At 41.5% G+C, this 72,089-nt stretch overlaps 1 protein-coding gene across 2 annotated transcripts; it reads left to right on the top strand.

Annotated features, from left to right (window-relative positions):
* The first annotated feature begins 23,706 nt into the window (after positions 1-23,706).
* LOC127623811 (mast/stem cell growth factor receptor kita-like) lies at positions 23,707-70,739 on the top strand. Of its 2 annotated transcripts, none has more exons than XM_052098335.1 (21): positions 23,707-23,854; positions 33,389-33,646; positions 37,809-38,093; positions 39,744-39,883; positions 41,824-41,992; positions 42,602-42,788; positions 42,977-43,092; positions 43,625-43,739; positions 50,180-50,364; positions 62,684-62,790; positions 63,334-63,460; positions 64,648-64,752; positions 65,029-65,139; positions 65,239-65,377; positions 65,515-65,597; positions 65,684-65,814; positions 66,327-66,449; positions 68,225-68,336; positions 68,443-68,542; positions 68,771-68,876; positions 70,090-70,739. In XM_052098335.1, the coding sequence occupies exons 1-21, from the start codon at positions 23,800-23,802 to the stop codon at positions 70,261-70,263; spliced, it is 2,928 nt and encodes a 975-aa protein (XP_051954295.1). In that variant the 5' UTR covers positions 23,707-23,799; the 3' UTR covers positions 70,264-70,739. The 2 variants fall into 2 exon arrangements, with proteins under 2 accessions (XP_051954295.1, XP_051954294.1); XM_052098334.1 differs by having other exon boundaries at positions 37,806-38,093.
* The last annotated feature ends 1,350 nt before the right edge of the window (positions 70,740-72,089 follow it).

Below are 72,089 nucleotides of genomic sequence, written 5' to 3'. Positions count from 1 at the left end.
ACTGCGACCTGTGGCATATTTTTCAACCAAACTTGATGCAGTAGCAGCAGGTCTACCACACTGTTTGAGGTCTGTGGCGGCTGCTGAACTGGCAATACTGGCATCCAGGGAATTTGTGGGGTATTCTGATTTAACTTTGATGGTTCCACACGCAGTCTCCATGATTTTGCAAGAACAGAGAACGTCACATTTATCTACAGCCCGATGGCTGAGGTACCACACAATTTTATTGGACATGCCAAACATAACTGTTAAAAGATGCACAACTTTGAATCCTGCCACCCTTCTCCCCACAGAGGAGGATGGCGAGGAACATCATTGTTGTCTGTCAGCGCTTGAACAGGTGTGCACACCGCATCCAGATCTATTAGACACGCCATTAGACAATTGTGACAATATCCTCTTTGTGGATGGGTCGGCTTCCAAAGATCCACAAACAGGAAAGAATAAGGTTGGTTACGCGATAACCACTGAATTTGAGGTTGTGACATCTGGCAAACTGCCATCAAATTATTCAGCTCAGGCAGCTGAACTGGTTGCTTTAACAGAAGCATGTAAACTTATGGCAGACAAATGTGTGACAATTTACACAGATTCGCGTTGTGCCTTTGGGGTAACACACGATTTTGGTGCTTTATAGAAGCACAGAAAATTTCTGAAGTCAGATGGTCATCCAATATTAAACGCATCTCTTGTGTCTGAGCTTTTGGAGGCCATTCTTTTACCAGACAAGGTCACGATTTGCAAATGCGCAGCACACACTAACGATAACATTTCAGTCTCAACAGGAAATGCACGAGCAGACACAGCAGCGAAGGCCGAGGCAGCGATGGAGACAAAAGAAACTACGTGTGCTTTGATATCTGACAATAACCTCGACATTTGTTCTTGTTTACAGGGCATGCAAACTTTTTCCACAGGTGAGGAGAAAACAAGTGGAAGGCGGCTGGCTGTAGTTTTAAGGAGAATGTGTGGATGAGCTGTGATGGCATGCCTTGTTTACCCAAACACTTCTTTCCTCTTTATGCAAAGTTGATACACGGGTTAGACCATGTATCAAAAGCGGGGATGGTTGCGCAAATGAAAGCATTGTGGTTTACAAAGGGTTTCACGATATTTGCTGAAACTTTTTGCAAAAGATGTGTCATTTGTAACACACATAATGTTTCAAGAGGGATAAAAACACCTATAGTATCTCAACCACCATCAGGGGGGCCTTTGGAATATCTGATGATGGATTTCATCGAGTTAACCCCTTGTGGGAAACAGAAATACTGCCTGGTGATGGTTGACATGTGGTCCAAATGGGTTGAGGCCTTCCCAACCTCGAAACAAGACTCAGCAGCAGTAGCGAAATCTCTTTTAACCGAGATTGTTCCAAGATGGGGATTTCCAAGAAAAATCAGCTCGGACAATGGGACACACGTTGTCGATGAAGCAATAAAGCAGGTGGGTCAGTTTTGGGGAATTGACATGAGAACACACTGCAGTTACTACGCTGCCAGTGGAGGCGCTATTGAGAGGGAGAATCAAATGATCAAGAACAAATTGGCTAAGTGCTGTGAGGAAACTGGGCTCACATGGGTTAAAGCACTCCCAATTGTGTTGATGTACACCAGAATGAGAAAAAGAGTCAAAACAAATTTAAGTCCATTTGAAATACTCTTTGGTAGACCACCATTCATGGGAATAGAGGGGGAGACAAAGGCTGCCATCAACAGATCTGTGTGAGAATGACATGTTGAATTATTGCAAAGAAATGTCTTCTCTGTTGTCCAATGTTTTTGTTCAGGTGAAAGCTGCTTAGGGAAAGGTTGCTGAAACCTTCCTGCACAAAATCAGGCCTGGCGATTTCGTTGTGATTTGTGACCTGAGGAGAAAGAGCTGGAAGGCGAAAAGGTGGCTGGGACCATTCCAAGTGCTACTGACGACTCACACGGCGGTGAAGGTCGCAGAGAGACCTACGTGGGTTCATGCCAACCACTGCAGGAAAATTTTGCCCACATCGCAGGAGAATCAGCAACAGGAGGAGATTGTTCCGAGTGAATGTCAATAAACGCCAAGGTCAAGTTTGAATACCGAGTACCACTATCAGTGGAAGAGCAAGGCCAACCACAGAGAATAACACGGCCTGTGTGCAGAGTGAACCCCATCGTGTGGTCACAAGCAGTAATCATCGTGAAAAGGTACGAACTGAAAAGAATTCAAGAAGTATTAGCAACAGACCCCTGCATTCTAGCTGTGTGTTTAAGCGGAGCCAGATACAAGAAGCAGGGAGGAGACTGGAAGAGGCAGGCAGCCCTAGTTGTGAAAACAGCATCCGGCTGGGCCCCGTTAATCAGCAAAGCAGATAAGACTCTGAGTGCTTCAAAGACTGAACTCCTTCACACATTCTGGTCACACAGCTGCAGTACTGATCTAGCAAATGGAAGAAATGGAGCATCCGAGACCGTGGCACCCATTCAGAGTGCCGGGAATGTGTGGTCTGTGTAAGAGTGTGTGCATAATGACTTTGCTTGCAATGACTGTGTGTTATCAACAGAAAACCACACCAACTGGACTGAGACAACTGCGCCAAACGATACCATCCAATGTGTCAGGAGAAGCACATTTATGTTCATGGAGCCAACGAGTGGTCTGGAAGGAGACATCATCACGATTCAGGAAGGAACAAATGTGACTTTCAACTGCAACCCGTTTAAAAAGAACTGTCCGAACTGTGAGGGATGCAGCGTCGAGTATGCACCTTTCAATGTCTGCAGAGATCCATGCAAGTGGGGCAACGTGAAAGCATACTACTACGACTACAAGAAGGGAAATGACGAAAGATTCAGAGTACAAACGAACCACAGACTCAGCAACAACAGGTATGGAATGTGAGTGGAGCTGAAACAAGTAAGAATTTCTAAACAAGGCAGGTACTACTGCGGACTGGATAAAGAAGGAAATGACTGGTATGATACAATTGACATTATTGTAGTTGATGCAGCTCCAACAACGATGACAAAACATTTTGAGGCACCTGAGCTTGAACAAGAGACAAAGGAAGAGATGGCTTGGATGGGAAACGGATACACGAGAAAATGTCAAGTGAATCCTGAAGTGCAGAAGGCCATGATAAATTGTCAAGGGAACAAGGCCTGTGCTCTGGCGATGCTGCAAAAGGAGGAACTGGAGATATCAATGAGCTGCTGGCTTTGTCTGCAAATGTCTCATGTTTGGAAAGCTGTTCCACTGACTGTAGCGACAGCAAAAGAAACAAAGTGTCTGATTCCACAGCAAATGACTGATGTGCTTAAAGCTGTGATTGATCTGGAGAAAGGAAAGACACCAACAAAGCGACCTGCGGACGACTGTGACCACGTGCAACAATATAACCACACTGATACACCCTGTCATCATGTCTATATACACTGATATTCCACCTCTGAGAGTGACGGCGACACAGGGTGACGTGTGCATTTGTCTGAACAATGCAAGACTGTTTAAAGCAGGATGGTCTGACTGCAGGGTCAGAATCAACGTGAAGGACAGAACAGCGGACAACTGTACAGCGGTCATCAACGACAAAGAAGTCAACTTCACATGCCCATTCAGCAAGCCACATGAAACTTCACCTGCAGTATTGTGGGTGTGTGGCAACAGGGCATTTCATCGGATGCCAAAGAAATGGTCAGGGGGTTGTTATCCAGCTTTGATGAATGTGTGTACATCTGTGTATTTGCCTAACAAGGCACCTGGGGTAGGAAGACAAAAAAGAAATGTTGAAATTTTGCCTGGGGTTTTACCAAAGCACTATGCAGGGTACACATTATCTGATCCGTGGACAACGCCTGGAGCAAATGTGGGGTGGTCATTGTTCTTAGGGGTGGGTACAACGGTAACAATTAATAAGATAAATGGGCTAGCATGGACAGTATTAGCAATAGCTAATAGCACAGAAAATGCTTTGACAATGATAAATTATGAAATTAAACAGTTAAGAGATGCGGTCATTCAAAACAGGTTGGTTCTTGATATGTTAACTGCAGAGAAAGGGGGAGTTTGCAAAATGTTGGGAATGTCTTGTTGTTTCAATATTCCAGATTACAGCGACAACATCACAAATGTAATTGAACACATGAGAAAAGCCGTACAGGAGCCAGAACATGTTGAGAGTACATGGTTTACTTGGTTTATGAATCTCTGGGGAGGATGGGGGTATTGGCTGATTCAAACTGTGTTACCAATTGCGGTGATAGGACTGTCGATATTGTTATGTTTACCATGCATTATAACGTGTGTTTCCAGCTCATTACAGAGACTGGTTAAAGCAGGGATGTCTGTTCAGTTGGTAAAGATGACAGTCTATCCAGAGTATGATGAACACAAATATGATGATACAAGCAGCGAGAGCTACTGTGAAATGTGTTAAAATTAGGTATGTCTTTTCTTTCTGAGAATGTTTTGATATGTAAAGAGGGTTATAAGCAGCGGTCATCCGTGTTACGAGATGACATACAAGGAGAGGGTTTGAAATGAGGGATTTTATTCTACTTTTATTCTTTGTATTTTTATAGCCTGCTGACATAACCAAGAGATGTGAGATAACCAAAATGTTACATTTATGTGTTTTTTCCTACTTAATCTGTACACTATTTCTTGTTTATACTGAGGGTCTGATTTTATGTCGTAAGTGCATTAACAGTGTTTACTCATTTAGCCCGACTTCAGATAAAGTCTTTACTTGCTTTCTAATACTTAAGGGACTATCCCTACAAAAAACTTACTTTTTTCAAATGTTATTTCACAAATGTTTAAGAGAGTGATCATTTATGTGAAAATCAGAGATGAAGAGTGTAAGTGTGATGATATGACTTAAAATCTGTCTTATTGTTTATTATTATGATTGAGTAATCTGAATGATAAAAAGTGGGGAATTGTTGTAGAAATTTTAATACTCATTGATCAGTAATAGTCATTGCAAAGGAATGCCACATGGTCTTCTCATTTGTAGAGGGGGATGAGGATAGAAAATGTATGTATGTGCTTATGTCTGAACCGAGACATCTGAAAAGCAGAACCGAGACACTTCGGGAAAGGCTGAGTGGGGTCCTCTGCCCTCTTCAGGTCAGAGGTCATTTAGTACAGGGGGGTATGTTTGGGCTAGTTAGTAGTAAATCAGGGCTAGTAGCCTAGTCCCTGTATCTAAGGAATGTAGAGGGGGAAGATCTGCTTCTGTTGGAGACCTTGGGGAAAAGAGGTATAAAAAGAGCTCAGCCCTTCCTGATAACGTCTCACTCATGTCACAGTGTAATTCCTGTGTATTGGCTGGGTCCTTCTTGCAAGAATAAATTCTTTGAAAAGACTGTTTGATTCAGAGTGTCTCTTACGCAGTGATAATGGTTGGTTAATAATTTTTGCCACAACACTAGACAGATTCACTTAATCTTTATTAATGTTGCATTTGTAAGTAAGGACTGTCTGCCAAGCAATGCAATGTTTAAGAAGAGCATCAAACAAGATATTAAAGTTAAAACAGATAGTTTATACTCAGAGTCTATTTTAGGTGCTTTGTTGTGTTGAATTTACATAGTTTAAATAATAGACAGATAAAACTTTTTTTCTTTCCTCCTCTCTCTCAGTTTTCGTTTATTCAGTGAGATGCCAGCAATCATGCTGGATCTGAGGGTCACTGCCAATGGTTCAATAGCTATAACAAAAAACAACAGCATGGAGAGCAGGTAACCTTGTCTTGTCCCTCCACCAAGAGGAAAATACTTTGAGTATTGATTATTTGTGTGCACACAAGCTAAGGGGAAGTATACAAAAGCCTTCAAAAATACTTTGAGTAATGATTATTTGTGCGCACACAAGCTAGGGGGAAGTATACAAAAGCCTGATCCAGGTTATAAATTGGTCGCCAAATCCAAATCTCCTCAAAGTATAAGACAAGTAATCCCACTCAACTCTGTAGAACGTCACAGTTACTGTTGTAACCTCCATTTCCTGAGGGAGGGAACGATACGTTGTGTGGGATAAAGTGACACATGGGGTCTTCCTTGGGAGCCTCGCGTACCTCTGAACTTGAGAAAAGGCCAATGAGATATTGGCAGACAGAATTTGCATGTCACGCCCCTGGACATATGGGTATAAAGGGAAGCGGGCATGTGTCTGTCGAGAAAAAGGTATGGCCGTTTACAGTGGTAGGTCTAGTGCTGTGGCAGAAGGGACACAACGTCTTGTTCCCTCCCTCAGGGAACGGAGGTTACAACAGTAACCGTGACGTTCCCCTTCTGTCACTCACTCGACGTTGTGTTGAATGAAGTGACACAAGGGGTCCCGTTCAAAAGCGCCATGAACTAGCCTGTGTTACATAAACTGCTGACACAGGTGCAAGCAGGCTGCTGCGTGCTAGAAGCAACAGTATCGGCCGCACGTAACCCTTTTTGTGGGACTGCCCAAGGGAGACGCGGGTCCGCTGACAGGGTGCGTAAAGTTGCCTGGTGGAGGGAGCTCTGGCTTGGTTGATCGTGTCTACGACTGCAAGTGGTAGGTCACTCAGATCTTCCGCGTCCCATCCATGGGCCAGACGTGGAGGTTCCAGTGGTCTGGGCACGGATGCCAGAGAGAGCCCCATCCCTGAAAAAGAAGGTACTTCCTCACGGGAATTTGCAAGGGAGGTGCTGTTGTGAGGAGCGTGAGATCCGAGAACCAAGTCCGGGTGGGCAAATAAGGAGCCACCAAGGTGACTTGTTCCTCATCCTCCCAGATCTTGCACAGCACCAGTGCAAGAAGGCTCACTGGGGAAATGCGTACTTGCGCAGCCCCGGGGGTGAGCCGTGTCCCAACACGTCTGTCTCGATAGGGGCTTCTGTCAGGGAGTACCAGAGCGGCAGTGAGTGTTGTCCTGGGAGGCAAAGAGATCTACCTGTGCCATGCCAAATCGGCCCCAAATCAGCTGGACCACCTGGAGGTGGAGCCTCCACTCTCCGCTGGAGGAAACCTGCCATGACAGCGAGTCCACTGTCGTGTTGCAGTTGCCAGGGATATGAGTGTTGCGCAGCGACCTCGGTCAGGCGAGTTGTGACCAGAGAGTACGCCGTTCTTGGCGATTTATGTACACTACCATTGCAGTGCTGTCTGAATGGATCAAGACGTGCTTGCCCCGGATCAGCGGGAGAACCCTCCGCAGGGCAAGGAATACAGCCAGCAACTCTAGGTAGTTTATGTGCCAACGCAGCCGGGGCCCTGTCCAGGAGCCAGCGGCAGCGTGCCCGTTGCACGCAACGCCCCAACCCTGTTGAGAGATGTCTGTGGTGACCCTGACACATCTGGACACCTGCTGTAGGGGGACTCCGTCCGAGGTCTGTTCAATGGTTGAAAGTCTGATGGCAGGAGGGGGTGACTACCACACGGTATGTGCCATGGCGCCATGTTTTCTGAGATGGATGAGAGGAAAGAGGCTCTGAGATGCTCTGAACCGGGACAATCTTGCTCTTTTCCCAGTTGACCTGAAGCCCTAGACGGCTGAGGAACCTGGTCCCTGTGCATGCATAGTAACTCTCGAGAGTGAGCTATGATGAGCCAGTCGTTGAGGTAATTGAGTATGCGGATGCCCACTTCCCGTAGCGGGGCAAGGGGACAGGCCGAAGGGGAGGACCTTGTACTGATATGCCTGGCTGTTTAACGTGAATCGTTGGAAGGGTTGGTGTTAAGGCATGATGGAGACACGGAAGTATGCGTCCTTCAGGTCTACCGGCACGAACCAATCTAGCTGTCGAACGCAGATTAGAATGTGTCTCTGCGTGAGCATTTTGAATAGGAGTTTGTGCAAAGCCCGGTTGAGAACTCGCAAGTCCAAGATTGGTCATAAGCCACCGCTTTTCTTGGGTACAATGAAGTAAGGGCTGTAGAAACCCTTATTCATCTCAGCTGGAGGGACGGGCTCTATCACATCCTTGAGAAGCAGAGTCATGATCTCTGCCCGTAAAGCGCTGGCTTTTTTGCCGCGTGTGTTAGTGGAGCGAATACTGCTGAAAAGAGGCGGGAGCCGGGCGAATTGAATCGCTTAGCCGAGTCTGATGGTCCTGGTCAACTATCGCGATAGGTTGGACAGCGAAAGCCATGCGTCCAGACTCCGCGCGAGGGGCACTAGAGAGAAGTTTGTTTTTGACGTACCGGGTTGGGCTTCACGCCAGGGGGGGAGCAGGTAATAGCACGTTGGGAGGCAAAAAATGCATCCCGAGGCTTGGGTGCTGAGAAAAGACTCAAAGCACTTACCTTCCTCCGCGCTCCGGTGGGTTAGAGACTGAGAAAGAGGTCCTAGGAAGGCGTCTTCGGAACTTGTAAGTGCTGGCCTGCCGGGTCTGAGCAGTCGTGGGTCCGGAGGCGAGGTGACTGTGTCCGGGGTACCAGGACTGTAGGATTTTGGGGCCGGGGCACCGTGAGAACGGCATGCACCGGCTGGATGACCCAGGGAGTGAGAAAATTGCTCTTTTATTGAGAATTTGGTTATCGTTGCCTGAAGGCAGCATGCTCCTCAAGCATGTCGGCCATCTGTGCGTCAGCCTCAGACTAGGCGGCAGCCCATTCGAGTCCTCTGCGTCAGATGCCTGGACGTTCTCTGATGCAGCGGCAATGCCCTCATTCAATTCCGGGGGCTCAAGGGAGAATGCCGGCTGGCCGCGAGGCGAGCCGCTCTCATCCCGAGCTCAGACGGAAGCAAGCGAGCGTGCCGGGGGGTGGGTTGTTGGTGGAGAATTACCCGGCGAAACCGAGCCCGTCGTCATTCCCAAGTCGCCTTAACCGCCATGGGAAGAAGGAGCGACACGGAGGGTGGCTGAAGTGGCGTTCACCTTAAGGAAGGAGAGCCGCGACCACAAAGCTGCCATGGTCATGTTCTCGCAGTGAGTACATGAGCCATCCAAAAATGCCGACTCAGTGTGATCGCTGCCCAGGCACACGAGGCAGCGTCTGTGGCCGTCTTTTTTTTTTAGGAAAATCACTCAGGGCCCCACTCACCCTGCCCACTACCTTTTTGAACTGTTGCCTTCTGGCCGACGCTTCAGAGCTCTGAGCACCAGATCCGTCAGGCACAGGAACAGTTTTTCTCTCAGGCTATCCATCTCATAAACAGTTAAAGCCACGCCATTGAGCAATAATTATGTGCAATACTCAGTTTAGTCTATTTATATTATCCAACATATCCTCTTCTGCCATTACATACATTGCACTGTACATAACATACTGTATTTTTGTACTTTATATAACGGATTTGTATTAGATTTGCACTACGTATGTGTATGTGTGTATGTATGAAGGTGAGTGTCTGTGTGTATGTACGTATATGTATAATTATTTTTGTATTATTATCTATGTCTTGCTGCTGTTTTTGTATTGTTTTTTGTATTGTTGTGCACTGGAAGCTCCTGTCACCAATACAAATTCCTTGTATGAGTAAGCATACTTGGCAATAAAGCTGATTCTGATTCTGATATTTGCCTAATTCTGCCCTGCATCCATTATTTGTTATGTGCTGTAGTATATTTTTACAGAATTCTGCATGCAGGGTCTTAATGGATGTTTTGCCATTTGGTGAATTCTTGATTTGGATTTGTCAGTGGACCCCACACCTCACTGCCATACAGGGCAATTGGCTTAATAACTGATTCTAAACTTTTAACCAAATTCTAATAGGTATCTCTATAGGGCATTGTCTTTTATGACATAGAAGGCCCTGCAAACTTTATCTCTCAGTTCATTCACTGCGGGGTTAAGATTTCCAGTGGAAGTGATTTTTAGTCCTAGATCATTGTAGTGTGATGAGTGTGTTATTTGGTTATTTCCTAATGTGAATATTCATTGCGTTCCCTGGGGTCTGGGTCTTTTCTGGAAGGTCATGATTGTATTGAGGTTTTATTGAGGTTTACTGTCAGGGCCCAGGTCTGACAGTATTGTTCAAGCAGGTCCAGGTAGTTTTCCTAGGTTGCTACTCAAATGCCTCTGTGATTATTCAGGTAAAATGTATCTCCATTTTAAAAGATGGATGTTACCAGTCCTTGACTCCAGATGTCAGGGAAGTAACCTACACTCAGAATCACATTGAATAATTTTAGAATAGCTAATAGGAATTTAGTGCTGGTATATTTTAACATTTCATATCCCATCAGGTCCAGATGCTTTTTAGTATTTAGAGTTTTAATTGGTTTGTATTGACTGACTTCTCGATTATTGTCAGTTGCTTTTGGTAGTATTGTGCTTTTTTGGTTCTGAGTGTATGTTTGTATTGTTTTAATGTTTCACAGTAAAGAAAGCGAAACCCTGTGTTATTTGGATCTCTGTTTTTGTTTAGATAGCGTTCTGAGTTTTTTACGAATTTCCTGACAATCTTGATCAAACCAATTTTTGTCATTTTTGGATATGTAATTTTTTCCAGTTTTGTTTAAAATTTTAACTGTTTTGCTGATTTCTCAAATATATAATTTATATTTTTCACAGCCACATTAACACCTTCTTTAGTGTAAGCATTTGTGGTATCCAGAAAGTTATGTAACAGCAGTTGTATTGTTTGGCTGCTTATTGCTTTCTGGTACACCTCTGTGCTGTTTTCAGCCCATCTGTAGGGTTTTCTGATATTGTACAGCTTGTTGGGCAGTGAGTTATTAATGTTAATCCTTGTCCTTTTGAGATATACAGTAATTTGGCTGTGATCAGACAGAGGTGTTAGTTTTCTAATAGTGAATGCTCTGAGAGATGAAGGATCTAAGTCTGTTATCATGCTACTGTGCTAAATGTAAATCCCCCTAAAGTGTAACCTCATATTCCACCATTGACAATGTACAGAACCAGACTTCAACAACTGCAGGAGGTGTTTCCCATTTTTATTGACAATATGGTCATGTTTATTTCTGTGAAGATGAGAAATAAAATGTTTCTATAGGTACATTTATAGTTAATATATTTATTAACTCTTGAGTTTATGAAAGTTTTTTTTGTGTGTGTCCATAATCAAATTAGGAGGAAACTTGATTTACTAATTAATTTTAGGTTCGGCCATCTCGTCAAAACTTTTAGGGGAGACATAATAAATGAACAAGAGTGTTACATATGTAGTTCTGAACTGGCATTCCTGTCTAACTGAAACCATATAAAGAAATTCAGCATGGTGGTGAGTGAATGGCATTTTTCATAAAGAACACATGACAGTTTTACAAGGGAACATTTTTTTGTGTCCCCATACATGTGGGAACTGACAGACATGGCAATGGTGTCATTGTTCAAATAGGAGAGATTAAGCACACTGGAAAGGAAACACAATTAAAGGAAGCAACAATTGTACTATCACCCACAACTTCACATACTGTAGTTCTAAGCTTAATTCAGTGCTTGGACCAAGTTTGTTTAGCTTAAATGTATGAATCATCGTGGGTGTTGAAAATCAGAAAGGGTGTGAGAAATTTTGGCACAATGTTACAATATATAGTACATGTCGTACATTTTAATTAGTGCTTTAATAAGTAAAATCAATGTGGTGCCAAAGTTTCAACCTGCAATTCATTGCTTTTTTTCAACCACTTTGAGTTCAAAAATGCACTCAGTAATTTTTTCCTCATTAAAAAAGTTTTACTCCTAAAGAATTTGTATACATATGCATAAAAACATGACAAATCACCCGAGATGAGGACTCTAGTCATATCAGTAACCTTATTAAAGCTGCTTAAATCTACACAGAGAGTGTCTCATCTTGGGTGCTGCCATGTTCAGATCTCATGACCAGCCAACTATTACTCACTTAATATCAGTAACCACCCTGTTATTGGACACTTTTACTCTTGGATTAAATTAATCATGGTTGACTGAGATAATTAATTTCTACAATGGGATCTGAAACTGAAAATGATTTTTTGAATCATGCTGCATCCAAGCCACTAGGTGTCACTGTAAATCCAAATGACACAAATAAAAAAGTTACTAAGTGTGCCATTTAATTATTAATACAAAAAGAGAAACTTGTGTAATCAAGTAGAAATGACAAGTTAAATGGATAGAAACAAAGATGTTTTAAGAACGAGGATGACATTATTTACATTGAGAGGGTCTGAGTTAATGTTTAACTATAATAAAGTTAAATGGAAGATTTGAAATCCCCTTCTGCATCTGATCTGTTTGTTTCTGTGTGAGGAAGGAAAGAAAAAAATAAAGATAGAGAGAGAGAGAGAAATGTGGTGAAAAAATCAGAAAGCATGCAATTCTATACTCAACCAGAACTAGCTTTACTGTTTATAAGACTTGTCCTGTCTGTATATAATTTACATTATCACTCCAGTTTTTATTTTTATTTCAATCTAGTAGTAGTAGTGTGTGTTTCAGGTCCATTTAATTATTTATTTATTACAAACAACTGAATGTAAAAAATGATTCAAATTCAAACAAATAATGAAACATTCTCAGCTGTTTGGGTGTGAAACACTATGCATTTAATACGGAAGGCAGTTCTGTTCCCTTGAACACAGGACGATTCCATATTATATGGGACGTTTGGGAATGGCAACTCTAGTTGCACGTCACCTGTCTTTCAGAGCAAGCATGTGCACAATGCAGAGGCCAGTTTTGGTCCATTTAAAGGTGTAAACATGTTGGACAAAGCTGAGCTACCATCGTATAATCTAGGTCTGTTAGTCAGTCAGTTGGATGAAAGCATTTATATAATGTTTTAAATAGACAAATTATTGCTTTAATTCAAATTAAATTGTACTTTTAAGGTCCACGTAAATGTACTGACTGTTTTCCATCATCCAAAGTGTTTAATACAAAGCTCTTTTTAGCAGTTCTTTCATGACTGACAAACAGAGTTTGAAGATAAAGTTTTTCTCCTCTATTATCTATGATATAATGCAAATTCAAGAGACAACTGTCATCAGCACCTCCGCTGATATTTAATTGAGTATGACTGTGAGTGAGGATGGTAAATTGATGCACTAATGAGCTGGAAGCTCTTAACCGATCGCCCCCCCAAGTAGCTCTTTTCATATTTAGCCTCCCTTATTGTTTGAGACTGCATGTAATGGCATCATTTATCAAAGTTGGGCTTGTGCTAAAACCGCCACACCACTGCAGTGAATTCAGATCTGTGTAACTGTTTGTTATTGCGGCACTGATAACTGTGTAGTGGTTTTGTTGAGCTGCATAGCCAGCATAAAAGATTAATCTTATTTATTTATTCTTAGGCTACTTAGTGTGGTGTTCAGGCAAGGCAAACTTACTGTACCATTAATGTGTCACCCTCATGTTGTTCCAAACTCAGATTACTTCAGTAGTTCACAAATTAATGTAATCCTGTAGTTAAGATAGTGCCAGTAAGCGTATTTGGTGCTCGGGCAGGCCTTTGGGCTGCTGCATTTGGGGTGCCAATACAGAAGGAATGGCTTGAGTAATGTTTTTTTTTTTTTGAGATGCCATATTTAAGCGGGACCCTCTGTAATGGAGATTGTGTGCTAGCGATGGGAAGGGCTGGATGGGAGTTGGCAGATTTAAAATGAAAATTAATGCCCTTTTGGTCTGATCTGTTTTACTTTGTTTAATATAGTATCTGAATGTCTATGATGTGGAGGTCCAAAATGGTGGAATGGATTCTTGGGTTGAATTTGCCATAGTAGTGAGTTCTGAACATGGAAGGCATCCGAAGGAGTTTATTTATTTTATGTGTTTTGAGAAATATAACCCTGGCAAAGTGTATTTTAGGCATCAGGTTAGCAGATTGGTGGTGAGGGGTAGATTAGTATCATTTGAGAGGGTGATTTATAGGAATTTCAGTACTGAACAGGGAGGAACTGGGGCTGATGTCGGGTTTGCTTCTGGAGCCAAGGCTCTGAATCTCTGTTAGAATTTGAGAGCGGAGGTTTTGTGACTGTAGCGTTTGTGGGAATAGCGTGTTTGAAATGTGAATGTGAGAAGGCGAGCTGAAGGTTCGGGGTTAGCTGAAAAAGGATTCGGGACCGGGTTCACTTGCCGAGAGAGCCTCATGCAAGGAACTGTTCCAGGGTAGGGGAGATTAGTATGATAGAAAGGAGGAGGTGTAACGTGAAGAGAGGTATGGGTCTGGGGTGGGATACTCCAGCATAGGCAGCCTCATGAGGGAATCCACTCTGGTGGCCCATAGATACCGTAAGTCTTCATAAAAGGTGTGGGTGAGAAATAAAAAACTATTCCTTTAATTATAAATTATGCTGACATACAAGAATCACAACAGGCATGAGTGATTCCAGCCTGGTCTCCTAAGCAACCAAATTGGCCTGGTTGCTAGGGAGGGTAAAGTCACATGGGGTAACCTCGTCGTGGTCGCTATAATATGGTTCGCTAACAGTGGGGCGTGAGTTGTGCATGGATGCCGCGGTGGATGGTGGGAAGCATATGTCTCCGCGGTAACGTGCACAACAAGCCACATGATAAGATGCGTGGGTTGACGGACAACTGAGATTCGTCCTCCGCCACCCAGATTTAAGCAAGTCACTATGCCACCACGAGTATTTAGAGTGCTTTGGGAATTGGGCATTCCAAATTGGAGAGGAAAAGAGGGGAAAAAAAGAACCAAAACAGGCCACTTTTCTAAAAACAATTAGCTAAATGTCACTCAAAGTTCTTCTAGAAGCTTCTAATTAACCCCAACCAAAAGACATCTCAGCACCAAAATGCTTCCTGTTTTTCTTTCTCATCTCTTTCCTTTGTATTCTCCATGATGAGGAGAGAGAAGGGAGCATCACAAACATCTTAACCCCCATTTTGGGCAGAGGGTGTGAACAATGAGGCATCTTCATGCCATCAGCCTCGTGAACAGGAGCGGGTAGGATGCTTGCCCCAGGATACATGTTCAATGTATCACATGCATTGAGCTAAAAGAGGACCCTAAACCAAAACCTAATCATCTGCCTAAACCCTAACACAAACTCCCTAAGTCCAGTGTAAAAAGAAATATAGTTACATGTTTGACCATCTTGGAAATAGTAATTGAATTGTTAAAGATCTGAGCTTTTTCAAGGAACAGTCAATGGATGGGTGACTGTATATACAGTGCATCCGGATTCACAGAGCTTCACTTTTTCCTCATTTTGTTATGTTACAGCCTTATTCCAAAATGGATTAAATTTATCATTTTCCTCAAAATTCTACAAACAATACCCCATAATGACAACGTGAAAGTTTTTTTTTTTAATCTTTGCAAATGTATTAAAAATAAAAAATGAAATAAATTACATTTACATAACAAAATGTGGAAAAAGTGAAGCGCTGTGAATACTTTCCAGATGCACTGTGTCTTTATAAGTTCAAGTAACTGGGGTGTATGAATATGACAGGGTATCAAAGATGGATATTATCTATTAGGCACAAAGAGACAACACACACAAGTTCATGCACACATCTGTTGCACAGTCATGTGTCATTTGATAGAAACTGGTGAGCTATTAGCTTACACAAAAATAGTTTTTCTTTCTGTACTTTGCCTGTGGACACGCATGGTATGGCGTGGCTCTGTAAACACACACAGAGGGGCCTCTGTCCCAGACTGCTGGGATGTGTGAATGTAATAGGAGGGTAGGCATGGGGGTGGGTGCAATGTCACCATTTAAACATGAAACCCTATCCAAAATGTAGGCCTATGTGAATCCTGCAAGTGCATCTGAATATTTGATATTGACATATCGCTGTTACCTTAACAGAAGAAACATCTCCCCTGGGCCGTGCATGCTGTACTTTGAGTGTCTGATTATTGCAAGTGATTAGAGGGGTGCTTGGTCAGGATTGGGGTGGAGGATCAATGAGTGGTGTTATGAGCCCATATTTATGGTCCTTTCTGAGAGGTTAATTGTATGAAGCCATCTGATTTAATTTAGATGGAGATCATGTTCAACTTAAGGCTAACCGTCTGACCTCCTTTCATTGACTGTGCATGAGAGATAGAAAAATAGTGAGACCTGTAATGTTGGCCCTATGTATTTAGGAGTGGAGAATGGGTGGCTATCATTTAATTAAAATGTGTTAATAATAATATTAATGCATGCAGCTACATTACTATTTATGAAAGCAAAACACTCTCTAGCATCCTGTAATCCATACACCTGTAGTCATTTATTAAGAGCTTAGTTTGTCATCCATATGTGCCTTAAATTAAATACAAATCATATGTTTATAATCTTTGTTTAATCTTGGCAATAATCAATTACAAGTGTTGTGACATTAGAAATATTCTTGTAGTGTCAATAAAGACGATTTAGGGAGATGGAGAAGGAGAGAAATACCATATCCACATTTGTGTTGACTTTTCACATAGTGTTCTTACCGGTCATAAAAATGTGTGTTGAAGTATCAGAGGAAGAAATTCATCTGACTTTTGAAACAGGTGCTCTCTAACCCTGCAGTAGGCTGTGCCAGTTTCTTTCAAACAGATTTTAGAGTGTTCTCGAGCAGAGTTTAGGAGCTTCTTAAAACAGCGCAAGAGAGCAAACCTACAACTGCAGATCATCGAAAGAGCATAAGTTTTTATTTTACAGCTGGGATGAAGGTGATCAATGTTTGCCATTAGGGCACTGGTTTGAAGAATATTCTAGACCATGTTCTTCTATTAGGCAAACACATTTACTGCTTTGATATAAGCAACATGTCTCCATAGTGCTAGCATAAAACCTGAACCGAAACAACAGAACATGTGGAACTAAAGCAAGCAAAAGCTTTACAGTTATACAATCAACTTCATCATCATCACACATGAAATCTGCATGTTCCAATTTTTATCCCCACCCAAATTAGAAAGTTCAAATTAAGTTAAAAATGATATACAATAAGGGTAGTTCACCCCAAAAATGACAAATAATTTACTCATTCTCATTCTAAACCTACATGATAAGCAAACCCAAGATATATAGCAGAATGCCCAATTGCTACTGTGTTCCATATAAAATATTACAGTTACCAGTGGCCACCAAATTGTTATTCACTCAAAATCTTCCCCTTTGCCATAGCACTTAAATGTTGTTCATTCTTACACATATTCAAATCTGGCACATCATCCTGGTTTGACTTTAATGCCATTGGTTCTTGCATGTCCCATGGCCTATCGCAACACGCTGTGTTTGAATCTGCACAAGTATGAATGAGATTGGAAAGCTATGGCAGAGGAGAAGATTATCAGTAAATAATGGTTTAAATTTCCATCTGTTCCTCTCTTAAAACTATCATGTGGCTTTTGAAGACTTGGAATAACATGGATGAGTCATATGAACTACTTTTATGTCTACTCCGTGGTGCTTTTTGCTCCTTTGTGGAGCATGACTGCCCTAGGCCATTTTATTGGATGAAAAAAAAAGTGGCATTCTACTAAATATCTCTTTTTGTTTCCCTACCTTTTATTCCTGCAAGCTAACAGACATCTGTTGAAGTGCAAAACATTCCTCAGGCAAATCTAGACTGTTATCACATGTTTACCTAAACTGCCCCTCTGTCTTTATGTTTATCACAGCAATCATAATCAAATACAGCCACTGTGTTCATAGTAACTGAATGAATCATGGAGGCCAGGAGCTTGTATTTATCTCTTGCCGTGGGCTTCTTGGATGCCTTAATAATATGTTGTACTTAGCAAGCCAGCAGCATCTAACCCATTTTATTTATGGTGCTGTTTTATTTTAGATTCCATTCAACCAAACCTTTTGAAACGATCTGTGGATGACCATGTGAATTCTCCGAAATGATTAGTTTAACACCATGGAAATCTAGGCCCGCGGACGGGCCCTTAAATGTACAAAATAAAAGTATGCGATAAACAAAACAGCTGTGTGTTACATTGGTACACATGCCACATATCTTTGGAAAGCTACATTTCTTGATTTTCTATTGATATAAACCATTTTAAGATACAATCACAACAGCAGGTACAATCTATATCTTTGTCAGACCACCAACATATAAACAACCAATAACAAAATTTAGGCAACTTCACCTATGATGCCTCATAGTTGTACACTGAGCCATAACTTCCTCGACAAAAACGGTGTTGTTTCATTGTCAAATGTCCAAATGATCAAATCAAGTAAAATGTTTAGTCCAAATCACAGTATTACATCAATAAATATCCACAGACTCTTGTTGCATCATTTCAAAGCACCTGGCAGCTGTGCCTAATCTTTCACATATTACCGGTAATAACTTCAGTTCAGATGTAAACATTTCCTATATCCGGTATCAAAATGGAAGCACGCACTCTGGCCTTTCGATTGACACCTCATTTGACCCAATAGGAGCTTCCATGTCCTGTCCACAGCCTTCAATACCCAACCACCATCTGTGTCGAAGTGTAAGGGCATACCCACTTTCCTTTGTTTACTGATCAAACCAATTACATTGAAGAGTGGAAATGACTGACGATCGTGATAGCCAATGAAATTCTGAAAACAGTGATATGCGGCTTTAGTGGAACTATTAGATGACGGCTCTGTTATTCCTGTGCGCAAAGTTTCCTCGAAGCTTACCCCTGCTGTAGCGCCCGTACGTAAATGCATGCAGAGCTGCTTTGGAACTGTTTACACATTTGGCTTATTTAAATATGGTGAAACGGATCTGAAAAACAGGATTTTCACCCCAGGATGTGATATAAGAAGGCATTCATTGTCAAAATTCTGAGTTTGGAGATGAAATTTCTGAAAACAATACAGATGATTCAGAGGCAGATGGAGAGATGAGACACGGCTCTGGACAAGTAAGTGTTTTCTTGTGTTTATAACATATATTACTGTATATTCCGATAAATAAGCTTTTAGTTTGAATAATGAATACACATTTTGTAATTACCCTTTGTCCTGTGTTTCCTCAGTGAGTGTTTGAACCGCTTGTGCGTGTTTTTAGTTCATTGTTTGTTTCAGATCTATTGACATGCTATATAGATGTTTTGTATATTTACTGTAAAAATATATATATATATATATATATATATATATATATATATATATATATATATATATATATAGTAAATAAATCAATAAATATAAGTTGAAAATAAGAATATATGTTGTGTTTGAGAGTCTATTTGTTACAATGCGGGAGGTGGGGGAGGTGTAGGGCCATCTATTTGTTACAGTGCTGAATTCATGGGGAGGTGTAGGCCCATCTCTTTGTTCCATAGTACATTGGCAAAGTATACAGTATTTACAGTAAATATACATACAATAATACATTTTTACACACTCGAAAAGAAAAACTAATATATATATATATATATATATATATATATATATATATATATATATATATATAGAATACAGAAAAGATGGAGAAGTTGTGTCTAGCTTTGTAAATTACATTTATTTATTATCCCCACTCAGCAAGCTGCCACATAAAGTGGAGCAGCAGGACAGCACCTCATCAAGAGAGGAGGGCTTTCAGAGAGACCCTTGCTGAGGAGCATGGCAGAGTTGGGGTCTCAATCCACAGCCAGACCAGATCTCCTGCTCCACCTAAGAGCACATCACAGGCTGTTGCACATCACCAAATCTTGCACCGCTGGTCGCCTGAAGTGCAGGCAGTGTCATGCAAAGACACCAGTGAAGTACTCTCCTGTGTTGTGCCTATGTGCTTTGTACACAAATGTGACTGCTACAATGACTGGCATGTTGCTAGAAACATGTACAATTTTATAATGGTTTGTAAATACTTTATGTAAAAATTAATGTAAATAGTTTGTTGTGTATTTTTTATATAAACAAATTGTCCACCATAGCACTAGTTTTGACTCTTTTATATGCACAACATTTAGTTTCAAGAAGGGAAAAGGCACTCTAATGTGTTTATGCATCAGTTACTCTGTGTCAGCAAAACTAATAGTGGATCTGGATATGGAATATGATAGCTCTAAGTGTCATCTTTCATTAGAGCCCACAATTATTAATGTTTGCTTGTTCGTTCGAAAATAAATATGACATTGTTGGAACAAGGTCCCTGAAGTCATTTTTTGTCTTCTGTATATTCAACACAAGATGGGAATTGGAAAATAACCTAGGATCTGAATTCCTGTGAAGACTGTCACAAAGTATTCAGCCACTATACATACACACACACAAACATACTGTGTATATATATATATATATATATATATATATATATATATATATATATATATATATATATATATATATATATGAGGACTAATGCTAATATTTGCATCTATCCATCCATCCATCCATATGGATGGATGGATGGATGGATGGATGGATGGATGGATGGATGGATGGATGGATAGATGCAAATATTAGCATTAGTCCTCATTCCCAAACTTATACAGGTACCAATAGACTCAAATGTTCAGAACAGCACATTTCCCCAATTATTTTACTTAGTGAGCCTTAGTTGAACAAACAAAAATTAAAAGACAACATTAAAGTGTTTTTATGTTGGTTTAAGAGCATAGCAAATGTATCTTAATTAGGCCTACCACAAGGGTGCAGATTAGGTGTAACAAGTTGCTTTAGAGACATCTAATTATGACAGTGTGTTAGACAGTAACACTACCTAAAATCAACCTACAACAAGCAGAACTCCTTACAAATTTGAATGGTTCTATCTTTTACAGTACAGAGGGGAATGTATTAAATATATTATTCTGTAGAGGAACAAGTGAGACAAAAAGGTTTAGAAAAGAAAGTGTGAATTGATTTAGTGAAATATTCAAAATGTGCCATGCACCTTTATAGTCGAAACAACAAAAATTTCACCAGCGAATGACAGAAAAAGGACAAAGAATTATTTATATAAATATCCATTTACTTGGTTTGATTCTACAAAGAGAGATGAAAATTACTCCATTGGTGCAGATATTTTGATTGATATATAATAGTTTCTTCACAAAATGCCCAGCTTGGGTTTAACTTCGAAGTCTGTGACTATATGTGGTATATTTATTAATAATTCATCTTTACTGACATTATAATTAGCCATTATTATTTCCCAAAATGTTATCGTCTACATTCAAGTGTCCGTTGGGTGTAAAAAGGTCACTATTAAGTGAATTACAGACATTTAATTCATTGTGATTACAAATAGAATATTTTGTCATTCTTGCTTAATCTGTTGTTAACACGATCAGACTTGTCCATTTTATCCTAAATATGAACGAAAGCAACAAATGTCAGACTATAATTATGACAAACTGCAAGGTGATATAGAAGAATTGAACCAAAGCAAATTATATCATTTAGCACTAATGTGCCCTGGCTTGACTGCATATTTAAAATGATCTGTAAACTCAGTGAATAAGGGGAGGTCTGATGAATCACAGAGATCATAAAGCTTTGGAAGAACGGCAGGAACTTGGTGTTAGCTTTATTAGAGCATCAAAGAAAATTACAAGCATAAAGCTAACAAGAAGTAGTGGCATGCTAGAAATGCATTTATAGTAAAAGAGTTAGTAAATCATTCACTTTTTGCTGTGTGTTGTATTGAAGAGACGGTAATAAAATCTGCTTCTTTCTTTACCGAGATCATGACAATCCTTTCTTGTCTCTTTCTTGTCTCCATGTACACCTCCATTAATTTGTACCTGCATAACCTCTAATAATGCCTTTATTTGTTTATTTCCAAAGACGATGTTTCATAAGCCATGCTGAATGTTTGATATGTGTGTCTGTTTACTATGCACCGCTAAGAAAGAGAGAATGCTCTCTGACAAGAACAGGGAGTAAAACGCATTTTTTATTTTAACTAGACAAAACAAGATGCAGTTTTAAAGAAAATAAAGTTGAAGCAGCATTTTTCCGGCAGCTTTCTCCTCTCTGCTAGTTGTGTAAAATTTGTGGAGGACTGTCCTGTAAGCGCCTGATTTCATTAATTCTGCCTATGCAACAGTGCGTGATAAAATAATGACAAAATGTGATAAACAGTAAAACTATTTGCGCTCAAAACCAATGAATTAATGAATAACATAAATAATGATAATAATATGTCGACATTTATTGTCAGCCTGTAATTAAAGCAGAATAATCTAGTATTTTTGTACTGTATAGCTGGAAGTGGCTTATACCAGAAGTGGTCAACATTCAAGGTTGATAATGGCGGTGTTTAGCTGAAAAATAAGGTGGATATATTGTCTGAATAAGGTGGATATATTGTATTTCTTTTCTTTTCAAGAGCTGCACAAATGACTGTGTTATGCGGTCATTTCATTGGATCCAAAATTAATAAAAGCAGCAATGTATTTTGTCTTATTTGGTGATGATAACAGTGAAAGAAAGCAATGATATTTAATAAAGAAAATGAATGTTTCTCACCTCATGTTGAGATGTTCATTTCTAATAATTATTTTATTTTTTTAACAAAAAAATATTTTTTATTATTACCTATCATTATTAGCATCATCTTTGCCAGATGGAAAAAAATTGCAACTGGGATGTTTCTGTTCTGATCATATTCCCAATGGCGTAAAACGGGGGAACTACTTATGCCTCCTACACACGTCAGATTGTGGTACCGTTCATATTACACAACTGTCTGTCTTGTCATGGAAGTCGTAGCGTTTTCAAATTAAACAAGGAATCGGCAACAGGGGTGAACACATTACAAGACATTTCAGTATTGACGAATCCCGACTCTGCCTGAACTCCAACTTACGTTTCACCACAGAGTACATGAGAGAAGTGATACGAGATTCGAAAACAAATGCATGATCATATGATGTGTCGCAATTACATAATATGAAAAGGCATCATATATTTTATTGGTTACAATATGAAAAAGTATCTCCTACTGAAAAATCTACCTATTTGCTTAACTGACTGTCTAAGAGAATTGGCAATTTCTCTCCAACTCTTGTCTTTCTCCATCCTGTTGTGGTACAGTTCAGATGAAACATCAAATATGCACTGGTGATCCTACCAAGGTTCCAGATATGTCTCCTTCATTTCTTCAGTCCAATGACACTTTCTTGATACCGCAGCCATGCAAGTTGATGTTCTGTTGCAGGTACATCAGCACTCCTCCCACTGAAACTTCCCATGCCCCAGTTGTATTCAGTCAAAACATATTTCACATTGTGTGATTTGGAATTGCACACGCGTCCAGATATTTAACATGCTAGATATCTTGCTGACATGGGCGATGGTTTGGCACTTCTCTCAGATCGAGTCTCAAAACTGTCAGCGAGTGAAAATCGGGCCTAATATCATGTAGTGTAAACTCTGCATTAGGCTACTTGTTTTAATTAACCCTTGGTTACCTTACCCCATTCCTCCTGAAATCTACACTCCCTGCATATTCCATAAAGTGGTTCCCTTGAGGCCATGTACATATTTATTAAATCTTTTTCTGTGTGTGTCATGAATTTACAAGCCTATGTGTTGTCAGGACAGTGTTATCAGTCGTTATTATCCATAAGAGCTTTTACTGAATTTGAAGGACTCTTATAAATCTTCACACTTTTTATTTAGTCCATTAGATAACTAACTCCTTTCCAATCTTTATACTAAGAAACCAATATACTTTAAATTTCTCATTTGATAAGCCCTGTGTGAAATTGGCAACACAGTGGCACTTGTCCTGTGCTTCTCAGGTATGACTTCAACTATTACTGTCGATGTTACCTCTCCGTCCCCGCCCATGTTTATGAGCCTCTGAACACGTCGTTCCGCATGACCTCGTGTACAGAGTGCGAGGTAGAAAACAACGCTGGCCCTTTAAGACGGGAGTTCTCACTGCACTGGCGACTGTTGCGCGGGTTTACAGAGCTCGAGACAGTATCAGTACCAAGCGGACTCGCGCACATATGAGATAGATGGAATTATAACAATGGACCATCACTGCGTTCTGTTTTCTGTTTTGTTACAGTTAATCTTCCAACCAGGTAGGACGCTATTTGTATAATTTATTGTTCCTTTATATAGGCTACTCAAATTGCTTTTAAAGCAAAGAGAAAGAGTACAGAATGTTATTCGTTGTTAAAGAGAATAGGAATGTACTGCACTTTTACACCTTTAAAATTGGACGGGATGTGAGGCAGCCGTCTTGAATAAGCCTATAATTACATTTATTAATCAAAGTAAAAGTAAAACAGTTTATATTTGTCTTGCAGACCGTAATTTCGTGGACCTGCTGCTTCTTGACTAATGGAGGGTCTTCATAAAAGCATAGGCTACTGAGTGTAAACATAAACTACCTGAGATATGCGTGGTCTCACAGAGGCTGTTGTTTTCTCCCATGATGAATATATCACATTCCCTTTATCGTAATGAGTTTTCGCACCTCATTAGAGCTCATTCTGTAATTGCAGAACTCCTGAATGCGCCACAGTCTTTAAAGATGAATATTTAACAAGTTAATGCATGAGAATTTCCACTGATAACCCCAGTGAATCCTTTCTCCTATAGCGACAGTGTGATGGCTCTATGGGCCGACAATTTAAGCGGTTACAGGAACCGATCATTGAAACAAGATATTGATCCGGAGAGCTGCAGGTGAGAATGTAAAGTATAGCTTAACCTCGCGCGCTTCTCTCAATAATTAATCACTCTGGCTCGCGCGTGCCAGTCTCAGGCGCAGGTGCGTGCGGCGAAAAAGTATGTAGGAATGAGTGTGGTCTATAAAAAAGCACTCGTATAGTGATATTATTCACTTTAAATATTACTGAGTTGGGTACGATATAGAGGCGAGAGGCCAGACATAGTGAAAACGTTATTCAGATGAATAAATTGGCTCACAATTTTCCCGATATGTAGGTTAGTGATGGGTTTTGCCGTTGCTGACAACGAAAACTGTGAAAACTGATATGTAAATGATCGGCAATTTTTATTTGTATTTATTTTATGCTTGTAAGCTATTAGAAGGTGTTTGTATGCTACAACGTGACTTTCTTTTTTCCATTCTTTTTTCCCTTCTCCCTTATTTTAAATTCCTCGTATTCGTCATTGTGCCTGGAGAATGCAGAGTGACACAACCGATTGGGGTAACCCAACTCAAGCGATCTTTTTTAATAAACCATTTCATTGCTCTCAAATGATCAGGGTTAGAGCGATCCTGAAAATGTGTTGTTTACACATGAAGGCAATCTGAAGAACAACTTTGTAACGCCAGAGGGCTTCAGCGCTCAAGTGACTGTTGTGCGTCTGGGTTTTATTTCGAAATAGAGCGCTGAGGGCTTTCAGATAAGAACCACGAGAACACAATTGTTCAAACTTTAGTTAAAAGTTAACAGCCTACTTATACTCATACTGAAAATATTATAGTTATGCCCATAGTATGCATAGTGTGATTTTCGGTAAAGTGGGATATTTGGACATTTTAATTTTCCTTGCACATTTCATTGATCGAAAACCTGCATATTATCTGACATTATACTTTTTTTAGAAAGCTTTGAATGTCTCCTACCTTATTCAAAAGCAATAAGAAAGAGGCTGCTAGACACGGGAAAGAAGAACCTTTGAGACTGTCTTTTGACCATATCCCAGATTTTTTGGCAGGCAACACTGGTGGGACACTTCATTTTGGCTCTCTTAAACACTGTAGACAGGGATGTGTACTTGAATATAGTTTATGGTACTTACTTTGTTTTCAACATAACCCTTACATTCAGATTCAAATGTTCACTTGTTAAATCAACTCAAAATTAACCCATTCAAGTTGCTAAAACTCCTTAAATATATAAAGATTATTAAGATTAACCATTTGTTTTAAATATTTTTCTAAAACTTTACAAAACACAGGGAAAATTTCCATCTGGCAAACAGGGGTGCATTAAGGTAACAAGGGGCCCTGGTGCTCACTGTTCTACGGGGCCCCTGTCAGTCATCAGAGAGGGGGGTGGTTGAAGTGGAATGTTCTTCTATGACCTTGCAGTGGACTACTCTGTGTTTATATCACTGTCTCCCGCAAACGTTGATGGAGAGGAAAGTGTGGTGGATGCCGTGGATCCCCAAAGACAAATACAGTTCAGTATTTGAATATAGTAGGTATAATTTTACTCGCACCAGTGTATAGGCTCAAAGATTAATAGAAAACTTCAGAAAACATGCATATCCATGACACAAAGGTGTAGGTGCCAAAAAAATAATAATAAAAGGCCCACTTTTTCAGCATCACCCAGTCCCACTTTGTCAATCTGCCTCTGGTATAGTGGGGCAGATGGAAAATGATTCTAATGTAGATAACTTCAAATTATTTGGAATAACTTTCTAGATTGTTTGAAACACTTTCACATTATAGATCATTATATGTACATTTACAAACATTAAGTCAACTTTAAAATTTTTATAACCATAACAATATTTATCCAAGATTTCTATAACATTTTCCTCACCCTTGCTCTTCTAATTGGTGCTTGTGAATTGAGCTATGCGCACGCCCCCCGATGTAACTTTATCAACTCAGGAAACCAAAAAGTGAATTTGTTTAATTCCCAATTATTCGTTTATTTATACATTGAACCATTTAAGGATATGGATGAATACTATGGGGATCAATCTTAACTTCGGCTGTCCTCATTACTGATCGGAACGCACACAATATGCATGACAAAAATGTAGTCATGAGCACTGTGTGCGACCAAGATTTTCTTGACATGCAGACAGTCCTCATATGTGCTCATCGCACCTGCCTTTGACTGTAAAGGTGTAACTCCTTTATAGTCTAGGAGGGCACATGCACCGAACACATTCATATTTGCTCACTGTAAGAAGAGTATACTTTGAAAGGCTGAGCGCTTGGCTGTGTGTAAGATGACCTAGAACACGGAAGAACAAAGTATACCTAAACATTTAGAGTTTGGTTAATGTCCTCGCATCCTGGCATCCTTATCAAGCAACATTATTAAACACTCCAGCCCATTTGATCACCTCTGTTAAACAACTCAGAATAGCTGATAGGTGTATTTAACATAAAAGATCTCTTGAACTTTAAACATTTTCCAGAGAAAATGTAAATTGTGCCATATGCATGCACATGACCAATTGGTCTTTTTGGTCACTTTACTTGTATATGGGAAAGGATTTACATTGGTGCTTCTAAAACAGACTTGCTGAGAAGATGTTTGGACTGGAAAAGGCAAGTACACATGCACAACTGTTATTGTGTTCTTCTCTGTAAGAGAACCTGACCTCGCAGATGCCATTTACGTGCCATAGAGTGACGGTTGCATAGAGGCAAGCTACCCATCAGGCTAAACCGCAGTTGAAGTTTTTATCAGATTATCTCATTTTAGCCTGAAGCAACTACACGAAGCTCTTCGCATCGCTGACCTGGAAGCCGAGGGGCATCAAGCAAGCGTGGACAGCGCTAGAAGAAGCCGGCCGTCTCAGCCACCTTCAGCCATCCTGCGAGCTACGCCATCCGACGACGTATCCTTTTATTCAGCAAGCTAGTTCTCACGAACTATTCACAAAAGAATACGGCGTCTTTTTCAAGATGCCTCGCTCCACTTGCGCCTCATGTCGCGCCCTTCTCAGCACAGGAGACCGCCACATCATCTGCGCTCTCTGCCTGGGACTGGGGCACGCAGAGCTCGCCCTCACTGAGGGCGGATGCGATTTCTGCGAGGAGCTACCGATGTCGACCCTGCGGGCTCGACTCGAAGCGCTCAAAGCAGAAACCACCGCGCCGCCTTACCTTCAGCCGTGCAGGAAGAAGCGCCGCTCACAAAGGCTGCCGGAAACTGTGGTTGAAGCGACTGCCTCGCCGGAGCCTCTCCCTCGAGCATCGCTTTCACCCTCCCGCCCCGGGGCCAGCGCAGTTGCCGCCGGCGGCCGCACTGCTGCCATCTCGGATGACGAGGCGGAGGATAAGGGCCGCTGTTCCATCATGGCTCGGACAGCGAGAGTGGTCAGGCTCCCAAGCCTCCTCCTCGGCCCAGGAATCCAGCAGGACCCGCGCCGGGTCGAAGGGGAGTTAACACGCCTCCTCACACAGGCCGTCGACTGCCTCGGGCTCGAGTGGTCACTGCCCCTGAGCAGGCACCCAACAGACTTGGCGGCTGCTTTCTTCAAAGCCATCGCCGCTCTACACCCGCGGCCGGGCGCTCCCTTCCTGCCAGAATTACATACGGAGCTTGCAAAGTCGGTGGAGCGCTCCTTTTTCAGCCAGGACCCGTTCCCACGTCTCCACCTCTCGCGTCGGTGGGCGGCGCCACTGAAGAGGCTACTCCTCCATCCCCGGTCGAGGACTCGGTAGCAGCACACCTTTGTCCGCCCTCCGCGAGATGGCGTTCCAAGCCTGTGCTCCCGTCTAAGGCCTGCAGAGCGACTTCCGCCTATGTTGGCCGCGCCTATTCCGCCGCTGGCCAAGCTGCATCTGCTCTGCACTCAATGGCCGTTTTACAGATCCATACAGAGATTCGCCTTCGACGGCCAGGTTTATCAATACACCGTCCTTCCGTTCGGCCTGTCCTTAGCACCCCGTACGTTCACGAAGTGCATGGATGCGGCGCTCGCACCTCTGCGGAGTCAGGGTTTGCGAATTCTGAACTATTTGGACGACTGGCTGATTATGGCTCAGTCACATATGGAGCCGCAGCAGTACTTCAGCTGGGTTTACTGCACATGCGCCCGCTTCAGCATTGGCTAAACACCCGCGCGTCTCGCCGGGCTTGGGCCACAGGCCGCCAGCCCATCAAGGTGACTCAGACCTGTATATCAGCTCTGCAGCCCTGGACAGTGGCTGAATGGTATCAGCGGGGAGTGACAATGGGAGCTGTATCTCGCCGAAAAGTCATCTTGACAGACGCGTCCAACACGGTCTGCGAGGGCTCTCCGGTTTTCGGCCTATGGTCAGTTCAGGAAAATCTCCTTCACATAAATTGTCTGGAAATGATAGCGGTCGAGTACGCGCTCGTGCGCTTTCTCCCGGTCATTCAGGGTCACCACGTCCTGGTCCAACAGATCTGTGGTATCCTACCTAAACCGTCAGGGCGGTGTCAGATCCAGGAACCTCTTCCATCTGACGAAACGCATACTGAGTTGGTCCCAGTGCCACCTGCGCTCGCTGAGGGCGACGCACGTGCCAGGCCACCTGAACGACGGCCCGGACAGACTGTCCAGAGACAATATTCCCCCAGGGGAATGGTCCCTGCACGCTCAAACAGTCCAGAAGTTATGGCACCTATTCGGCAGAGCAGAGATAGACCTCTTTGCGTCCAAAGAGAACTCTCACTGCCCAATATTTTTCTCGAAGCGAGGACGCAGCTGGCCCAGGACTGGCCCAGACGCCCGCTTTACGCCTTCCCTCCCGTCTCGCTATTGCCACAGGTAATGCAGAGGATCAGGGAAGCGCGTCACTCGGTGCTCCTCATAGCCCCGCGTTGGGAAAATCAGACATGGTTCCCGGAGCTTACGCAGCTGTCACTGACAGCGCCGTGGCCCATCCCAGTGAGAGCAGATCTCCTCTCTCAAGCTCGCGGCACAATCTGGCATCCCCACCCAGAGCGCTGGGCTGCATGCGTGGGTGATCAACGACTACCCGTCGCTCTGCCAGAAGGAGTAATAAACACCATCATACATGCTAGAGCCCCTTCCACGAGAAGACTCTATGCGTCAAAATGGTCTGTGTTCTCAAAATGGTGCACCGACAGAGACCTGGACCCGCGAACATGTGGGGTGTCGTCGCTGCTCGTATTTCTACAAGAGCTGCTGGATAAGGACAGATCCCCATCCACGCTCAAAGTGTATGTGGCGGCCGTTGCGGCGTTCAGCTGAACCCCTGCACGGCCAGTCATGGGGTAAAAACGAGCTGGTCATCCGCTTCCTCAGGGGAGCTAGAAGGATGAACCCCCGCGCCCCCATCGGTTCCTATCTGGGATCTTTCTATAGTTCTCGAAACTATGAAAGCCCCCTTTCGAACCACTTCAATCCGTGGATTTGAAATACCTTTCACTCAAAACCGTTTTTCTGACTGCCCTGTCATCAGTCAAACGTGTGGTAGACCTTCACGCGCTGTCTGTCAGCGCTGCGTGTCTTGAGTTTGGACCAAGTGACACCAAGGTCATTTTAAAGCCTAGACACGGCTATGTTCCCAAGGTGATCGGTACTCCTTTCAGAGCACAGGTCATTTCCCTATCGGCGCTGCCAGCACCCGATAGCTGACGCGACGCCAATCTCCTTTGCCCGGTCAGAGCACTGAGATTGTATACTGCGCGCTCCGCTGCTTTCAGACGCTCTGAGCAGCTTTTCGTTTCGTTCGAGGGCGCACCAAAGGTCTCACCGCCTCGAAACAGACACTATCTAGATGGATAGTGGACGCTATTGCTGCTGCGTACGGCGTCAAAAGACCTGCCATGCCCGTTGGGCATTAGGGCTCACTCCACTAGAGGCATGGCATCCTCGTGGGCATGGTCCAGCGGGATTTCCATTCACGACATATGTGTGGCAGCGGGATGGACTTCCCCTCCACCTTTGTCAGATTTTACAATATGGAAGTGCCCGCTCTGTAGGCAAAACTACTAGCGGTTTAATACGCTACAGCTCCCCTGGTGAGCTGCACTGATGGGACACATTCCACACAGACCGGCACCGCCGCTCTGTCGTTCCCTTCCCACTATGTGCTTATGTATTACACAATCAATGACCCGCATTCTTGCCGGCCAAATATTATTTCCCCACTCATAAGGGCTCCCGGGTCCCCCTTAATTCCCTGGGGCTCATACAGTGGATGCTTGGCGCGACGGCGTTGACAATGGGTTCCCGTGAGCGTAAGCTAGCTTACGCAATACGAGAGAACCTCTCGTAAGAGAACGTATCGGTTACCTAACGTAACCTCGGTTCTCTCTAGATGAGGGAGCAGTATTGCGTAGCCGGCCGTCTTCAGCGCCACGGCGACTTTTCGCTTCAGTCAATGAAAACCAGGGTTCCAGCCTACGAACTACGCTTATATGCACTCTAGTCACGCCCATTTTGGCGGGCTTTGATGCAGTGAGCGCGGGACGCCTCTCATTGGATCGCGAGTTGCCCAAGCTCGTCTATAGGCTGCAGCAGTTGCCACAGAGCAACCTATGAGCTCGCTAGCTAGCCCGCTCAAGGTCAGCAGCTGCCGCACTGCGTTGACAATGGATACAAAAATTAAGGATAATTTTTTGGCTTCAATATCTCAGAAAAGATGAATCTTTCCCGTAGCGTAAGCTAGCTTACGCAATACTCGTTCCCTAATCTAGAGAGAACCGAGGTTACGTTAGGTAACCGATACGTTTTCTTCATATTATCAAAATTTGTTTTTTAGACATATTCCTAGTCACCATTTCAATACATAGATAAACAATGCAAAAATGTTAGTTTTGAAGTATAAATCTTGAAGACTACAATGCGTATATTGGCTTATAAATAATTTTCCAATTTAGTTGCAAATGGAAATATGGGAAATCTAAAAAGTACTTTTTTATGTCAGGGGACCTAACCCTCAACTAAACACAGTATTTACCAGTTACCATGAACCAAGAGTAAACATATCAGCCCACTACTATATCCTTGAATATCCATGCAATCCTTTATCTGCCAAACAAGGTGTTTACTTGCCCTTGGCTCCCTGTTTACTCTCTCTCCTTATATGTAATAACAATCAGATTTACTCTTTAGGAAATATGCCATTTGCTTTGGGGTTGCTATGCCATGGTGAACTTCATTGTGTGTAATGCACGCTGACAAAATTTGATGATACTAACTACCAGCTGTCGTTTTCGTTTCTCATGCTAATTGTTTACTGTCATTTCCCTCTTTTTCCTTTCATCAGTTATTCTTTCCGTTTCCCCCTGACATGCAGGGAGACAAGAATGGCTACTGTTAGTTCATAGTGCACTTGAGAAATGATGTATTCATGGACAGATTTATTTACAAGACTTGCCACATTCATATCATTAACAAACATCCTTAAAATTCTGTAGTTGTATAGGGCAATGCAGCACATTCAATGGAGAATGATGCTTGGGGCAGCCAAGATGCCTTAAGCTAAAACGTCTGAAAGGAGAAGTTTTTTTTTTTTATTTGCATTTTTCTTCTTCTGTAGACGTCTGTTCTGCAGAATTGTCTCAAGTCAAATTGTAATTTCTAAAGAAATTTGTTGGAGAGGAACTTTTAACACAAGCTTCTTTGTATTTGTTGAGAAACTGTCTATTTTATCACACTTAACTGCCATTAATGTAACTTCAGAGGGCTTTGATGTGTGTGTGTGTGTGTGTGTGTGTGTGTGTGTGTGTGTGTGTGTGTGTGTGTGTGTGTGTGTGCACTTGATATGTTTGAGATATTCGAGACAAAATCAACAATATTGTATTCTGGCAAGACGAGATCATGGAGTGTTTTATTTAACAAAAGGCAATGCAGAATGCAGGGTTACCACATGAACATTGACTAAAATACTCTGCTGCAACCCTTCATTTGCAGTGGGTCAAACCCTTCGAATACCACAGCGATTAGTGGTTAATATGGCATATTGTTTTGTCCATATGTTAACCATACATTGCATGTGCCTTAAAATAATCTATTTATTTGCCAGTTTGTCAAATATTAAACTTATTTATCTTATACTTGTGGCTGCTATATTTACAGTTATTTTATTAGGGGTCAAGCCCCAAAGGGGCAAAAGACCCCTATTGTTTTTGTTAGTTTTCCTATGCGGGAAAGTTATGAAATTTGGCCCTCAGATAGAGGACTGTTACCACAGCAAATTTGCCGTCTGTACCTCAAACCCTCTAGTGCCACCAACTGCCCAAATTTGCACTCACGTTTATGTTAATAACTTTTAAACTGTGAGTCCTAGAAATGAAATTCTCGTATTAAATGTTTTGAAAACCTACTTATTCAAACTCCACCTAGACGGTTTGTCCGATTTGCACAAAAATTTACCTGCATCACCTAGAGGCACCCACGGCATAACATTCACAGAATTTTAATAAACCATACAGTTTTCGAAGGGTGCTTCAACAAATTAGATGAAGAGCACGCCAAAATGGATTTGAGGGTTGAACTTGAGGCTGTACTCTGCAACGCTTTGAGGGATTGGGACAAAACTTGGTACGTGTCATCACCATTAGGCCCTGAGGTGACCTACAGCATTTTGGCACACTGCCCCCTACTGGTCAGGAGATAAATGAAAAAAATGGCTACTTTGGCTTATAACTCTTGAACGCTTTCCTGCACGATAACCATCATGCCCAGATACTACCTGAGCAGTTTCAGGACAGCGCCACATACTGGACAAAAATTCTAAGAACTAGCTATTTTTATTTCATTGTAAAATAAATCAGTTTTTTTATGATTGAAAGTTTACTTTTCTAACTCCTCTAACACTGTTCATCAGACTCTAACCAAAATAATGTCACAAAGCTTCTTTTGCTGCTCATGGTGCCGATAATTGGCTTGACCCCGGTATCGCTGCTTGCATCTATATTTTTTATTTATTTTTCTCCACTCAGGTAGGTCCAGACCCATTATCACTCCGGATGCACCCCGGCTCACAGTTCCACTGTATGGTGACTTCAGCTTGCGTTGCCAGAGCAACAGTTCCGTGCGGTGGCTGCGAGAAGATCGTCCATCACGGATACTGAAGGGGGAACGTGAGGGCCAACTGACAATTCTTAAAGTGACCAAAGCCGGCCCACAACACATGGGCAAATATTCGTGTCAGGAGGAGATGTCTGGTGAAAAGAGCTCCATCTATGTATATGTTAAAGGTAAGTTGGCCATTTGTGCATTTGAGTGTCATGTCTGTAGGGCAGTGTATGTAATTACCTGTACAACTCCTCTGTATCTCTTATAAGTGCCTTCTCTGTTAGACCTTAGTTACAGGATATTTGGTGTTTACTAGGTCATCATAACGGCATGTGCATGCCTGTTAGCAATAGTCTCTGCATGTCTAGATAGAGGTTGAACAGAGATACTGAATACAGCCCTATAAAGCCAAATTTCAGTAACTACGCCAACACTGAAACTGAGAAAACAAAATTTGTTCTTCTTCTCTGAATATAGTTTTCTTTGAATCTGAGAATAGTTGAGCCAAACATTTTGGGGATTGCTCCACTGAATGCCATTTTTTTAAGGTGTTAACCACTACAGTACTCTGATCAGGGGGAGTAGGAGTTATCAGATTTCTTTTCCACCTTTTATTTGTGCAAGATTCAACCTTGTACACATAGCAGTATACAACTGAGGTAGTTTCTGTAGTAAACAATCAAACAGAAATAAAGAACTTGTCTACATACATACAGTTATGATTCAACTGTAAATTACCAATAAACAATATCAATATATATGTGTAAAGGGATCAATGGAAAGGAGGAGGCGAGAACTGGCTTGATGATATAAATAATGGTTTAATGATAAACTTAAAAGACAACATAAACACACACATGACGGACATGTCCGTTAACGATCTCTCTCTCCCACACGATCCTCTGCAGTCGACCTTTATCCCTCACGGAGGCTCAATTAGCCTAATACGGGACCGGGTGTGTAGGATCACGACCCGGCCCTGCACTCCGTCCTGCCACATTCCTCCCTCGTTCTCTCAGGCTGGGGAGCCCCCGGCCTGACGGACACCCCCCCCCCCTTTCCCTTGGGGAGGGCGTGCTTTAAGTCTAGTCTGCCGGCAGGTCATCCCCATCTACCTGGACGAGGGAGGGGACAAGGGGAGGGAAACAGAAATAATAAAAATGGGGGGTACTTCCTGTAACAGTGTAGAACCCCCCCCTCCCCAAAAAAACTGTAAAATTTAAAAGAGGGAAAAGGCCAACGCAGAGCGACAGTGAGAGAGAGAGAGAGGAGAGAGAGCTGAAAAAAAACTCTTACTCGCCAGTTCTCCGATACGCCTCAGCTTGTTCCTCGGCCACTCCTCCACCCTCTATCGGACGATAGCCGCGCCTCTCCGGGCGGTTCAGGACAGTCCTCCAGCCCCTGGCGGACGGAACGCCCCGCCGCGTTCTCGGCAAACAGAAGGAGTCTCCCCCACCTCTGGCAGCGGTTCTCTCGCTCCAGGCGGTCGGCAGTGAGCCCCTCCCGCTCGCGGACGGCGGTCTTAAACCCCGCCGCATTTCAGTGGCTGGTAGGGAACTCCTCTGCCCCTAGCAGCGGCCCTGACTGCTCCAGGCAGTCGGTTAGGAGCCCCTTCTCCCCTCGCGGTCGGCGGCCATCGTCCTCTTTCAGGCGGCTGGGCTCCTCGTCCCCCGGCAGATGGCCACGGCTGCTCCGTTGTGGACGGCAGTGGCGAGAACTCTACTACGGCGTATCCCTCCTCCTTCCTGGGCTTCGGCACCAGTGTAAAGGGATCAATGGAAAGGAGGAGGCAAGAACTGGCTTGACGATATAAATAATGGTTTAATGATAAACTTAAAAGACAACATAAACACACACATGACGGACATGTCCGTTAACGATCTCTTTCTCCCGCACGATCCTCTGCAGTCGACCTTTATCCGTCACGGAGGCTAAATTAGCCTAATACGGGACCGGGTGTGTAGGATCACGATATGTCTCTCATATATATGCTTAGATAAAGAAAGCAAGGGATATAAACTATGGAAAGGACATAATAACATGGATCACATTATGCAGCGTTATCATATTAGCAGATAAAAAACTGCAGAATATAGTATTATGCACATAAGGAGATAAATGAACATATAGAATCATATTGCAGATCATAGACTGTAAAAAAAGTTGGACGACGCCCATTCGCTCTTTTCCATTGGTGAGAACTGAAGCCGCCAGTGTCCCGATATGGCGCAGACATCTTGGGACTTGAGTCTGCGCAGTTGCGATTTCGGGACCAGACCTGCACAGTAGAGAGGAGGAAGTAAAGCCGCAAAATCAAGGCCCCGCCCTCAATCTCGCTGAATCAATCACAAAAAATAATTGAAATAATTAATTATAGAAATTTAGATATTAAATTTAAAGCTCCAATCTCCTCAGTCCTTCGAAGATCCCGAAAAAAATTCAGTTGGTGCTTCAGTGACTACTTCGCTCAGAGAACATGTCAATCACAGCTGTCAATCATGATGTCACAGCACCGTTTTTATAGCATCAAATAACTAACTAAAAACAAACTTATTTTGAAAACAAACACTTGAAATTACATCAACGTGATAGAAACTACAGTAAATGACAGAAACTATCTTTGGAAAAAAGATATGTGAAGTGTAATTTAATTGTTTAGTTGGTCTCACGTCCCGTTGAATAACATGGGGAGGCGTGGTTTATGACCTATACTAGGACCAGTCACCGGGGGGCGATCGAGACGTTTTGGCTATAATTAATTATTTCACACTGCATAAGTCAAAAGTGCAGGGGCGTGGGCTTGCGATTGATTTCACGGCTTTACTTCCTGCTCACTACTGCGCAGGTCTGGTCCCGAAAAAGCAACTGCGCAGACTCAAGTCCCAAGATGTCAGCGCCATATCGGGACACTGGCGGCTTCAGTTCTCACCAATGGAAAAGAGCGAAGGTGCGTCGTCCATCTTTTTTTACAGTCTATGGTTTATACGCACACGGCTGTTTTTAGCCTTCACATGGTGCACAATATTTGAGCGCTACTCACAAACAACATCTCAGATGTAGATGCTCAATAGTTCGGTTCACTTATAATATGCATTTAGAATGGCACCAGAGGTGCATTTTACCAGAATTTGAATAAGAAGCTAATTAAACTTCTGTGAACTTGCCTACAAACAGACACATACAGGACTTCCTGGAGAGTTCAGAATGTCAAAATAAAAGCATGATGGTTTAAAAGTGAGATATAGTACTATATATTACTATTATAATATATTATTATAATTAGTTTACAAATTATAATAATATTTAAGTTGAATGGGTTCCAAAAAATAACTGTGTGAATGAAAAGTGAGCTGATGTCTTACAACTTAATTGAACAAAAAAGAGATCTGAATCTCTTCAAGTTGAGTAAATAAATGCTTCTTTTAAAAATAAATGCTTCTTTTCTACTGATGGCTTATACTGGAATTACTGTTAATTTTGCTGCAACATTATCCAGTATACTAGTTCATAACAAAGTGTTTCTTAATAAGCTATAGATTTATATTGAAATAATGTGTAGTTAGAGGTTTGTGTTTCTTTACATAATAAATAGCACACCCAGTTAGCTCCACAAAATAATGTAAAGATATTATAAACTGATTATGCAAAAACAACAACACTGGTATTGGATTGGGATCGGTACTGGCTGATACTGAGATTTCCGATATCGGAATCGGATTGGAAGAGAAAAAGTGGTGTCAGTGCATCCCTAGTCTGCACCTTTAAGTGTGATTGCATGTTCTTGTAGTTCTTATGAACACTTTCCATGCTTTGTTTTTTTTTGTCTTTGTCTTTCTCTCTCACTCTCCCTCTCTTTCTATACACCAGCATTTCTGATCACGCTGTGTAATTCATATTGTGCAAAACACTTTGTTTTTACTTAGTCTCCTATATCTTCACAAACAGCTTTCTAGACTGAAAAGATACTAGCATGACCTCTCTTTATACCTCTCTTTATACCTCTCTCTATCTATATTTTCCTTTCAAGTATGTACATGAATATAAAAAAAACTTCCAATTGAGACTTGGAAGTTTTTGCTTTTGACCTCATCAGATCAAGAGTTCTCAAACCACAAAATCACGAACTCATGGTTTTCAGGGCTACATTGACAGTGAATGAGCACTGATAGTGATAGTGTGGGTTAGTTGTGCTTATTTATTACGCTGGGTGTGATGTTGGTTAGTTTTGAACCTTCACTTTCTCTCTTTTTGTGGCACTCTCTCTCTTGCTCTGAGCTGTAATATCATAATCTAAGCCCCTTGGTTGTGTTTCATTGGTTTTTGATTTAGCATTTCTCTCAGCAGATCCTGAAAATCCCTTCAGAAGGGGCATCGTGTTTGACATTGTTGCGAGAGAAGGAGACACAGCCACAATCCCATGCTTGCCGACGGACTCCAATATGTCAGAATTACACCTGGAGAAATGTGACGGACGGCCCCTGCCTAACAGTCTGCGATATTCGTCCAGCACTGAGATGGGTGTGGCATTGGAAGATGTTAGGAAGCACTTTGAGGGATGTTACATCTGCGTCGGGACTTTGGCAGGAGCCACGGTTAAATCCGGAGAATATAAATTGAATGTCCGTCTCGGTGAGAGAAAGAGAATGAGAGACATTTAAAAATACAGTGGCCCCAAAAAGAATTTGAACACTTAAGCCAGACTTACATTTTTTTGATTGTTATTAGATCAAAAATATATTTATCAAACCAGTGGCATTTATTAAAAAAACTAAAAGAAATATGCACTCTATTCAAGCAAAATATAAAAGGTTGTTGTGAAACAATAGCTATGCTGCTCAGAATTAAATTAACATATTTTCAAGTTTTAAATCAAACTTAGTAAAATATGTCCATAGTTAATTATATGAACTATGGTTACTGCTTGGACATCTATGTGAACTTGAGAAGAACTGACTTTCTACATATACATAGAATAAAAACGATCTTGACACTAGTTGGTTAAAGGGTTCATTCACCCAAAAATGAAAATTCTGTCAACAAATACTCACCCTCTTGTTGTTCCCAACCCATAGGACTAGCTGTCTTCCATGCAACACAAAAGGAGATGTAAGGAAGAATGTTAGCCTCAGTCACCATTCTGTTTCATCTTTTTTCCATTGTAAAACATCTTGTTTGTGTTGCAAAGAAGAAAGATAATATAAATACACTCACTGAGCACTTAATTAGGAACACCTGTACACTTACACATGTGGCAGCAGTGCAATGCATAAAATCATGCAGATACCGGTAAAGAGCTTCAGTTAATATTCACATCAATCATCAGAATGGTAAAAAATGTGATCTCAGTGATTTCGACCATGGCATGTTTTTAGGTACTTTAGCTTGTTTGAGATTTTCATGCACAACAGCCTCTTGAGTTTACTCGGAATAGTGCCAAAAACAAAAAAACATCCAGTGAGCAGCAGTTCTGAGGACGGAAACGTCTTGTTGATGAGAGAGGTCAACAGAGAATGGCTAGACTCGAGCTGACAGAAAGGTTTTGGTAACTCAGATAACCCCTCTGTACAATTGTAGTGAGCAGAATAGCATCTCAGAATACATAACGCATCGAACCTTGAGGCGGCAGAAGACCGTGTTGGGCACTTTATTAGGACCACAGTGTTCCTAATTAAGTTCTCGGTAAATGTATACTGTAAATACATAGTCATATGGGTTTGGAACAATGTGAGGAGAATAAATAATGAAAGAACTTTAATTTATGTGCAAACTATCCATGTAACAGTAATTGCAAAATTGGCTGAGAAAGTGAAGTACTCCAAAGAAAGGTTTAGCTTAATTTCAACTCAGTTTGGTTCAATATTTTTATATCTTATGCATTTAATAGTAACACCTTATTTTACAGTGTCTGTTACACAAATTACATGTTACTAAAATGATTTACTTACTATAATGATACTTCTTAAATAACTATAACAAAGTGTAATATCTGTATATGCAGTTGAACAAAATAGGTACACAGTATGTACATGTAGTTCATTAATATTATTTAGTACCAATTTATGTAAATGCACAGTAATGCAGACACTGTAAATTAAAGTGTGACCCAATGAAATGTAAAACATTTTCAAGTGTGGCTTAAGTGTTCAAATACTATTTGGGGACACTGAATGACAACAGAGTAGGACAACGACAGACATGTGCATGTCCATGATACCCCAATTTACATTGCTCTTCCTTTCCTGCTGCTTTGATACAATGCATGTGCTTCTTTGCTTTTAGTTCCAGATGCACCACCTCTGATCACACTGGGTCAGCCTCAAAGAATGCTGCTCACCCAAGGGGAAAAGCTCTCCCTATCCTGCTCCACCTCAAATGTCAACAGTGACATCACAATCAAGTGGAAGTCTCCAAGCGGAGTTGTAAGAGCCCTCTCACAAACGTTCTCTCACCTGTTTACCTAAGCACACCTGTGGTACACTATGACGGTCTCAGAGACCACAACACATGCATTTATACATACTCCAGGCTTTATTACACATAGCACCAGATTATGTTGAGTAATATAAATGTTTACAAAATTAAAGCACACATCGTAGGAATGAGTATACATTAATCATCTCATAATATGTTTATTTGGTCATGCGTTCTTGTGACCAGTTCAGTGATATGGATTGAGTATGACCTGAAAGGCTGTTTCTCAGGGAGGGTATTTATACAAACAAAGTCAGATGATGGAATGGAGGACAGGTGAGGATGATTGGAAACAGGTGGAAGTGATGAGGGCATTGCACTATGGGAAATTAAGTCTGGGGGGAATCTTAAAAATAGATGCGCCCAAAGATGGATTAGGAGGGTAGGGTGATGCAGAAGGTGAGGAAAGGTCCAAGAAAGATGATCAGGAGGCCTGGGGGGTGGCTTCAGAGCTGGGAATGGATCTGGGGGCCTGGGGGTTGGCTTCAGGGCTGGGATAGGAACCGGAGGCCTGGGAGGCTGAATCATGGGAGGCGGAGCCATGGAAGGTGGAGCCTTGGAAGGCTCAAGGGGCGAAGCCATGGGAGGCGGAGCCAGGGAAGGTGGAGCCAAGGGGGTGGAACCATAAGAGGCTCGAGGGGCAGAGCCATGGAAGGTGGAGCCGTGAGAGGCTCGAGGTGCGAGGCCAGGGAACTTGGTGTCTGGAGATTAGCCGATGGCTGGAAGGGCCAGGGTGGAGCCGAAGGTTCAGAAGACCGAGGTAGTGCCGAAGGCTTGGAGGACAAAGTGGAGCTGTGATTTAGTGAAGCTCAATCGGAGGATTGAGGCGGAGCCAGTGAGGCAGAGGACCAAGGTGGAGATGGAGGGAAGGAGGTCCCTGGTAGAGCTGAAGGCGGGGCCAGGTGACCGATGAACCAAGGCGGAGCTGGAGGGATGAGGGACCCAGGTGATGCGATAGGATGACGGCCCATGATGGAGACAAGGGGACGTAGAGCCGAGGTGTTGATGAAGAATCGGAGGGCCAAGGCGGAGTCCAGGGCTCAGAGGGCCAAGGTGGATTCAGAGGGTCGAAAGATCCCCTTGCTTGTGAAGTCACCAGGGCCGATGGATGAGCTAGTATCTTGAGGGGGACCGGCTGATCAGAAGAAGGAGGAGCGAATGTCCTAAGTGGAGCCAGTGGAGGCGGAATGTGCAAGGGCACTGGATGGAACCAGGGTGTCCATATGCTGTCCTGAACCAGTGGAGGATGAATGGTAGTCAGGGTGGGAATCAGGGTGAGAATCAAGTCTAGGTCTATAAGCTCCGCAAGAGCTAGCTCTGGGACAGATGGGGCTACTGCCACTGGCTCTGGGATGGTCGAGGCTACAGGCACTGGCTCTAGGACAGTTGAGGTTACAGGTGTGGTCGTTGGCTTGTTAACCATGGCAGGCGTTGGTGCTGGTTTCTTGATTATAGTACTGTGTAATTTTAATGATGCTACCTCATCTGTCAGCATGATGCCGGTGGATCACGTTCGGTCTCTTTGTATGGTATGTCATTGTTTTGGCCGATGCTCGCTTGCTCGCGTCCTTTTGGAGTGTGTACACAAGCACGAGCAACATGTAGCTGGCTGCAGTTCACTTAACGGCCACATGTGTCATTAATAACAAGGGTTTCTGAATCTTACATACTGCACCTTTAACATTAACCAAGATTAATAAATGCTTTAAGCATATTGTTCATTGCTAGTTAATGATACCTAATGTATTTACTTAAGTTAACAAATAGAACCTTATTGTAAAGTGTTACCTAAAAAATATGCTCTCATAAAAATTAATTTTAGGGGGCAAATATCTCTCCTAAGTTGCCCAGTCAGCTTTGTGTTTTCTTTTCTCTTGCATGTGCCAAGCAACCATCAGTGCAGCAAGCCTCACTCCTCCTGACTGAGCCCATATCCCATATGCGAACAGCCACCCTCAACATGGCGTCTGTGATGCTACGGGATGCAGGGAGTTACAGCTGTGAGGCAATGAATGAGAGAGGGACAAGTGCAAAATCAGTCTGGGTTGACATATATGGTAAGTCTCTGTTTTTCCAAAAACTATTTTCAGACTCTTGTACTGTTGTGTTTTTAAGGGAATAGTTCACCAAAAATTTTTATTATGTCATCATTTACTCACCGTCATGTCATTTCAAACCCATATGATTTTCTTCCATTGAAAATAAAAATAGACATATCATAGATTGTCTTTTTCATGCAATTAAAATGAATGGAGACTGGAGCTTCAAAAAGGATGCAAAAGAACCATAATAGTATCATACGAGTAGTCTATATAACTTGTGTGCTATATTCCTAATCATCTGAAAAGCTAAGATAGCCCTGTGTGAGTAACAGAACAAAACTGAAATTATTATTCACCCTAAATCTTGACATCTGTCCTAGCTCTGCATGTCATGAGTTTACGAGAGCTTGAAATCTTCAGTCCCCATTTATTGTAAGTGCATAGACACAGGTGACAATTACAGTCTTTCTCATTTTGTGATCCATGGAAGAAAGCAAGTCATCTGGGTTTGGAACGACATGAGTAAATTATTTTTGGGTCAACTATCCCTTTTAATGTTAACATATACTTGTACTGCTAGCATGTTTCAGAGAATAAAATTATATGATTCTTTTCTGTGTGTAGGTAAAGGCTTTATTAACCTAACAAGTGTGGATAACAGCACTAAGAGAGTGCGGGCTGGGGAAAGTCTGTCCCTGCGTTTGGTAATGGATGCTTACCCTAAACCTCACACATTTTCTTGGAGCTACAGTGGAGTAAAACTTACCAATACTACTGATCATGTCATTACCAGCCAGTCAAATGGGAACAGGTATGTTTTTTCAAGTCCAAGGTGAAGGTCCAATGTTTTAATCAGGTTACTGTATATCTGCATATTATCATGTCACATCACATTTAAGTAACTGCGACTGTAAGAATATTATTATGTTTCATTCCAATTATATATTTTGTGTTTTCATAAGATAGTTAGGTAATGTTGTTTTTTTTTTTTTTTATCAGTTACACCAGCGAACTGAAACTGGTGCGTCTCAAGGTGTCAGAGAGTGGCGCGTACACCTTTTCATGCTCGAACCAAGGCGCAACTGTTCATCAAACATTCGAAGTCCACGTCATAAGTGAGTGAGAATGTTTAATGCAAATGGAAAATATTTGGACTTTTCACTTCCCTGAAAAGAATTTGGAACATATATGACCAATGACACTTGTTTATTCTCGTTCAGGACAAATCAAATTGCCTCGCTCATTGTCACCATAGTGACTTATTCTGTTGGCTAAAAGCACTTAACTGTCAAAGTAAGACCCTTATATATAACAATAGTAGAGGCCAACTTGAACCATGTCAAAACAGATAAGAAAGGGTTTGGTTAAGACCACAAATATGTGATTACATTGTTAAATCATTTTCTATTATCTTTGAATTATTGATTACCCATTGTAAACAGATTTATTCCACAGACAGGTCTCACATTTTGCCCAAAATGTAAGACTCCAGATGTCATGAAGTGGTTAAGAGTGGCTGCTATTTTAATATCACTTCTTTGTTTTAGAAAATTGACAGCATGCACAGGATCAACGAGACAGCTGCTTAAACATCCACCTCACTAACCAGGAATATTAAACTGACCCGAACCAATCTTTGACTGTTAGGTAAACCACAGATTGTGTCCTATGAAGGCCCTATTGATGGACAGGTGCGCTGTGTGGCTGAGGGTTACCCCACCCCTCAGATACGGTGGTATTACTGTGACCAACCACATTCAAGGTATGTGAACAGTTGTTTTACAGTCATAGTAGTTTTAATAAGCCCAGAAACTTGGACAAAGTCATTTTATGTGAGAGAATAAAGTATTGGTGTTTACAGACAATAAGAAACAGTGTTGTACCAACATTGAGTTGAATATGAAAGGCAGATGTCAAAAACCAGATGAAGCACACTCCTACACGCCAAGTTTAATTCAAAACTGGCTTTGAGCACTTGGAGCACCAGTCCATAGTGGACAATTGCGCAAGAGTTCAAATTGCACACATTTTCAAAAATAGTTTATACATTCCTTGAGCATTTTTCTAAAGGGGTGATTTATTCAAGAAAGCAAAGGATGTAGGACCTCAAAACAAATTGGAAAGGGAAATATTTGAAAAGGGAAAAATTGGTAAAATAGCATTATCACCAATTTTCCTCAAGTCACCATGTAACACTGTCCAACAGCGGCATCAGTGAATTAATATATATATATATATATATATAAACCTCCATTGCACTCATGACTAATGGTCCAAATAGAAGACTATTAAAAGTCTGAATAGAGAATATTAATAATCTCTGAACAGCTAGTAGTAGTAAATTGTGCAGTAATATGTATTATTTTTACTTATTTTTGAAACAATGTAATTACAAATAACAATGACTATTAACAACAAACTTGGTGAGACTTTGTTGTAATGTTGTTGCTGGCTAAAGACAGGAGTCACAGAGGAAGATGAATTGATGAACCCAAGTGCAGTTTATTTACAAAGTGCAATAAATCCAAAAATGTGAATCCAAAATAAAACAAAACAGAATATAAACAAGAACAGAACGACAGAACTTAACTAGGCTCGGCTCGACTCGACTCGACTCGACTCGACTACAGCATTACACAAACATTACACCAACATTACCTGATCAAGGACAAAGGCAAACATGAGGGTTTAAATATACAGACATGGGGTAACAAGATTACAAGACAACCAATGACAAAACTGAACTAATAACATAAGAACCAATGGCAAACTAGAACTAATAACGTCTAGGATACAGATGTAACCTCCGTTCCCTGATGGAGGGAACAAGACATTGTGTCAAAAAAAGCGACACTAGGGGTCTCTCTTGAGCGCCGAATATACCTCTGAACTATGAAAAAAGGCCAATGAGAAGTTGGCAGACAGAATTTGCATGTCCTGCCCCCGGATATACGGATATAAAGGCCGGGAAACGCATCTGTTTCATTCAGGATTTTTCTGAGGAGCCGGAAATGGTCCGGCCACAACAGTGGCTCGGCTCAGCGACGTGGCCGGGAGGTCTCATTCCCTCCATCAGGGAACGGAGGTTACATCTGTAACCTAGACGTTCCCCATCTGTCGCTCACTGCAACGTTGTGTTGAAGAAGCAACACTAGGGGTCCAATTTAAATCACGCCATGCGCTGAGCCATGTACATGTACTGCTGACACAGGAGCGGGCAGGTACTTGACATGCCAAAATGACCAGCTGTATCAGACTGCACGTACACTTCCCCCAATGCCACATAAAGTTGTCGGAATCCTTATAGTTACCCTAGACAGGATGGAGCGTCCCAATGGAGACGCGGGTCCACTCGTAAGGGGACCGTACCGCTGAAAATACACACGGGGGGAAGTTCACGTAGGAGCCCTGACCTGTGGAGCACCTATTCCAGTACAGGGTAGATTTGAGTACCTGCAGTGGATTGGGTCGGCAAATTCCTCCGCGAATTGTGGACCCAGAGGGCTAGGGAGGAGTCATCCAGGGAGCTGAGTGAGTGGGATCACCTGGGAGAAAAAGCGCACGGTTTTACCTCAACGGAGGGAAAGGGTGCTAGGTGCAAGCATTCCACCCGGTCAGTTTGTCAGCGTGTTACCGAGTTCTACTGGCTCGGACCTGAGAAAAACACTAGACGAAACCGACTCAACTCTGAGATTGTAAAATCTCATAAAGGTATTGGGTGTTGCCTGTTGTGGCAAAAAATTATTAACCAACCATTATCACTGCGTAAGAGACACTCTGAATCAAACAGTCTTTTAAAAGATATTTATTCTTGCAAGAAGGACCCAGTCATTACAGAGAAATTACACTGTGACACGAGTGAGACGATTCAGGAAGGGCTGGGCTGTTTTTTATACCTCTTTTCCCCAAGGTCTCCAACAGAAGCAGATCTTCCCCCCCTACATTACTTAGATACAGGGACTAGGCTACTAGCATTAAAATTTCTACAACAACCCGCTGCTCTGCATATGTCTGCTAGGGAGTTGCCTCTGGCCAGTGACCACGAGGACACAACACTTCTTGTCAAGTGTGCTTGGCTCCGCAAGGGGAGGGGCACGTCCTGGGTGTGATAGGCCAATGTAATGGTGTCAACTATCCAGTTGGAAGGCCTCTGTTTGGAGACAGCGTTCCCTTTCCGCTGATCACCAAGGCAGACAAAGAGCTGCTCAGAACGTCTAGACGTACCGGACACAGAAATGAAGGGCTGGCTTCGCTTGCAGGTTCACTACCTGGTCCCTGAAGGGATTCGTAGGAACCGTGGGCATGTAGCCTGGTCGGTCTTAGGTCACATGAGTGTCTGCCGGACCAAACTCCAGGCAGGTGTTGCTGACAGAGAACGCTTTTAGGTCCCCGACCCTCTTGATGGAGGCGAGCACGATCAGGAAGGCCGTCTTAAGGGAGAGGGCCTTGATTTCGACTGATTCTAGCGACTCAAAGGGGGGGGGTCTCTGAAGGCCCGAGAGGACCACTGAGAGATCCCAGGAGGGGAACAGGCTTGGCCGGGAGGGATTCAATCTCCGGGCGCCTCTTTAGGAACCTGATAACTAAGTCGTGCTTACCCAAAGACTTGCCGTCTACTGCGTCGTGGTGGGCCGCGAGCGCAGCTCCATACACATTCAAGATGGAGGGGGACAGCCTCCCCTCCAACCGCTCCTGCAGGGATGAGAGCACTGACCTAACTGCGCACCTCTGTGGGTCTTCAGCCCGGGAAGAACACCAATTCGTGAACAAGCTCCACTTCAGGGCGTAAAGTTGCCTGGTAGAAGGGGCTCCGGCTCAGTGATCGTGTCTATGAGAGCAGGTGGTAGACCAGCTAGATCTTCCCATCTAGGGGCCAGACGTGGAGGTTCCAGAGGTCTGGGTGCGGATGCCAGAGCGTGCCCCGTCCCTGAGAAAGAAGGTCTTTCCTCAAGGGAATTTGCCAGGGAGGGGCTGTCGCGAGGATTACGAGATCCGAGAACCAAGTCCGAGTGGGCCAATAGGGGGCCACTAGAGTGATTTGTTCCTCTTCCTCCCTGACCTTGCACAGCACCTGTGCAAGAAAGCTCACTGGGGGAAATGCGTACTTGCACAGCCCCGTGGGCCAGCTGTGTGCCAGCGCGTCTGCCCCGAGGGGAGCCTTCGTTCGGCATACCAGAGCGGGCAGTGGGAGGTCACTCGGGAGGCGAACAGGTCTACCTGAGCCTTGCCAAACCATTCGCAATTCAGCTGGACCAGCTGGGGGTGAAGCCTCCACTCTCCACTGGGCAAGCGTTGTCGTGATTGTGCGTCCGCCACCACATTGAGGTTGCCCGTGATGTGAGTGGCGCGTAGCGACTTGAGGAGACGACGGGCAAGTTGTGACATGTGGCGGGAGCGTACGCCACCTTGCCGATTTATGTACGCTACTGTGGTGGTGCTGTCTGATCTGATCAAAACATGTTTGCCCTGAATCAGTGGGAGAAATCTCCACAGGGCAAAGAGTACAGTCAACAACTCTAGGCAGTTTATGTGCCAGCGCAGTGGGGCCCTTATCCAACAGCCCTCGTCTGCGTGCTCATTGCACACGGCGCCCCAACCCAATTTGGAGGCGTCGGACCAGAACACGTCCGGACACCTGCTGCAAGGGGTATCCTGCCCGCAGAAAGCAGAGGTCTGTCCAGGGTTTGAACATTTGCGGCAGGCGGGGGTGATGATCACACGGTGCGTGCCGAGGCGCCATGCTCGTCTCGTGACTCGAGTCTGGGGCCAGTGCTGAAGCGGTCTCATATGCATCGACCCCAGGAGCCCCAGGAGCTTCTGGAAAAGTTTTAAAAGGACCGCCGTGCCTGGCCAGAAGGCGGTGAGGCATTTTAGCACTGACTGTGAGACCGAGTCTAACTCCATGCTGAGAAAAGAGATGCTTTGAACCGGGGCGAGCTTGCTCTTTTCTCAGTTGACCTGAAGCCCTAAACAGCTGAGGTGCCTGAGCACCTGGTCCCTGTGGGCGCATAGTAACTCTCAGGAGCGGGCCATGATGAGCCAGTCATCGATGTAGTTGAGTATGCGAATGCCTGCTTCCCAAAGTGGAAGCATATGTCCAAAACCGGCTCCTCGCTCCTCCGCTCTCACTACCCTCGACGGTGGAGCGATCCCCAGTACCCGGCGGTCCCCCAGGTGGACAGAGTGGGTGCGATCCACCTGTGTACCCGAAAACGCCACCACATGGTGGGATCGCCCGGTGCTCTCCTCCAGGGCCTGTAGGATGACGTCGTCACTGGCCTCCAAAGCCTACAGTGCCACTGGACAGACCACTTCTGCCTTGCATGCCATGCCCCCTCCTGAAACCAACACCAGTCCAATGCACTTCAAAATCTGCATTTGGGTAGTCCTGTTCTTGATGTGCTGCAGGAACTGCGCTCAATGACCTATCGCGTCCCCCGGGGCCAAGGAAGCCCTCCTGCAGAGCTACAAGCCCATTCTACCAGGAGTGTGGCGGCCTCCTGGGACCTGACCAGTGGCGCCTCTCTAACAGACATTTGCAGAGCAGCGGTCTGGGCAACACCCAACACATTTGCGAGGTTCTACAATCTCCGGGTTGAGCCGGTTTCATCCTGTGTCTTTACACGAAAGAACGGGTAAGTCCGGGACAGTTGGTCGGGTGTATCGCTTGCACATAGAGCCTTTCACCTCCTCTGAGCTGAAGACATGCGCTGTTGACTCCCAGTAGTGTTCACAAGATGTGTTCCTGGATGACTTCCTCCTAGCCCTGTGGCAGACGAGTTTGCTAAACCGCTAACTTGATGTTTGATGATTGGACAACAAGGCTTTAGCCTAGAGTAATTTGTCTAATCAAATGAGTTATTGGCTGCTTTGTCATTTGACACTGTGAGTTGACATGGGAACAAGCCACTCCCATGGTGTTGTTTGTTCTTAGATAGAGACAGTGTTGAGAGAACACCTTAGCACAGACCTAGTCAAAAGCTCATCCAATCAATTCCTCATGATGATCAAATCTGATTAGGATAACATGGCCAGCTTCAGTTTGAGAATATAAACATACAGTGCAATGTGCCTTTTGATCTTGTCTATTGGTTTTGCTGGCTTTCTGTCATCCGTTTGATAGTTTCTTAACAGACACTCCAAACTCATTTGCTTGATCACTTTTAAATCATGTGTGGTTTCCCACACTTTGCCAATATCTCTCAATAATAAAAAGACCTCACAAAGAATGTAAACCAATCAAGATTTATTTATTTATTTTGTGGTTTTATATCTGAAGCTAACTTTGGCCTCAACTCAGTAGCATTGTACTTGATTTTGTGAGAAGAAAGAGCTTTTGAGAAATGAGTAATGCAGTAAAGGAGTAACATGTTAATCAAAGCACTTGATGGCAATGCATTCAACTCTGATGTCATCAGAAGAAAGAGCTCCTCAAGGTCTGTCACTTTGCTTTCTTTAGAAAAAGAAGTATGAAGTTATTTTGAGGTAGATCATTACAAATCTTGTGCATGTCTTATCTAAAATAATATTTTCCCCATGTGATCCAAAAGCAAAATAAAAATCCATAATTATGTTTCTGTGACTTCCCAAAAGACATTTAGAGTGGTGGATTTCTGCAGTCAGAATATAGAAAGATGCCAAATGCTGTCTCTCTCTCTCTCTCTCTCTCTCTCTCTCTCTCTCTCTCTCTCTCTCTCTCTCTCTCGTCTTTTAAAAAACCATCTCAGCAGTGTTGCTTAGTGCTTTTTTTATTAATTTTTTTATTTTATAAATTGATTACAAATAATTTATATATATATATTTATTTTTTTAAGTTTGCAGGAATTAAATATATTTGATATTTGATATCAAATATATTGATATGCCTTTGCTTTATCTTAACAGTTAATGCCAGGGTAATAAAACACAAAGAATAATGTTATAAATTGATGATAAATCATTTATATATTATTTAAGTTTGCTAGAATTAAATATATTGAAATGCCTTTGCTTTATATTAACAATATTTTTTTTTTAAATGGATGGTTTTACATGTAAAGATCTGTCAGCATTAAAGACTTTTTATTTATTTAGATGTTTAGTTTTGTAGTATTATTTTTCTTGAATCTTTTTAATGCAGGGTTTTTGGAAAACTAATCTACACAACAACTACACAGTCATGACCAGTACTAAGACAAATACATTATTTTTATCGCTCTTCAGGTGCTCCAATTTGCTGAATGCCACTCAAGAGGAGGAGGATGTTGTCACCGTAACTATGACGAATCCACCCTTTGGGAAGGGCGCAGTGGAGAGCCGTCTAAACATCACCAAGAACAATTATCCCACCCTTGAATGTGTGGCATCTGCCAACGGAGAAATCGTTTACACTCTCTTCTCAATCAGCGGTGAGCAAATAACCCACAAAAACACACAGACACACACTCCTTCAGACAAAGAGTGAAGGCTGTAGGTAACAATTACTGATAATACACTCCAGGTAGTAATTCATTATCATTGGAATCTCGCAACCAGGTCATAAATGTTATTCAGTTCTTAGTTAATTTATGTCATGTTTGTTTATGTCACGGTTAAGTCCAATATGAATAGTTTATCTATCAAAATAAACCAGAATTTCTCCAAGTCAAAAAAGGAATGTTTCAATATCTTAGGTCTATGGAAAGGTTCTTGATTGTATTCAGAGATTACCTATTTGTTGGCTTTTCGCATACCACACACTTTGTCATTAAATCAGCCTTGCCCACATACTGTCCCTGTGCAGACTGTAGCAGTTGTGTGCTTATCTGTGTGGTCTGGGTGTGTGTCTTTGCTTTGGTGTCTTTGTAGTTATGTATCAGATTATTTTGTTTACTTGTTTGTTGACTTCCTTCATTATCTTTTCTGCACTTTTGAGTATTTCTTGGTACCTTTTCTCAGTTTTTTGAAAGACTCTTACGGTTCATTCACTCTAAGCTTTGGGTTCCATTCACCTCTATGTTTACTAGAGGTGTAATCAAATTTCTCACGGTTCGGTTTTTTATTGGTTTTAGTGTCACGATTCCAGTAGTTCAGTATTTATGTTCAGAAAAAAAACATTACTGCCAAATCTAAATCTAAACACTTCAAGAGATTTTCCCTCACTACAAATCACCATGGATTTACTACAGTAACCATAGTTTAACCATGGTATTTGTTTACGGTCATGACAATACTATAGTAAAATCATACTACATGGAAACTACAGTATTACTGTTGTAAAACAATGATTAATTGTATCAAATCTATGATTTTTTACAAGAAATCAATGGTGACAGCAGTCATTGTAATTTCACTCATGGGTACTACAATATTACTGAATAAAACCATGGTTAATTTTTGTTTCTTCTTAACATTTAGTTTTTCTCTAATTACTAAATCAACATTAACTTAATACTTGAATTTACGCTACATACATCAACATAAAGTGCATTTCATACTCAACTCAACAAATATTCAACTTTCGGAAGCTGTAAAATGGATGCTATAAGGGATTTCGTAAAGCTACACAAGTGTTTTAAAACTTACGCGGAAATCCCACATCTTCATCAGCGGAGTAGGGCAAAATAACTTTTGGCAATGAACACTCCAAGCAATGTAAGCGCAGCGTAGTTCTAGGGGGAAGACTAGCAGCTGTTCATCATCACACCATTAGCTGGGTAATTCCTAGCCAATCGCATGTAAGCCATTGCTTTATAAGTCTGCTTACAATCTATCACATTGCTGTTTCAGTGTGCTAACACGGCAACCTCCACCACCCCATCACCACCAGTTGAGCCCTGTCCCGCACGGGGGTAGGCTCCTCGCCCCTGCCTCCTGTCTCTGGCAGAATATGACGGTTCTGAGTACAACTCCCTCGGACCGCCAGACGGGGCCTACGCCAAAGAGAGACATTACTTTTCTGTTTTACATTCATCAAATAAATGGCATCTTAAACCTCACTCAAGCCTGCGTGTCTTCCCGATAGAACATTAGTTATTGTTTTAAACTAGCAGTTCCTAATCAAACATCGATGTGTTACCAGTAGTGTTAATTTTGTCCGCAAATGTTTAATTTAGTCTTAGGGCCAATCTCATTTCTCCCCCTTACCCCTCCCCCTTTGTCTGCATCTTCCCCTTGGCCCTCAATATCGAGTGAAGGGGGTAGGGGTAAGAATGTACTCTAAGAAATGAGACGCCACTCGATTACCGTTTGCGTCATCTTCCCTTGCCGCTAGCAGGCTGCTACGTCAACAGAGGCGACAAGCGCTGACATAAACAAACTAAGATGCCGTCATCTCAGGTTGTGATATCGATTGCCTGGGCTCTCTTTATCTTTGCACGCTTGTGTGCCATCAGTCGAAGACACCGTAGAAGAAGATCGTTTCTCAGACGCATACGACTGCTTACGGATCAAATTCACTTCACACTGATTTCAACTAAAAAACATAATATGAAGTGTCATGTCAAGGATTATCAGATAGCTCAGCTCGACAAATAGCGCATAACTGCTAGCTGGCGGTTAAATAGCGATTCAAAACAAAAACATTACAATTAAAACCGCTTGAACATTTTATTAAAAGTATCATAAAACACGAGTGTCATAATTATAATATCAATTAAACTGCTGAAAATACTTACATTTGTGCGACTCAGTTCGCCGTTCAGCCATGAAAAAAGTTTGATGCCGGCACTATTGAGAAATTGATACGTTGTAACCCCTGTCTTTGAAGTGTAGTCCTCCGCAAACTTCGTTTCAAGGGCTATGTAGCCCTACGCCTTGGCCCTAGCCCTTAATCAAAATGAGAATTGAGATGCCACTTCACCTCACATGAACGCGCAAAACTGAGGGGGAGGGGTAAGAGGAAAGGGTAAGGGGGAGAAATGAGACGCAGCCTTAGTCTTAGTCCTGTGTCAAATGCCCTTGTTAGTTTTTATCATATTCAGTCAACCGTATCCTGTTTTTTTTTTAGTCAAGTTTTAGTTAACTAAAAGTCTGGGCATTTTAGTCTTATCTTAGTCAAAGAAACCCCTCAGTAATTTAGTCTATTTTTAGTCAATGAAAACTGTTGGCATTTTAGTCATATTTTAGTCACGTTTAGACAGGTGAAACATCAAGAAATCCAAGTGTTTCACTATAAGTAAATTTCGTTGTGGTTAGCCTTCATATTATCTTCTCTTTCTCCCAAGTCCAACTGTTGCTGTCATTATTTAACAAACGTTAGCTTTCTGTAAGCTACTTGAAAGGTACTCCTTTCTGTGCTTGCTTAATCCTGATATGCGCAGCACAGGAAAGAAAACTGCTGCTCATGCCATCCAATGAACAGGATATTTGGATTGTAATTTAGAAAAAAAGACTATAATATTTTGTCTCTATTTAAAAAAAAAAAATAAAGAGAAATTTTTGTAAAGATTTTATTTTTGAATCTTCAACAATATGCATGTTGATATGGTCACGGTTAGTGTTTAATGACATCGGTGCCATCTCGTCATCGTCTCATCTTAGTCATGGAAAAAAGTCAGTTGACGAACATTTTCCATCATAGTTTCCGCTAACGAAATTAACACTATTTACCAGTATATAGCACTCGTGTCAAGCAATGTCAGCAAACAGCGCTTTTTGAAAGGTTTTATGACCATCGCTGTTGTGATTGACTGCAAAAATAAAAAGTTCCCAGACAGGAGACTTGAATGATGCAGGGGCTTCTCTATCTTGAGGCTTGTTTACTCAGCTTGCCATTTTCAACTTCACACTAACACGTGCAGAACTGTGATTCATCAACTGATTTAACATACATTTAATAGGACAGCTTCTCACTGTAGAAAGTTGACCCACGTGAAACAGGCAGAGCATGTCTACAGAGCAATACAGGTTTAATAGCGGAGGTTATAACTACGCATGTCTATTTGGTGCTTTATTTTCTTTGCCAAACTGTTTGATTCAGATGCACCATTAAACTTGAGATGAACCGTGGTCCAAATGCTTACCGAACCATGGGTGGTGAACCGTATGGTTCGTTTTTTTACAGAGAACCGTTACACCCCTAAGGTGTACAGACGTGGATGAAAATAAAAATGCAAGGACATAATAAGTTTTTTCTTACACTGCATTCCAAAGTTCAAGTTTGGAGACCTCTGATCAGTGAATTTATATAGCATAAATGTATTTTGCCAATAAGGGATCTAAACATCACAGATTAAGCTTCTGACTCATTACAAACAATACAAAGTTCAAAGCAGCATGGTTTCTAGTGTTGCAGAAAAGTGGAATAGATTATATATCTTAACATATTTCATTTATTTTTATTTGTTATTGTGATTTTATACTTATCCCCAAAGTAATTTTGCATCCTTAAGTCTAGTGTGATCAGTCCTTCAGTCCATCTGACTGTCTGTCTTGTGGGAGCCAAAGAATTCTCAACCGAGGTACTGAACAAGAGGAAATGTATCCAATTATCTACTTGCGTTTACTCAAGCTGTGAGTTGTCTCTGGGTGCATCCTTTGAGATAATCCAGAGCACCTATCAATTTAGTGGAACCTCTGTTCCTCTATATCTTCTACCCAATCTGTGGAGGCAAGCAGTTTTAGATAGGATAAGATAAAAGCAGTCATTATATAAACAGAGGTGTAGAATTTTATCCCTAATCTTGTTTCTTTTGTAAACCTAACATCACCAACTGTTGGGGATTATCTCCTGGGTTTGGGGGGTTCATTTTGATTTGTTGCAAAACACCAGTTTTTTTCCAGGTGGTGCTGGTAATATTGCTAGGACAAAATGGACAACATTTGGACATCCAGTTTAGCTTGTTTCCCAGTTCTACCAGGGTGCTTAAAGGTGCTAAGCAGCACACTCAAACAGGCGTAAAGCACACTCAATTGTATAACATTTGTGCTCAACTACTAGAGCGCCCTCACTAAATTTAGTAGCACCCTCAGAGGTCTTTATCTAAAACAGGCCTGTGTTTCTGTTTTTTTTTAAGTAAAATTATTTTTGATGATTCGTAGTAACTCAAGCTGCGTAATCGAATTTGGACATGCCCTGAGTGTAACATGATCTGAAGCCCTAATACAATCACGCCAATTGATTGTCTGATGGTGCTTAAGTTACGCCCCTAGGGAGCTACTTCGTGGGCTCCATAAATGTGCTTGCTTCGTGCCATCGAGTCAGATTTTCTGTTCTTCAGTGCACAATCTCATCTGGTTCATGTTGTCCCAAAAACTCACGTCGAAGCGAGGATCATTATTATTCTCCCTTTTGAGTGGCAACACGGGATGGAATTTAAGAAGCGACTCAAATAGTTTTATACAGTGTAATTTCAGAGCATTTGAATGTGTTTTTTTTCCAAACATTACAAGGGTCCAACAGGAACAGCGGCGCTGTTCGAGGCTCGCAATTTCTCACCACGAGGTGTTATCCTCACTTGTTTCAGTTCCACGGGCCTCCAGATTGGAACTCCTTGTGCGGGGGTAGTTTGGGATTTCTACTTTGAGTCTGAGAAGATTGGAGTACTAACAGACATCGGATTCTTCCTCGCCCTCCCCTTGAGCGAAAGCACGAGTCTCGTTGGACATGCTTTGAGGCCTAGCTCGGTAGCCATTTTCGAACAAGCATCTGAAAGGTTTACCATGCGGGTCTTGAGCCGTCTCTATTAAAATCGCTGTATGAGAGAATTCGTCATTTGAAGGTAAGGAAACAAATTGGCCCCTTTGTCTCTATTGTATTTTTCTGTGTCGTTCTGGGAGAATGCACATAAATAAGGCAATGGAGGAGCGGCCTCTGCCTTTCTCTCTCTCCCCTCCCCATTCGAAGCGAACTGCTCATGGCGGAGGGGATCATGCATGAGCCTGGTCACAGAACAAGTGTGCTGGAATAAGAGAATATTCCCCAACTGAGTTTTGGCGAACCAATGCACAAGCGTTTAGTCGGTGCCATTATTTATTTATTTTTGTCTGTTGATGGACCACATGAGGATTCTATCAAGACGAGATGCGCACTGCTATCTCTACTTGATTTTTCAGTGGCGGCATGGATGTCGCTCTTTGGATCTACACACGATGGTTTTGCAGTCCAATCAAGTGCATCACTTTAAGGAATGGATTTTTGCTAATAACGGCTCAGTTTGGAAATTCCCTAGTTTTTCCCCAGTGGCTCGTGCTGGAGAACGAGTTGGTCAAGGCGATGCTTTTGTAATCTGTTGGAACCGGTTTAGGTCTAACTAATTTGTTCAGGACACAAATTTAGCTCTGTCTCCCCCATAATTTACACTGGCGAAAGAGAATTGAATATTTTCAACTGGAGTTGTGCCTCTGCCTCCAAGACCAAGGGTCTCGGGGCACGCATAATATAACTCTATGTATGATAAAAATAGGTCTACACGAGCCTGACGGGCTTGCTGTGTTACGAAGGATGAGCCCCTATTCAGTGAACAAAATTGGACCATATAAAGTATCCGTTTCTCTCCTGTTTGGCCTTCAGTCAGTATTGGGATGAGTTTGCTGTTGTACATGCCTCGAACGTCTGACAACCAGAATATGCTGAAAACATGAATAAATGAAAACTTGCTGGGGAGTGAACATTGTAAAAAAAAAAACATTTAAATGAATTTCCAAATTCCATAACCAAGGGTCTCGAGACATGCATAACAGAATTCAATGTTCATCAAGCACAAGTGTACACAAAACACACAGTGAACATAAGCACCACATATGTCCCCCCATAAGAACACTGGGACCATTGTGGCAACCCTGTTTGCTCTCAATTCCCCTCCATGTTCGCACATTCTTCCCCATTCTATGCAAGGCCAGATGGATTATCTGGCGTCCTCTGCTGTAAATACATTCAGAGTGACTACTTTTTATAACTGCCTGATCGAATTCGGCCTCTTTCTCCATGACTATGGTTTTTGGGACATGCATAACAGAATTCGATGTTCATCAAGCACAAATGTACACAAAACATACAGTGAACATATAAGGAATGCCAGGGCTATTGTCGCAAACCAGTTTTCTGAAATAAACATTCCCCCCAATGTTCATACACTTTTCCTAATTCAAATACCAAAGAAAAGGTTTATTCTGTCGGCTGACTGTTTTGTGACAATAGATTTGAAGGATGCTTATTTCCATATTCAGACTGTGCCAAAGCACAGGTGCTTTCTCAGATTCGCATTCTGGGGAAAAATGTATACATTTTGCGTCCTTCCGTTCAGACATGCACTGACACCACAAACTTTCTAAAAATGCATGGAAGTGGCTTTGACACCCTTGAAGAAACTGTCTTGTCTAGGTTTACACACAGTCCTAGATTGCTCAAATGGCTGAGAATGACATCTCGATGTTGGGCAGCCAAAGTCTCTGAGTGGGCTAACACCAACCAATCGTCGAGATAATTAAAAACTCGGATGCCCTGAAGCCTCAAGGCATCAAGGGGTGGAACTAGATTTGCGGGCGATGCAGGTGCGTCGGTCTCCAGTTAACGTTTTGTCATTGTACCGGTGTCTAGCGATGTTCAGAGTGGGGCGCATTCTCCCTGCGAGAACATTTCATAGGCTTTTGGGGCTCATGATCATGGCTTCCACTCTCATTCCCCTGGGGATGTTGTATGCAAGACCTTTTCAGTGCTGGATGAACTCCACAAAGGGACTTCAACAAATGACACATGCGTTCCATCTCTTCAAAGTGTTGCATGGGTACTACCGAACTCTGTCACCATGGAAATGGACTTCTGAGGTTGGGTGTTCCGTTGGGACAGATGTGTTGCCTCACCGCTGGGCATCAATGCGTTGGCACATCAGTGGCCAACAATGCGTCTTTACGCGTTTCCTCCGATCAGTCTGTTGCAGCAGTTCTGCAGAGAGTTCGGGAGGTTCGTGTGTAGCTTCTGTTAGTGGTGTCTGGTCTCTTTCCTGGAGAAAGTGCCTTGGGAGATTCCAGTCAGAACAGATATGTTGTTTCAGGCTCAGGGAAGCATTTCGCACCCTGGCCAGACTTGGGAAGTTTTGGATATGGCCCCTCAACAGGGTGCACTTTTGAATAATGGGTTATCCCCCACTGTGGTTGATACCATTCTGAATGCTAGAGCTCCATCAACTAGGAAGATTTATACGTTCAAGTGGTGTATTTTTGCTTCTTGATTACAGTGCGAGGTGACAATCCAGTTTACTGCCCTGTCGGTACAGTGCTGGATTTTTTTGCAAGAGCATAGTGGGGCCAGGTTTGCCCTGGCAATGTTTAACGTCTATGTTGCTGCTATAGCGGCTGAGCATGCACTTATCAATGGAGTCTCTGTAGGTAGACATTCTCTTGTCTCTCGTTTTATGCATGGGGGATGCAGGCTTAGACCTTGTCATTTCTACATAATTTTGCTCGCAGACAATTAATTTTCCGGCTTTCTATCCTCCCCCATTTGAGTCAGAGGACACTGTGACACTCACGGTGTGTCCCAATGCGATTGGAACCAGGGTTACACTTCATGTAGCCGAGACAATTTGTCTGCCACTGTAGCAAGTTGAACGCCTGCAGTGTGACATGCTATACTCCATCTAAAAGCTTTTTAAACAACATTTGGCTTTTATTTACTTTTTTTTTTTTTTTTTGCTGTATTTATACAAACAGGTTTTATGACCTAATATTAATTGAGAAGCATGGAATATTTCTACTTTTAAAATTTCATTTGTCACACTGATGTGAACTAGTAAAGGTAAAAAGGTGATTAAAATTGTGGATGAACTTCAAAGTAAATTGTGACTTTATAGGTGTAAAACCTCAGATGCAATACATTTCTGTTTGTGTTCTTCAGGTGTGTGTGTGTGTGTGTGTGTGTGTGTGTGTGTGTGTGTGTGTGTGTGTGTGTGTGTGTGTGTGTGTGTGTGTCTGCCTCGCTAACAGCACTTGCCCCTACAGTCTGTTAAGGCTAAATGGGGGATCTTTGTCTTTTTTTATCTTTGTTGTGGGAGGGCTTGATGGTATGTTTTGGATGCAGTGGGATGATAGATGGATGGACAGAGGGGAAGGATGGAGGGAGGGAGTAGAGGGGGACTGTGAAAGCCAGTGGCAGGTTTACAGGGGATTACTTTCTGCAGAGTCTGCATTCTTTGATTAGAAATGGAGCGAAAGCTTCTTATAGCTTAAGAGCTTACTACCAGAGGTGGGTAGTAACCCACTACATTTACTCCATTAGATTTACTTGAGTAACTTGAGTAAAAATATACTTTTAGAGTAGGTTTAAAAGTGGGTTCTTTTTAATCTCACTCAAGTAAATTTCTATTAAATGTTTTTACTTTTACTTATTTACAATGGGTGGTGTTTCTGTCATTACATTACTGGGTTTAATTTTAATTAATGTGTAATTTATTGAGAGATTACAGAATGGGACTTTTACGAGAGCAGAAGTTCACACAACTGAGCCACTGTCACAGACTGTCACTCAATCACTGCTGCAGCATCAAGCTCTTCAAAGTGAAACAATTTCTTCGCTCCGCACAGTGAAAAAAATTATAGTTTCCTCATGCAGTGCCTTCATTTAACACCAGGACAAGCTGATATTTCAAGATTAAAATCACAGCTTCAATTTAAGTTAGCACGCTGAGGTAAATTTTGGCTCTAATCCTAACATGGGCTTTTCTGTGTATTGAGATGGTAATATTCAGGGTCATAATGGTAAATGGTCTGCACTTATATAGCGCTTTTTTTTTTAACCTTAGAGGTTACCAAAGCGCTTTACACTGTGTCCCAATCACCCATTCACACACACATTCACACTCATACACCAATGGCGGCAGAGCTGCCAAGCAAGGCACTAGCCTGCCATTGGGAGAAACTTGGGGTTCAGTGTCTTGCCCAAGGACACTTCGGCATGTGGAGTCATGTGGGCCTGGAATCGAACCGCCAAACCTGCGATTGGCATATGGCGAAGAGAGACTCTCTGTGTCCACAATCATTCCCTCATTCACTATTTCCTACATAGTGAATGGCAGTGAATGCACTATATCTCAGCAGTAAGTGAACGAAATGAGTGAATTTGGATGCTGACTTCGGAGCTCTGGGTCTGTCGCAGAAACAACTTCACATTTGAGATTTTAAAATACTTGGGCCTTACTTGTTATCCTTATTAAATAATATATTAATACAATAAATATTCATTCTGTTTGTCATTTTTAATACATACTGTGTGTTAATATAAAGAGTAAACACATTTTATCAAATAAAGAGTACATTTCAAAATGTATCTGTAGGGTTTGCCACTCTGATATTATGTTATTTTAATCAAGTAATGATTTGTCAAAAAGTAATTTACTACATTCAGCATGAAATAAAACATTGCAAGAGTGAAGGAAGCAGGAAACTCCCAGCTCGTACTTCTTTCCCGTGGTGGATTGTGGGCAATTAACCATTGTTGATTGTACATCAAATGTACACTTGATATTAGATTGCATTGTGGGTAAGATTGAGTGAACAAAAGTAGGGAACGAGTGGCTCACTCAGAATTCAGACATTCCTACAAAGTTGCAGACACCCGAAATAGTGCACTATATACATTATAGGGGCAGTTTCAGACACAGCAGTTTCAGAGTGTTCCACAACCGGGGTTGGTGCCCTACGCACTAGGCTGCATATATGCATTTAGAGAGCAGCAGTACTGCTGTACAGAACTAATGATCTAAATACTTATGACACACTGAAAACTGTAACTACACTGAAATAAGAATCTACACAGGACTTTAAAAGCTATGAAATAGCGAAAGAAAGCATTAATAAAGCATGATCTTGCTTTGGTTTATATTTCAGCATTATATATAATGTCCTTGTGGGACATTTTCACGTTTTCACTATAGCCTAATAATTACTAGAAATGTTTCCAAACCTCTCTTCTTATTGTCAAATTCATCTGACAAAAGCCATTAAAGGGATAGTTCACCCAAAAATTACAATTCTCATTATTTACTCACCCTCATACCAACCCAGATGTGTATGACTTTCTTTTTTTATCTGTTGAACTCAAATGAAGATTTTCAGAAGAATGCCTCAGCTCTGTAGGTCCATTCAATGCAAGTGAATGGGTGGCAACATTTTAAAGCTAAACAAATTCACATAAGTCAGCATAAAAGTAATCCATAAAACTCCAGTGGTTAAATAAATAACTTCAGAAACGATGTGATAATGTGGATGAGAATCAGAGAAACAGATCACTTTCACATTCTTCTCTGCATATCGCCCCTTGCTGTCTAGCAAAAAATTATAAATATTGATCTGTTTCTCACCCACACCTATCATATCACTTCTGAAGATATGGATTACTTTTATACTGCCTTTATGTGATTTTTGGAGCATCAAAATGTTGGCATACAGTGGTAAAATATTATTTTAAAAATCTTAATATGTGTTCTGCAGAAGAAAGGAAGACATACACATCTGGGATGGCATGAGGGTGAGTAAATGATGAGAGTATTTTCATTTTTGGGTATACTATCTCTTTAAAGTGATAGCTCAGCCATAATTTAATATTCTGTCATAATTTCCTTACCCTCTTGTTGGTCCAAACCAGTGTGAGGTTTTGTATTATGTGGAACACCATTTCAGTCACCATTTACTTTCAAAATATGGAGGAAAAAAAACACATTTGCTGACAGTCAATAGTGACAAACATTCTGTCTAATATCTCCTTATTGTGTTGCATGGAAGAAAGAAAGTCATATGGGTTTGGAACAACATGGTGAATGATGACAGAATTTTAATTAATAAAAATTATTTTGTATTACATGTTCAATGTGTTTTATGTAATGGAATATAGGGGTTAACGTCATATTATGTCATTTGTGAAAGTAACGAGTTACTCACTACTTGAGTACTCATTTAATTGGATACTTTCTTACTCTTACTGAAGTCATTATTTATGTTAGTACTTTTACTTCTAATTGAATAATAATTTTTTAAGTAATTGTACATTTACTTGAGTACAGTTTTTGGCTACTCTACCTACCTCTGCTTTCTACACTGCTCAGAACAGCGCAGAAAAACAATAATGAAACTGAACACACACACCTTAACATTCCCAAAATACATCAGCTACAGTTTCAAAAATGTTAAAAGTTGCAAAAGATTTTACCATCATTTATTGGTGAGGATTATTCACACCTCACTAAATATAAGTAATTATGGCATAACCACACTTATTTATATAAGTGGTGGATCTTTAATTAAAAACTTTGTGGAATCGCTTGACGAGTAAAGTTTTTTGTCCTACTGAAACAAGAATTTTGGGCAGGGCATATTAATGGGCTTGCCCCCATTTTTTAAATAGCCAATAGGATTAAGTTAAGTCACATGCCATGAATCATAATTTGCTACTTGCTAGTCAGTTCCAGGTTAAGGGCCATTTTCATTCTACAGAGCATTTAATTGGACAACAATCTGTGTAATGCAGGCTATTTTTGGTCCATGTCCACAAAGAGAAAGAATGATTTTTGTCAACATTTAGGAGTACACTAGCATATAAATGGCCTGTTTTAAGTTCTTTAATGTTATATGTCCATTGCCACACTGGTTCAAGTCCCAAGGCTAGCATCAGATTTACTATGGTTTTCTGTGGTAAAGTAATTGATCCTCAGAGATGAGCCATGTGTATTGATTACCCAACAATGGCTGTAAAATATTTCCTGTATTGTATTGTTGTGTCTGTCTCTCTGATGGTAATGCTGTGCTGTTTCTTTACAGAGAGCACTGTTCCTCATGAGCTCTTTACACCGCTACTCATCGGTTTTGTTGCCGCGGCAGTTATCCTTGTTCTGATCCTTATTGTGCTGTCCTACAAGTACATGCAGGTAAAGTGTCATTCATTTCATATCTTGTCTCCCAACACAGGATGTGCATATTAGCTCAACAAGGCATTTATTTAGTGTGCCAAACCACAATATAACTAGCATGTGTTTTACACAACCTACAATACCCCAAAAATATAGTAGCTTATATTGTTGTTCTTACCCAACTTGTTTTTTAGTTCTTGATATCAAGTGTGATACTGCAGAAAGTTTACCTGTCACACCTGGCAACCCTCCCATACGTCAGGGAAACTTGGAGACAATACACTCAAGGAAATTATTTACTTAGCAAGTCATGCTAAGCACCATGCAGCACCGTTGCTCAGAGAAAAGATCAGCCATACACGCACACACACACACACACACACACACACACACACACACACAACTGGCAGTTTGCAAACACAACTTGTAAGGGAAAACATGCTCCAATCTTTTCTCATGCCTAAAAATTCAATATAAAACTACTAAAAACTGAGACTTTTATGAGTAGAATTTGTTTACTTTTGTATCTCACAACCAGTTCTTTCTTTCTTTCTCCTGCAGAAACCCAAATACCAGATACAGTGGAAAGTCATAGAGGGCATTCATGGAAATAGTTATGTGTACATTGATCCCACCCAGCTTCCATATGACCACCAATGGGAGTTTCCCAGAGATAAGCTGAGATTTGGTGAGTGACAGCCCTGAATCTTTTCTTTTATCTGCTTGGAATTATAATTTTTGGGTGAAATAAACTTTTAAAGGTGCACTCAGCATTTATTTATTTTGTATGTACAGTATGTAATCTTGGAATTACACTGACACCTAGGGGCACGGATGCAGCATCATTCAAACTTAAAAAAAAAAAACAACGCCATTGTAGAAATTCATCATTCACAGTCAGCCATGATTAATTTAACCCATGAGTGAAAGTGTCCAATAACAGTGAGGTTTCTGATATTAAAAGTGCTGTAAGCGATATTAGCCATTCTGGAACTTCCACCAGATTAGCCGTTAAATTAACCAAACCCCCTTTTTTTAAAACTCAGCACTCCAAAGACACGCATGCATAGACAGACACACCTTGAGACCATTGTTGTAGCAGATGAGCATCCCCCTGATCTGTTTGCTGACCGACCCTGAGAGTTTCAAAGGAGCAGGAGACTGTACTTGCACTTATACAAGCATATATGCGCTGCATTGTGGAGGCGCACAATGATTGACAAGCAGAAACAAAGAATCTGACCACGGGCATCCTTTTGCCCACTATTTACTGAGCCTAGGGCTGTTTCAGAGTCAGATTTGATATTTCATGGCACCTATTTCAGTGATATCGGACAGGTAAAAGGGCCGTTTTCCTGCATGTCAGTCAATAAAAAAAATCACTAACAGCACCTTTATAGAGTCGAGTAGAGTTCATCTGGTCATGTGATCCTAACATAAGGAGTCTTCATCTTATGTGTCTGATCATGATATTATACATGTTTAAAAATTACAATTAACTTCTTTATTAGTAAATCCTTAGGAAAAAAACAGTGCAACTTTAAGGTACCAAACAACATAAAGCCATTCTTCTTCTCCATGTTTTTGTTTCATGTTTCATGGTTTATGACACTGCAATAGCTGGCGCCTTTGCCCTCGTGACATAGTATCATATCTTCCAAATCAAGAAATAACCATATCCGTCAACAAACAGGATCTAACAGGATCTGGCATATCCTGCTTCTCCCCAAGCCACACCCCCATGATTCAAAAACAAGACTTGAATGTTCCCACTGAATGCTGATTTTGGATCAGCTTTCATGCCAATGTAAACAGTTGTATGATGAAAAAGTGGAACTTGGATCAGATTTATGAAACATTTAACATTCTCCCCAGGAAAAACTCTTGGATCTGGAGCATTTGGGAAGGTGGTGGAGGCCACTGCTTATGGAATGTCCAAGGCAGACACAGTGATGACTGTAGCTGTGAAGATGCTGAAACGTGAGTGAAAAGAAACTGAGAGTGCTTTCATAATGTTATGATATGAGTAGCACAATAAAACTTAATCAGTATGTTTATTTCAGCAAATACGGCAAAGCATAGTAATGCACCAGAAAGTACACAAACCTGTTGAAAGTAAAAAAGACATGTTAAGCATTTACAGTAACATTTCCATTTAGATTTTTTAATAGGAAGGTTTATATTTGAAATTTTATTTTGTGTAAATTACAACTGTATCACAATAAATATATATATTGTTTTTTGTTTGCCCCACAGCAAGTGCTCATTCCACTGAGAAAGAGGCCCTGATGTCAGAGTTGAAGGTGCTTAGTTATCTTGGCAACCATATTAACATTGTCAACCTGCTAGGTGCCTGTACTGTTGGAGGTGAGAGATAATGCTAATTATTTGTGTTTTTGATGTTAGTTAATTTTTATTTTTTTTCTTCTTTATTATTTTTTACAAATGTTCTGGTCTGTTTCACAGGTCCAACACTAGTTATAACAGAGTATTGCTGTTTCGGTGACCTGTTGAACTTCTTGCGTAGAAGGAGAGAATCCTTCTACTACTCTACACTGGGAGAAGACCCTTACTATAGAAATGTCATGTTACATCCAGAAGCAAGGTAATTCGATGATCCAGCACAGCAGGAAGATATTTACCCTCTGCAATTGCCTATTTGCTGTCAATTTCCAAAACAAGTTTAATTGAGTGTTAAAGTGCTGATTGGGTTTAATTAAGAGAGTTTATATTTACTCACAGCAAGAGCAGGAATGGGTACATGACCATGAGGCCCTCGGTAATGGGAATTCTGTCTTCAGAAAACAGAAGATCACTTAATAAAGGTAGGATGAATGATATTTTTTGGTTTTGTCTTTTTTGTTTTGTCTGGGATTTGTGACATTTGTGACAGTATTCTCTTTCCCTTTAGGTGATACATACAGTGATTCAGATGCTGTCAGTGAGATTCTGCAGGAAGATGGTTTGACTCTGGACACTGAGGATCTTCTCAGCTTCTCCTACCAAGTCGCCAAAGGAATGGATTTCCTGGCATCCAAAAATGTAGGTATCATCTCATCTCTTCTCATTTCTTTGCGTTCTATCTCTGTGACAGAGACTGAGTTTTATATTTCGAGTGTTTGCGGTAATCCCATACAGATCATCTCACTGTTCCTCTACTATGCCTTAGGCTCACATTCCATTACCACTGTCCAGTCAAGGGTCAGATTACACAAGGTCACAAACGCACCCATGTTGTCAAGCACATGCATGCACTCATTCATTAAGAATCATACAAAGGAATATCCCATTTCTTAGCCTGGTCAGCAGGTCCAGTGTTCAATTTAATGGAAGGACACTAAATTAGTCAACCAGTTGAGCTGAACTGAGTTTTCTAGCTGTATTTCAACACCTCAATGCTAAAGCCTGGAATCAGGTATTTTCAGCACCTCTTTGCTAATGAGGTTTTGAATATTGGCACATTCATTGCAAATACTCTATTGACAGTTCTGGCTTATGGAAAATTGAGATAAGGTACTGCTTTGTTCTAAAATATATTTGGGTTTGTGTGTCAGTGTATTCACAGAGACCTGGCAGCCAGAAACATTCTCCTCACCCAAGGACATGTGGCCAAGATCTGTGACTTTGGACTGGCTCGGGACATCACTACTGACTCAAACTATGTTGTTAAGGGCAATGTGAGTATTAGATGTAATTATAGCATTCAAAGGCTTTAGAAAAATACATAAATAATAAATAATTTTACTAGCAAACAATTATTTTACCTGGATATCTGATTTATGTGAAAATCAGGGTTTTCGTTAGCCGGTGAAAAAAGGTTTTCAACCGTTAAAATTCTAAATTGTCAGACACAATGTCCAGTGAAAATATTATCACGAAGCATCAGCAACACCTTTAGCTGATGCCACAAGTGTACTGTGTGACACAGTGATGAAAGCCCTTCGCTCCCACAGAGGTTTACAATTTCCAGACAGCTTGCGAAGTCCTAATCTGTGTATACAATGGGTTGAATCCTGCACAATGTCAAATGCAGTCTTCATTATTCCCATCTTGCATTATTCCCATCTTTGCAAGAAGATTCTCACTTTAAAACTGCTGTCTTCTGGAGGAGAAGGAAACCAGGTTTATGTGCAAAACGTGTATTTTAATATTTCTTTGTGAACAAAAAGATATGTGGCAAATTGCAGTTGTATAATGAAGTATAATGAACAAACTTTTATTGTTCATTTGACTTGATTGTGTCATTAGTTATCACATATAATGAACAGTCTATTGCATTGAAACGCAAAATAAACCAAAATGATATGACTGTATATTTTTCCGATTTGTCCTGTAAACATTATAATTCGTGGACACGTTGGCCGGCACCAAAATTTCTTAGTGGAAACTCTATTTAAACAAAGTGGCTTATAAACAATTTAGGATGATTTGTCATGAAACCTGTCAAGAAAATGTCCTGGTGTTATTTAGCCCTAAAATAACTAAATAAAAGACTACATTTAGGACCATTAAGATTTTTTACATTTGTGACTATTTTCAGGACACTTAAACACATTTTACCCCCAATTTCCTTTAACGTAATGCATCCAGACATTTTACCTGTACTATTCCCATTGTTTTCAATGATGATTCTCAATACCATAACATAGTACATCAGGCTTTGTGAGGATCACCCTTTAACATTTATCTTTTTCTACATATTTGTAGATTATCCCACTCAGTTTTGCATTCCATACAGTATATTAATGATAAGGTTATGTGAAAAGGCTGGCATATACCACGGTTTTCTTAGATGATGCTTGACATTTTTGAAACCAGGACTAAACTCTTCATGAAGTTATGAAAAATAAAAGTGTGTAAACCATAAGACTATCAGCCAACTTAGCCATTGTGTTAAACCTGATTCTTAAGTGTATGAAAAAGAGAGTTGTTGGAGTAATGCAAAACTATAATGATCAGTTTGAAATATGAGAGCTATTTATCCATGTTCAGACATGTATTAGCTGTGACTTGTCTGAATGCCATTAACAGATGCAAAATGCTAGGAACAGGGTCAATTCTGCAATCAAGACAGTTGATTCATTTTCCAGAATTTGCATGAAGCAGAAACCTAATGTTGCAAATGCTGGCTTATGCTACAAATGCTTCATTTGCATCATGGTGTAAAACTAGCCCAAAGCATTGAACAGTAATTACAAACTTGCTTTACAGTGTTGATAGTCCGATTGTTCTTCTTGTATATTTATTCTATAAATGTATAAGCTGCTTAGTCATTCAGGTTTTACATGAAGTTATACCCTCACTGGGGTTTACAAATGCAGCTTTTGATTATAAATAAAAGGATGAATGGTAGATACACATTAAGAAATCTGTGCTCTACTTTGTGCTGTTGTGCTTTATCAATCAGTGTTGTTAAGAAAGGAATGCTTCTAATGAGACTTTTTCTGTGCAGGCTCGTCTCCCGGTAAAGTGGATGTCCCCCGAGAGCATCTTTGAATGTGTGTACACCTTCGAGAGTGACGTCTGGTCTTATGGCATCCTGTTGTGGGAGATCTTCTCTCTCGGTATGTTAAACTAATCTCATAATTTACTGTATGTTAGACCTGTTATGTCTCTACAATATACATTTTGTTAATTTAATAATTGAATACTGATGTTGTGCCTCTATAGGAAGTAGTCCCTACCCAGGCATGCCTGTGGACTCCAAATTCTATAAGATGATCAAGGAGGGATACCGAATGGAGTCGCCTGAATTTGCCCCAAGTGAAATGTAAGTCTGAGTTTATGCTTCTGCATGCCTCTAATTGTAGCTTGTTTTGAAGGTAAAAGACAGTTATCAGTTGACAGTTAAAAATCTTTCAACAGAAGAAGCAAGACAAGATAAAGACAGCTGAATAGGATCATGGGATCCTTTATCCATTGTTAAGGTGTATGTGTGGTTGGTATATGCACAAACTTTTCCCACTTAAACCAGTGCTGCTGTGTTGCTGTGTTCCAGGTACGAGATCATGCACTCATGCTGGGATGCCGACCCCTTTAAGAGACCCTCGTTTAGGAAGATAGTGGAAAAGATCGAACTGCAAATCTCAGACAGCACCAAACATGTATGTCTTTCTTATTCTCTTCGCCCTCTCTCTTTTGGCTTTACACTTTGTCCTAACCACACGTGACAGTGATAAGATTGCAGCATCTAATAGGAAACTACTGCATGTTGTGGCACAATCACACCCAATCAGTAATGTTTCATTGATGTTTAAAGGAATATTCTGTGTTCAATACAAGTTAAGCTCAACAGCGTTTGTGGAATAAAGTTGATTGCCACAAAAAGTAATTTCGACTCATCACTTGTTTATGTAAAAAAATTGTGGTTACGGTCAGGCACTTATAATGTACAGTTAGTGAAAGGGAGTAGACCATAAACATTCAATTACATACCGTTTCAAAAGTAGAGCCACACAACGTAAACATTATATGTCTTAACTTGATTTTAGTGTGATAAAATTCCATACTAACCTTTTTGTGTAAAGTTGTATTCACTATTACAACCTTGTTGTCATGATGATGTAACTTTGATAACCTTAACCCTATAATATTTTAAATGCCACAACGTTGGTCAATCACTAAAATCATGGATTACACATATAATGTTTACATCTTCTGGTATTGCTTTGAAACTGTGTGTATTTTAATGTTTATGGGCTGGTCCCATTCATTGTAAGTCCATTACTGTAGCCTCAATTTTAGTTTGTTTTTTAAATAAATGATAACCGAATCAAAAATTTTTTGTGGTAACTAAGATTTAGCCAATAAAGTTGTCGATTGAGCTTGAAGCTGTAGTGTGTCATTTCTGTGCCACAAAAGGCAATTGCAAAAATAAATACACTCTTAATCTGCTATTGGTCAAACTAACAGATAGTCCCTCCCCAAACCCATGCCATTGGTCCAGTCAATGTTGTTGTGTCGGTCTGAGCGGGTCACACAAAACAAACAGGAATGTTGAAAGTTCCACAGAGCTGCAGTGTTTACACGTTTTACCTTTGAATGGCTTATTTATAATTGCTCCTGCATATTAGGCTAGGATTTACAAATTTAGACCAGTGAGATTTCACAGTGGGCGGGGCTACGCAGCACAATGCAGCAGAAATAGAAAACAAAATGTCATGTCGCTTGTTGTGGCTGGTTTGGACACAAGCTAAAATTTACATGGAAAAGATACCTTTTACTGCTTGCCGCTTTATCACATTGCATATGGTTAGGACATATTTACTCAATGTTCAACATTACCAAATAGAAACTGATAAATTGCTTCTTTTCCAGATTTACTTAAACTTCAGCTCCAAGTTACCAGTAGCACCATGGCCCTGTGAGGAGTCGAGTTCTCATGTCCTTCGGCTAAACTCTGTCGGAAGTCACAGTAACGCCACTCAGCCCCTGCTCTCTGGCGACGATGTCTTTTTGGAGGGAACAGGGCCTCATCACCCTCCAGTTTGAAGATCCCATTCCCTATTCTCACTTAACTAGGGGCTCGGGAAAGTGGCATTCATCTATTGAGACTCTTAGCCCTAACCATGGTTCATTATAGCTGTCTGGCATACATGAGGTCTTTGGTGGAAAACACTGATCACAAGTCAGAGATGAGTCATATTCTTTCCATTACATTTCTTGCAGATTGTGTAAATAAGACTCCCGCCAGATATGGCAGTGATGGTGTTCATACCCATCAACATTTCATGTATTCTTTGGAATATTATAGAACATAGTTATTGAGTTTATGCTGGTATCACTCCATGGTACTATATCCAACAAGAGTCTGCAGGAGGCGTGAACTTGTTTAAATCTCTATGCTTTCAAATTTACTACGTTATTGTGTTATAAGTTGTATATTAACATACTAATGCTTCATTTGCTAATTGTCAAATTGTGTTTAAGAAAACACTTATGTGTTGAATATAACTTAATAACTGAGACTGCAAATGGTGTTTTTGTAAAAAACAAAAAAAAACAAAGCATTGCTTTTGCATGTGAATCCCAGTTATTTTACTATTAACTATTTTGCATATCATTCCTCTAGTACATTCAAATATCAAACACATCAAAGGCTCCATTATCTGGAGAGCACATGTTAATGCAGAAATGACTCAGACACAAGATTGTTTAGCGAACAGATGGCTTTGAGATTGCATCGTTGCTCTGATAGCTTGTGTTTCTAGAAATCGTGGGTTATTATGTTTTACAGACTTGACTCAGTTCCTCTGACTTCTACTTACCACACCAACTATTGTGCCTAACAGATTACAGATGATTTTCTCTGCTCTTTGGCCAATGGGAATTTTGCTGTTGAAGGTGAAGCCAATAGAAAAGCTTCTGCTGTTTAGAATTGGGTGCCAATGGCTTCTTGCTCTCTGTAGGAATATCCAATGAAGGATCTGCCAGTAGAGGAGAATAAAAGTGAGAGACTTTCTGTTAGTTAGATTAGCCAATAGGATTCTCATTTCATTATGGATCTGCCCAAGAGAAAAGGGCAGAGTAATCTTCTGAATATGAGCTACATACTGAATGATGCCTTCAACAGCAACCGTAGAACTCAGAGCTGTCTAAACATCTAGGCACTCAGTCAGTAGCTCATTTCCCAGGTCTCCCTCTGTTCTTTGTGTCCAGCTGCTTCCTCCGGCGGATGTTTCACTTCCACAAAGTCTCAGCCAGGGAGATCCAACTCGGCCCATCTCCCATCTCTAATGCTCCCCCCTTCCATCTTGCCACACTGGAACATTGTTTTAGATGGGCACTGACTTTCACTTCCATTTGCGCTAATGTGTTTGTGTATGAAAGCTGTTGTGTGTGTGTGAATGTGTAAATGCAGGTAATTTGCTTTCAAAATACCAGAGCACTGATGGGTTCCTCCAACAGAATTATTGTAGTTAATGAACTTCAGAGTTTCAGTTCAGCCACTACATACAGTACTTACAAAACATCACTGTTTGCTCTATACTTTTATGTAAATTATATATATATATCATAATGTTGCTTTTTTTGTTATCATGGTACGTTCTCTTATGTGCTGCAAAAATGTGACTTTTTATGTTACAATTTGTCATTTACATCTTCATCGCTAAATCTTTTGTCCTCGTTTTGCCTCTTGATTCATTTTAACATAAGTGCAGTTCTCAAACATACCAGGTACAGCTGGCTATATACTATATTTAATTAATTAACATGTTATAATCAGCAGTGCTTCTCATTTCAGTATTTGCAGTCGTTGTTTGATTGATGACAGTAAGAACATACATGAAAACTAAATGCAGTGGTCCAGGAATCCT

The sequence above is a fragment of the Xyrauchen texanus genome, chromosome 30 (assembly GCF_025860055.1).
Source record: "Xyrauchen texanus isolate HMW12.3.18 chromosome 30, RBS_HiC_50CHRs, whole genome shotgun sequence".
NCBI lineage: Eukaryota > Metazoa > Chordata > Actinopteri > Cypriniformes > Catostomidae > Xyrauchen > Xyrauchen texanus.
The sequence above is the reverse complement of the archived record's forward strand: the minus strand, read 5'-3'. Positions and strand labels throughout refer to the sequence as shown.

Bases quoted from the DNA above. Each gene is read 5' to 3' on its own strand.
- LOC127623811 (XM_052098334.1), top strand. From the start codon at position 23,800: ATGGACCATCACTGCGTTCTGTTTTCTGTTTTGTTACAGTTAATCTTC. The intron at 50,365-62,683 runs GTGAGCAAATAA...GTTTCTTTACAG, and splicing joins CACTCTCTTCTCAATCAGCG to AGAGCACTGTTCCTCATGAG. The intron at 68,337-68,442 runs GTATGTTAAACT...GTGCCTCTATAG, and splicing joins GTGGGAGATCTTCTCTCTCG to GAAGTAGTCCCTACCCAGGC.